At 36.0% G+C, this 57,079-nt stretch overlaps 3 protein-coding genes across 3 annotated transcripts; 1 reads left to right on the top strand and 2 right to left on the bottom strand.

The window, feature by feature from the left end:
- Positions 1–20,327: 20,327 nt before the first annotated feature.
- On the bottom strand, positions 20,328–22,544 carry LOC127795387 (protein JINGUBANG-like). Its single transcript, XM_052327034.1, has 2 exons — positions 21,897–22,544; positions 20,328–21,450 (listed from the first exon to the last, which is right to left on the bottom strand). The coding sequence occupies exons 1-2, from the start codon at positions 22,476–22,478 to the stop codon at positions 20,725–20,727; spliced, it is 1,308 nt and encodes a 435-aa protein (XP_052182994.1). The 5' UTR covers positions 22,479–22,544; the 3' UTR covers positions 20,328–20,724.
- Positions 22,545–25,243: 2,699 nt separating this feature from the next.
- On the top strand, positions 25,244–48,290 carry LOC127794411 (uncharacterized). The gene is made up of 4 exons (XM_052325469.1): positions 25,244–25,624; positions 27,252–27,696; positions 27,892–28,007; positions 47,750–48,290. Exons 1-4 carry the CDS (start codon positions 25,303–25,305, stop codon positions 48,181–48,183), a joined length of 1,317 nt encoding a protein of 438 aa, XP_052181429.1. The 5' UTR covers positions 25,244–25,302; the 3' UTR covers positions 48,184–48,290.
- A 3,711-nt stretch (positions 48,291–52,001) lies between these two features.
- On the bottom strand, positions 52,002–56,738 carry LOC127794412 (auxin-responsive protein IAA27-like). Its single transcript, XM_052325470.1, has 5 exons — positions 55,793–56,738; positions 54,401–54,627; positions 53,265–53,406; positions 52,994–53,055; positions 52,002–52,360 (listed from the first exon to the last, which is right to left on the bottom strand). The coding sequence occupies exons 1-5, from the start codon at positions 56,317–56,319 to the stop codon at positions 52,323–52,325; spliced, it is 996 nt and encodes a 331-aa protein (XP_052181430.1). The 5' UTR covers positions 56,320–56,738; the 3' UTR covers positions 52,002–52,322.
- Positions 56,739–57,079: the final 341 nt, after the last annotated feature.

The following is a 57,079-nucleotide window of genomic DNA, read 5'->3' as shown; positions in this document are numbered from 1 at the left end:
TTTGCCACTCGGCTATTCTCTGGAGTGTCAGCGACTATATCTTATGAGGTAAACCCACATTGAAAGTCTCCGGACAAACTTTCAATATATCCCTTTGCCACTTAGCTATTCCCTGAAGCGTCAGCGACTATATCTTATGAGGTAAACTAAGTAGTTTAATCGCAATAGATTTATAAATCTAAAATAAAAAATTATCCTTGATAGTTTAAGTGACTGAGTATCGATGATCATAATTTTTGTTTCTTTTAATAGTCAGTCTTTCATTAATATTTAAGTTTAATTCATTATTTATTATTTAATATATTAATAAAAAATAATATTAGTTTAATATATTTTTATTCAATATGTTAAAGAAAAATCAATATATTAAATAAATTGTTACATTTTGTTAGCAATTAAACATCATGTTGAATATGAAAGTAATTCGAATAAATATTTTAATCTTAATTTAATTTCTTAAATATTTTTTTGAAAATAATTTCTTAAATATTTAATAAAGTATGATAATTTAAATTAAACTAAATATGATAATATTTATATAAGTTTAATGTATAATCAAACAATTATTATATTTATGATTATATGGTAAAACTAATTTGTTAAAATGTTATACAATTATGAATATATAAATATTATAATTATAAGAAATTCACGTTATGTAATTTGAATCTCATAAGTTCACTTTTGCTAATATGTTATCTAATTTATAATATATAGATATTATAAAAAAAATAAAAGCTATTACATAATTTATATTGAAACAACAAATCTTTAACCAAATTTTATCAAACCAAAAATACATTGGAACATAAAAGATAATCTTGGTTTTGATAAAATTAAAATAACAGATAACATAGATAAAGTCATCCTGTATAAATTGTCAAAAGATACCATGATAAAAAATTTAAAAAAAAATTCTCGCTTCATAATTTTTCTTGCTTGTCCTTCCGCATGATGCTTGGCACTTAATATTGTCTTTGCCAACGATCTCTCCAATTATATATTTAATAAAATTTAAAAAAATATATCAATTATAAAGGCATTAATAATTATATAATCAATTTTATACTTATTAAACAATTATTTTTAGTCTAAGTTCAATTGTACTCAAAATATCAACAAATGATCTGAAGATAAAATTTTATATTGAAAAATTTTAATCCATAGCATCTATAATAATAGTATTTGTCATAAAATTTAACTTGTACTCGTGACTTATAATATTGTATTTCATATTGTTGTATTTAAATATAAAATTATGCATAAAATATAATTGTTCTTCACAAATTAATGTTTTGAAAGACCAAACTAATGAACCATTAATCCTTTCATCCTAAAAATTTGATGCCAAAATCTATATAAATAATTAATAATAAATTTATAAGAAAAAAAATCTAATCATCATTGAAAATCATCTCAATGCTATCAATTTATGACTTATCTTTAAAGCATGGAATCTCCCAAAGCCTCACAACTCAAACTTTCAAGGTCTATTGCATCTTGCTAGCATTTATTTGATTGACAAAATCAACTATTTCATCTATATTTTGAAAAGTTACTTTAAAAAGACTTTTATTAAATTATAAAACATTATATAACATGAAAAATCTCGACATGAATTTTATATTTATCCACAAAAATTATTACATTTGAATAACAAATCATTAAATATTTACATTAAATGAACGGTAGCAATTAATTAATTATAAAAGTAAAATAAATTATTATATTATATATATTTATAATTTATAAATATAAATTAAAACTCTTAAATGCAAGAAAGCATGGTTTTTTTCAATGCATGGGTATCTTAATTAGTATTGAAAAACTCGTGCTTAAGTCTTGTATTAAATTAAATATAGTGACTAATTAATTTTTAAAGTAAAATTATTTATTATATTATATATTTATTTATAAATTATAAATATAAATATAATTTAAAAAACATGAGTTTTTCAATGCAAATTAAAAAATTTCTTGAAATTTAATTTATGTAGTGATAATAAAAATTTAAAAATAAGAATTTTGACTTATTTTTCTTTCATTATACACTAATTTTCTTCCATAAGTTTGAAAATGTGATATCTTAAATCTTAATTAGTATCGAAAAACCCATACATTAGTCTTCAAAACGTAATATCTTAAATCTTAATTAGTATTAAAAAAACTAATGCATTAGTCTTGCATTATTAAACTAAAGGTAATGATTAATTAATTATCAAAGTAAAATTATTTATTATATTATATATTTAATTATTAATTATAAATATAATATAAATTAAAACTCCTAAATATAAGAAAGCATGGGTTTTCCAATGCTAATTAAAAATTCTCTTGAAATTTTTAATTTTTGATATTAAAATTTAATTTTTATAATAATAACACAATTTTAAAAATATGAATTTTGACTTATAAATATAAATATAAATTAAAACTCCTAAATATGAGGAAGTGTGGGTTTTTTAATGCTAACAAAAATTCTATTGAAAATTTTAATTTATGATCTTGAAATTTAATTTATGCAATAATAATAAAATTTTGAAAATATGGATTTTAACTTATTTTTCTTTTACTGTGTATTAATTTTATTTCATAGTATTAAAAATGTGATATCTTAAATCTTAATTAGTATTGAAAAACCCATACATTAGTTTTGAAAATGGAGGAAAAATAGTTCACATTTTCAAGACTATAAAAGAAAATTAATACATAGTTATTGATTCATTTAAATATGCAAGTTTTCCTCCAGGATTACTGTGATATCTTTGGCAAACTCACAAGAAGTTGTTCGGCTCTTGTGAAACATCGTGGCATAAGGGTGGCGTGTCATGGTTGGATATGGGGGATGGCAGACTCAAGTGTTGGATGGCACAGGACTGTTGTGCCAAGGTGGCAGCAAGCATGCGAGGGAATGCAACAAACCTGCGACAATGAGCCTCCATGGCTGAGGCGCCCGCACACGAGGAGACGGTTGGCATGGTAGCACGTATGGATGCGGTTGGACCCGACTAAGTAGGGCAAAGGCCACAGGGCAGCCATGCGGACTGTGAAACGTGGGACACTCTCGCGGGCTAAGTTAGCCGAGATGTGCAGGACACGGGCAATCCGCATAGCCTTGGCTGGAGCCAATGCCAACAGGCGGGAATAGTTATAACACCCGCGCACTCTCGCAATATGCGGGGCACATCCTTATGATGTGCGCCCACAAAAGCCATGTGCATGTGCAATTGAGGTAGTTGCAATAGGTGTCAGCCAGGTAAGCCATGCAACACAACATACAATTTTCCCACATGGTGCTTGCGACCCTTGTAGGTATGAAGGAACGGTTATGGGGCATAATCGCTTGTAATTTTGTACCTTATATATGTGGCTAGATTGGTGATTTTGGTAGTTTTTAGAGAACAAAGCCCATGCTATTATTTGTATTCATGAATCTGAATATAACGTTGAGAAGTTTTATTCTGTGTATTTTTTTGTTTATATTGTGCATAAACCCCATAGGGTTATTGGCTGATTTAAGTGGGCAAACTTAGAGTCATCATAAGATTACTGACTGTAATTCAAAGCTAGTCTTGTGGTTACTGACTGTAATTCAAGGCTAGTCTTGTGACAATTACTACCATACAATACATGGTTCCTGGTAAGTTTCATGTAATTAAGATATATTATATTTTTAAGATTAATGTAGGAGTTTTTCAATATTAATATATTTATAAATAAATATAATATAATAAATAATTTTACTTTAAAAATTAATTAATCACTATATATTTAATTTAATGCAATCTTTGAAGGGAAAACAATTTATCATTGATTGCTACTTGGCAAATTAGTTAAGTAGACTATCCTATTTTAATATATTAAATAATAAGATAAGATTACACCATATATCACTTTTGAGGGCAACGTCTAATTTACAGGAATACCCTTGTTTAGAAGTTAAATTTGTTCTTCTAATAAATTATTTGATTTGTGATTAAAATAATAATAAAATCAAATTAAAGATATCATAAAATTATATATAATACTATCTCATTTTTTATTATATAAAATATTACTTAAAATTATAATTATGTGTCTATTGTGTAAATATATATGATGTATTATTTAGTATTAATTATTAAATGATCAATTTGTTCATTGACTATAAAAATATATATGTTTAAAAATTATAATTTTGAACCCAAAAAATATATTTTTTAACTTTAAAATATTTTATAATATTATATATTAACTAAAATGGCATATCTAAAAATATTTTCAATCACACATTATGTATATAAATATTAATTTTTATGACTATATATAAATAAGATTTATATATATAAACGTGAACATATTATACTTGTATCAAAATTAAAATATTAAAAAAAATTGGGTAGCTTAGAAGAAATAATACTTAGTGAGAAAGGTAAAAGAAGGAAAAACAGTTCAAATAAAGAAAGGGCAAAAGGGAAATAAAAGATTAGAGATGTGTTGTCAAATGGAGTAGCGATTATTCAATAAAATTCTGAAATCTTATTTTTGTATCTCAATCAAGCTACAAGCAATTATAAATAGTACATCAATATTACAAAACTAACTAACTATTCGTAACCAAATAACAAAATTATAACGGCAACAACTAATAACAATTAAGTAGTTAACTAAAATTTGTTACTCCCCTTCTAGATAGACCATGAATATCGAGAATTGCCATCTTGGCTAATAAAGGAAACAACTGAGCAGTTGATAAAGCTTTAGCAAGCACATCAACTAATTGATGCTGAGTGTGGATAGGTAGAATCTTGATGAAGCCTTCAGTGATATTGTCTCGAATGAAGTGACAGTCAATTTCAATATGTTTCATTAGCTCATGGAATATAGGATTTGTAGCAATGTAAACTGCTGCTTGATTATCACAAAAGAGCAAAGCGAGAGCTAGAATAGACACTTGAAAATCCAATAGAAGTTGATGAATCCACACAAACTCACTAGCAATGGAAGATAGAGCATGATATTCAGCCTCAGCAGAAAGAACGAGGGATAGTACTCTACTTCATAGCTTTCCAAGACACTAGAGAATCATTAAGGAAAATGCAAAAACCAATGACAGGCTTCCTTGAGTCCAAACAAAAGCCCCAGTCGACATCAACAAGTGCACGAAGCTGAAGAAAAGAAGATGTAGAGAAGAAAAAACCTTGACTTGGTGCAACTTGATATTTTTCTCTTGAAAATTAAAATAGTTTTGATAATGACGCTAAGTTATGAAAATCAATCATATAATCTAAATGAATAAGTTTGAGAATTTAAACTCAATATCATTTTGATAACTTCAACTTGCGTGTTGAGTATTTGAAATTCAAAATTAATATCATTTTGACAATTTCAACTTACTTTCAAAAGAAACAAAGTTAGGAGATATTAAGTGTTCAGTTTTTCTAAAGTGAATAGTCAACTATGTGTTTGTGTTTTGTCGACTATGATTGGCATCTGTCGACTATGTGTTGTGTATCTATCGACTATGCCCAAGCATCTGTCGACTATATTTTGTTATGTCGACTATTGTGCAGGTTCTATCGACTATAAAAACTCTTTTGTCGACTATTTGTGTGTATGATGTTATAAATTTTCTTCATATTTTGAATGTATCGACTGTGTGAAGGTGTTTGTCGATTATCAGTTGATTTGGTTGGTTATCTGTCAACTATGCTTACTTGTCTGTCGACTATGCCTTAGTTTTATTTAAAAATATAGTTGACTAACCTCTTTAGTCTGTCAACAGTTTGTTTCATAGAAACTTGTAACGGCTAGTTTTTGGCACATTTAATACTCGCTCAACCACCACAATGGTCGGATTCTTGTATTTATCTGCCATCAACTATAAATAGGAGTTGAAAGAATCGTTTGAGGGCTGTTGAACACATTGAATATCTTCAACTACCGAGTATTCAATTTTCATTGAGCTTTAAATTTTATTCTCTCTGTAATTTTCTTTTCAAGGCTTTGTATCTACACTGTTGCATCCATCTTAAGCCTCTTATTATTGTTGGAGAGAACTTATAACTAAGAGTTGTACTCTTATATTCTCATTCTCACGTTTACTGTATTTGACCTAGCGTAAGCTAGAGGGCTTATTAGATAGGGAGGTTTTTGTACATTTCCTAGTCACGAACTAGAGGACCTACTCGGATTGAGTAGAGGGTTGTTAGTGGATTTATTTCAAAATCCTTAGTGGGTAGCTAAGGTAGTGGACTAAACTTGGAAAGTCGAACCATTATAAATCAACGACTCTTGTGTGTTGGTGCTTTCTGTTTTTGTTTGCCATTATTAGCATCTTTATATTCTTTACTTAAATTATATATTTAACATTTCATCCATAAGGATTTCATATTCATTATTTACAAGAAGAGATTATCTTTACACGGTTGATACCTCATCGTGCCATTTTAAGGTCTTGAGGTTTAACGAATCCGTGGTCTTCACAGACGACGTCTATGTTTTAAAAAAATTATTTTATTATACCAATTCACCCCCCTCTTGGTGTGAGCCATAACATTTCATTTCTATCACAACTTTAAGATATTGTAGGAGATAATGAACTGCATAAATACGAAGGCATCTAGGCTGAGAAACAAATTGACTAAGCTTGTGAACAACAAAGGTAATATCATACAGTAAAATAGTTAAGTAGAGTAATGACCAACAAGACTTCAATACACAGAGACGTTATAACGACCCGCTCCCACTTACGGGCGCCACCGGTAAATAATCAACCGGATTACTCACCCGACGAACCACAACTGAAGGGGTTGGACTATGTTTTAACAGGAAACGCCCTAGGTGGGAACTAGGCTTCGTCCTTCCCTTCGCTCCACTCAGGAATCTGTCTCAACTCAAACAAGAAAACTTAGCGGACCGAGACCCGAAACCCGAGTAAGCTTCACCTCTCTTCAGCTCACCTCATAGCAAGCCAAAGGTGACTCAGGCACAAAGTTAGCATAACAAACATTTCGCTGAGTATTGGGGATTTATGAGAACATACCTCGCTAATCTTTACTCGATCCGAACTTGGCTTCAACAACTAAAGCCACATATACAACACGCAAACTCACAATCATCTATCACACCATTATAATTACAACAACTAGATATCTCTAGTGCTCAATATTGCTTACATTCAATTACATAAATACATATATGAAAATACACAACAACACATCTCAGGCAATAATGCTAATTGCCACAACAGCCTCCCGACACCATCCCTGCTTGCATCTGGACTCGCATCATCTACACATGAGGTAAAACCTCATGAGTCACAAAGATTCAGTAAGGGTGCAATGCATGTAAATATGAATATAACCATGATTATGTATGCCAAATGCATGCAAATGAGGCTAGGCCCATTCATCCTCATAACCCTCCATGGTTTGAGGTATCAACCTATCAACCTCCACAACACTAGTCCTCTATATGGCCATAGGTCCACTAGGTCTCACATCACGCAAGATAACTACTACATGCAAATGCTTCATAAAAACATTATCAAACATATTTACCAACTTGCAAAGCCACCTCCACATGGGGCCATCCCTTACCTGGCTCGAAGCTTCAACTCTGCCTCGGGCGAGAACATCAGCCCGAACTCTAAGAACTACTAGGATCACCGCTTCCCCGGTCGAACCTAGATACAAACACACATAAACCCAACTCCATTAGCATCCAGCATTAAACCAATGCCCTCAACATCGCCACACACCATCAGAATCATCCATCAACAACTCAGCAAAAATAACACCAACCACGGCATAAACCAGCCATCAACAACTTTCCAAACAACCCCGACATAGGGTTTAATCCAACAAATAATTATTCTACATTAACTCGCTTAATGCAAATAATTTGGGAAGAAATATTAATTTACCTCAACTTATTTGGAGAGAAATTCGAAAAACGCCTACACTGACGTTGTTTCTCGAGCTGCCATTTGCGCACAAAATCTCATTTTCGAGCTTCTGACACGCTCCTCAAGCCCCAATTTAATTTCTAGAACTTTCCCTCATTTTTCGAGAATTTTTCAGAATTTTTCCTTATTTTTTCATTTATTTCCTTTTCTTTTTATTTTTTTATTTTTATTTTTTTCTTTATTTTCTTTCTTCTTCTCCACCTTCTTTTCCTCTGTGTAATATCCTAGTATTTTTATAATAATAATAATTAATTTTTTTACATCAATTAGAGATTATAATTGAAAAAAATTAATGGGTTTAGAGTTAGTGGGCTAAGTTGGAAAAATAAAGACTAAGTAAATGAGCTTAGAGTTAGTGAGCTAAATTGAAAAAATAAAGACTAAGTAAATGGACTTAGAGTTAGTTGGCTAAGTTGAAAAAAAAATAAAAGGCTAAGAAAATGGGCTAATTAGTAGGCTAAGAAAATATGTTTAAAATTAATTAATTAAATAAAAGAATAATCTATTTAGAAGAAGATTTAGTGAAAAATAATTAAGGTGACAAAATAATTAAAGTTAGTGAGTGAAATAATTGAGAAATGTTGGAGACAAAGTAGGGTATGGACAAATAATTAAAGATTATGAGTGAGATTTAGTGGAAAATAATTAAGAAAGATGACAAAATAATTAAAGATGATGAGTTAAATAATTGAGAAATGTGGGAGACAAATTAAGGTGTGGACAAATAATCAAAGATAATGAGTGAAATAATTAAACAATGTTGGAGACAAAATAGGGTGTGGACAAATAATTAAAGATTATGAGTGAGATTTAATGAAAAATAATTAAGAAAAATAACAAAATAATTAAAGATGATGAGTAAAATAATTGAGAAATGTGGGAAACAAAGTAAGGTGTGGATAAATAATTAAGAATTTTTAGTGAGATTTAGTGGAAAATAATTAAGAAATGTGACAAAATAATTAAAGATAGTGGGTCACTACAATTATGTTAAGCTTAATTCAACCTCCTATAAATAGAGAAAACTTGAAAAGTTTGAGAACTTAAATTAGAAGGAGAAAGGTTAAAAGAAAGATTTGAGAGTGTGAAAGAGATTTGAAAAAAAGAAAGAAAAAAAAATATATAGAGAGAGAGAGAAATACCAAAAGAATTCATAGAAAAATCCTATAGGTTGGGTTTAGTAGTTTGTGTGAAAATTTGTGATAGAATGCGTTGTTGGATGCGCAAATCGAGGCTTCGTCGCAATATAAAAGAATACCGAATCGCTCCGCGGGAAGATGAGTTATCTTTAAAAATTTCTTAAAAAAATTTAAAAATATGAGAATGATATTTTAGAATTTTTGATGATGAAATTGGAAGAGAAATGCATGATTGGTATTTATTATGAATTTTTGAGGCAATAGATGCTTGAAAATCAAAGAGAAAATGAGAAATAAATAGAATATGGATTCTGAAAATTATGAGAAAATTTATGGGGCATAGGAATATTGTTTTATGAATTATTGTGAAGAGAAATTGAGAAAATTTTATGAGAAACTATTTATTTCATAATCTGAAGGAAATAATAGAAGAAAATGGGAGAAGTTAAGAAAATTAGAAAAAATTATAAATCTGATTTTCTTAAATAATTATGATGCCCAGGATACATCAAGATTCATAATTGAGTATGATTGGAAATCCGACGCGAATTTTGAGGCAAAATTATGTTAGGGGCAAAATTGTCTTTTTACAAGGTAAGTGGTACTTCCCAACTGAATTTAGTTTTATGAAAATACTTGATTTGTAAGTGGTTCAATCCAAAACCTGATTTTACGTAAATGATTTTATCATGTTGTCATGCCTTGATGTGAGTATGTCATGTAGATTGCATTTACATGTTTGATTTATGAAATATGCATATGAGCATGATGAGATTCACGGTCATACGTTGCATGGGTTTGGGATTAGGTACTGGCTCTGTTACTTTGCCAAGGGTGCACCCATACACCTCGGTCTGGCAGGGAGACTGGAAAAATGGCGGAGAATCTTACGGTGCAGTCGACCCAAACATGAGAGTTATTATGTTATGTGCATTGCATATATACATGAGTATTAAATATTTTGTATCCTTACTTAGATGATTCATCATCTAACCTGGGCTTTGCCCCTAGAATATTCAAACATTCCAGATGAAGATAGTAGCAGAAACGATGATGAATGAGGCATGTAATGGCACTTAGCAAAGTGCATGATGAGTTGTATGATCAATTGAACGTATGTTATGTTGCTCATGTATTTAAGTTCTGCTATTTCGAATTCTAAATGTTTAAGAAATGATGATGTAAAACCCTATTTAGGGTTAATGTTAGTTGAGAACTTATGATTAAGTTATGTTGAGAAATTTATAATCTCGTGATGTAAGAGCTGATTTTTTATTAATGTTATGATATTAGGTTCGATTCTAGGTTCCGCATTTAATGTTTATGATAATTCTCCTTGGAGATAAATGAATGAAAATTTTGGGACGTATAAGAGTAATGATATGGTTTAGTATTAGTTTTAGTAGTATATATATAAAAAAAAATTATCCCAGAATTGTCCTGAGTTATAACGCGCTCGAAAAATGGGGCGTTACACTCTGCCTTCTTCTCCCGCGCGGCCACTGCTCATCTTCTTCTTCCTCACCAAGCGTGCGCACCAGCCTTGCCGTTTGCGGCCATTTCCGCCCCCGACGGCCACCACTGGTCGCACCTCACTGCCCTTGACCAGCCTCTTCGCACGCCTCAGCCGCTGCAACTGTCATGGCTAACCTCCCATGCCCGCAGCCGTTGCTGCTCCAGCCGAAACTAGCATCGTCGGTCGGCAAAGACGGCCTCCGATGCCGCTCGCTACCACCTCTAGCAACTTCCAGCTGCCGCTAGCCATTGATCGATCACCCTTGCACAACGCAGAACCACCTTGGTTGCTGCTCTTCTTCGTCGGCCATGGCAGCGGCTGCCATAGCCGGTTGGGCTTCAAGCTTTCCCTCACACTTTATCTCCCACTCTCGACTCAACTCCCTTTCTCTCGGCAATGCTCTCTCTCTCTCTCTATCTCTCGCGAGCTCTCTCTTCCTCACTCTCTGGTTTCCTTCCCCTCAACCATTTCAAATTCCAGAGGCAACACGCGAGGAAGCTTCCTCCTCACACACGTATATATATATATATATGTGTGTGTACTAATTACATATAAACCCCACTAATTCTCATTAATTGCACTTGAGAACCCCTTAATTCCACTTAAGAATTTTAATAATATCACTTGGGCCCTCCAAGCCTAATTTAATTATCCTTAAACCACACCGAGACTTGATTTCTTCAAAAATTAATAATCGACTTTACTCGATAAAGCCAATTTCGTCCTTGCGCCCGCACGGGACCTTTATTCGACCCGAAAATGCTTTAGGGTTGCCTTATTCACAAAATCGGACCACCCCTAGGGTCCCTTTAGCTTCCCGAATGTCCCCTGCGACCATTTGGTATTGGCACCCATTCAGACTTATATATAATTTATTCCGAAAATTATTCCTAATCGGACTGTTTCCAGCGTCATAAACCTTGCCTCGAGACGCTCATCAATCTCTTGTCCTCTTCTCTGGACATCCAAGTCCCGGGGCACTCCCTGCCGTCAATTCGATAATTTTATTAATTAATTACTCGAAACCGATTCTTGGACTTCCCGAACCACTCGAGATCCTGCCAAAATAATCAAAATTTATTTATTTTTTTATACCTTGTAGTATGGGGTATTACAGGCGTCCTCAAGCATATCTTCCTCAAAAGAACTCAATTTAGTGTTAGGAGCCATAGGCAAAGAAGTTGCCTTACATATCTTCAAGCAGCTACAAAGTATAATGATGTTAGAGAAGAAAATGCCTTTGGCAAATTGAACAATTTCCAGATCAAGAAAATACCTCAAACGACTAAGATTCTTAAGTTTAAACTGACTATGAAGGAAAACTTTGAGAGATTCTATTATTGCAACATCAGAACCCGTGATGATAATAATATAAACATAAACAATAAGAGCAACAAAAGCAGTTCCAGTTCCCCTTGGTGAAAAGAGAGTAGTTAGACTTAGATTGATGAAAGCCATGTTGAATAAAAACAGTAGAGAATTTAGAAAACCATTTTCATTTAGGCTTGTTTTAAACTGTAGATTGATTTGTGTAATTTACAAACCAATCACTCCCCATGTGAATGAACATGGGCCTGGGGTTGATAACCAAGGGAAAGATTCATGTATACTTCTTTAAGAATATCACCATTAAGGAATGGATTATGAACATCAAATTGGACTAGGGACTACTCGTTGATAACAACAATGGCAAGTAAGACTTTGACAGTAACCAATTTAGCAATGAGAGAAAAAGTATCAATGAAGTCTAAGCCTTTTTGCTAAGTGTACCCTTTAACCACTAAATGAACTTTATATAGTTTTATACTGCTATCAGACTTATATTTAATTTTATATATTCACTTACAACCAATAAAATGCTTGTCTTTGGGAATAGTAATAATTGATCAGGTCTGATTAAGCTGCATAGCATCTAACTCAGTGGCCATAACATCTCTCCAATGAGCATATTGCATGACTTGATAATATTAAGGCTCAAAGGTGGAAGAAACGATAACAAGAAAAGAACTATGAGAAGGAAAAAGATTGGTGTAGGAAATATAATTGTGTAAAAGGTATGGGGTTATGATAGAAGGTGGAGGTTTGCTAGTTAACATGTTACAATGGAAATATTGAAGATAAGATGGTGGCACCTTGGAATATCTACGAATACGGAGAGAAAAAGTAGGGGTAAGAAGGTGAGGATTGTATAAAACGGAAGGATCCTTAGCAAATTCTAGAAAAGTAGTATTATCAGGTGATTGTATAGAAGAACAAGGCAAACAATAGCTGGTGTTGGAAAAACTAAATTAGGAAATAGATCAACCATTTCATTAGTAGGCGTGATAGAATGAAAAGGAAACAAGTGTTCATGGAAGACAACATCATTAGAAACAAAAATGGATTTAGATGTAATGTTATATAATTTGTACTCTTTGATACCTGGTGGATAGCCAATAAAGACACAAGTTTTGGCTCTAGGATGAAATTTAGTTCGATGAGAAGGCAAAGTGGATGGAAAACAGAGACTGCCAAACACTCTAAAATAGTCATAGTCAACAAAGGACTTATAGTAATTGATAAGGAGTATGATGATGCAAAATAGGGGCCGGGGTCCTATTGACGAAAAAAAATTGTTATAAGAATACACTCACCCCAAAATTTAACAGGAACCCGGGATTGGAAAAATAATGCTCGAACCACATTGAAAAGATGCTAATGCTTACACTCTACAACTAAATTTTGCTTAGTCTCTTTATACAAGAAAATTGATGAATAACTCATTTAAAGGTAAAGAAATCAGTGAACTGTAATTCATGAGCTAAAATTTGTAATCACTGTGTTAAATTGAGTTTTAACAAGAAAGAAGAACTTGAGAATGATGGAACTAACATCAGATTTGTGCTTCATGAGAAAAACCCCAAGTATCACAAGGTTTACTTGTATGAATGAGTCATGTAGCAACTGACCTCTAACTTGTGTGAATAAGTCATGTAATCCCATCAAGAAAGACATGACATATTTCATTTAATAATGCTCTGTAATAGCTTTAGTACATCCACAATAACATTTTCCACATGAACAAACATATATATATATATATATATATAATTGTTAAGTTCCTGCCAAGTAGTTTTTGAGTTCAGTGAAATAGACACTTATGGAAAGTTGTCCCTATGTAAGATTCATCAACTCACATCGTAGTTGAAAAATACAAGGTCCATTACTCTTGTAACACCCCAGACTTTTGTAACATCTTATGTATGTGAAGGAATGAAAATATTTCAAAGATAATGGAAAACACAGGCTTAGAAACCCATTTTTTCCAAACTAGGGTAAAAGTGCCGAGTTCTAGGAAGTATGGGGCAAAAGCGTAATTCACCAGAATCTTTTGGTATTCATGTAATAAATCATATTCTCAGGGGCATGAGGGAAATTTAAGGGTAACCCAGGGACTTAAGGGGCAATGATCAAAATGCAAATAAGAAAAACTTAGAGCCAAATGCGTAATTTTTGAAACCTTGTAACTCGATTGTTAAAATAACATAACCGGATGAACAAATAGCTAGGGTTAATGATGAGGCATAAATCCCAAGGCGCTGAGGTGTCACCCAAGTAGCAAAAATTATCATGATGCACAAATCTCAAAGTGATGTGAGTCGCAATATGATTCGTCGGGATTTTCTATAAATAAAAGCCTCTGGGACATTTGTTTTCAAGGCAACTTTGTGGCCTCTTTGAGGAGTGAAAAGTGAGAGAGAGATTCAAGAAAAAAAAAAGGAAATTCTATTAAAAAGTCTAGAGAAAAACAACCACGTTAGGAAAATCGGATCACCACCGAAGTCCCTGTCAAACTACTAAAAAACTATAAGGTAAGTTTAATCTAATTTGATAATCTCGTAGAGAGGTGAAATAAGAAGCTATAGGAAAAAGTGAGGGTCAAATCAAAGTTAAAATGAGGAAGATATGACCGAAAAACCAAAAAGATGCGAGGCTACGTGATTTTTAAAGGCGACACGTGCAACTCACGTGTCAGCAAGGGTTGCGCGTGTGGGCACGTCAGCCATCTTTTGACAGCGCGTAAGGGCGCGTGCATGCTTCGTTTTTTGTGAAAATTTTCAATTATGCCCCTCATTTAATACCCTACAACCCTATGTAAAAATATTTGATGTTTAGGTCACGAAAATTATGTTTTCTGCAGAAACAACCCTCTATGAACAGTAACCGTGCTGTGAACAGTACTACCGAAGGGTAAGTTGCCAAGGTGAGTGGTTCTTGCATCTTTTGTGTCATCTTGGCCATTCTTTGATTCATTTATGTGATTTTTGTGGCTTGCATATCATGTGGTTTTCGTTATATAGCATATTCTTTCTGTTTTGTCATGCATCACGGCGATAGTGTGGCTAGTTGACATCAGGGCCATCATGTATGATTTGGGGATCAAGTCATGTGCCCGGGGAAGGGCTAAGGATGTTTGGACATGATGGATCAACGAAGATGATTGCAACATCCCAACCTTACTACCACACAAAGGGGGGAGTTCTCATGTCATTTTGCATACTACATATACACGTACATTAATTTCTTTTCTTGAACCACTCACTAATATGTTCAAATCTTACATTAGCATATTCAAACGTGTCAGGTATCTCGGGTCCCAATTCTAGCAAATGCAAGGAAGTGTTGGATGTTTAGTTTAATAATTTTCATGAAAACATTGTACACTTTTATTGTTGTATTGTAAATGGCCACTAAGATGCCTATATTATGCGATGTATATTGTGTAAGCGTGTTCTTACCATAGTTCCAAACTCCATGTACTAATAGTACTATATGAGCTCGGTTGAGGGTTTTGTTAGTCCCTTAGGATATGGCCCCTCAAGAAGGAGGTGAATTGAGTGATTAAAATTTGTCTCAATTTTAATAAATATTCTTGATTAATAATTTTATTGAAATATATATATTTGATAAATATAATAAATTATATTTGAGATTAATAATAAATATAAGCCACAAGATATAACAAAAATAAATACAATGAGGCGCAACACAATTTATAATGGTTTGGTGTCTTCACACACATCTAGTCCACTCTCCCAATGTCTAACCACCCTTGGGGTTCCACTATAATAATTTCACCAAGGTTTCCATACTAGCTCACATTGGAAACTAAATACACACCTAGATTATAACGAGTTTTAGGCAACCACTACACCAAGATTTTCTTCCTACCTTACCTTAAAAACTAGATTCACCTAAATTTTAATGATTCTATGAAACCTATACAATGTACAATAGTAATTTAAATTTTACAAATAATTTGTCCACACTTGAACACAAATAAGCAATTAAGTACAAATTATACAAGATAATAATATTTAAATAAATAAATAAATTTGTAACCTCAAATGGAGAAGTTCGGATTTGTCGTAAAAGACTTGAAGAACTTTTCTCCTTTTGCCTTGTGGCTCTTCGGTGAATGTGCAATAATATTTCAAGAGTCTTGGATTGTTTGGATGTTTTGCTTGAGAGTGTTTGAAATATTTCAGGTGCTTTGGATATGCAATGGAAGTACTTGGATACTAAAAAAAATGAGTTTGGGGGATATTTATAAGCATTTTAGCCACTAAAGAAATGGTTAATATGAAGTTTGAAATTCATAAAATGTTTAGACTTTCTCAAACAATATGAAAACATATTTCACCTTTAATTCAAAATAAATTTACTTTTTGTATGAAAAATCAAGATTTAAAAATTTAAATATAAATTTTTGAGACATAAATAATTAAAACAAGAAAACATGTCTAAAAGTAATCTCCTTTAATTCAAAATAAATTTAATTTTTATATGAGTAAAAGAAAACATGTATAAAAATAATTATCCTTTAATTCAAAATTTAAAAATTCAAATATAAACTTTTGAGACATAAATAATTAAAACAATAAAACATGTCTAAAAGCAATTCTCTTTTAATTCAAAATAAATTTATTTTTTGTATGAATAAGAGAAAATATTTATATCATAAAAATATTTTTGTTAATCATCAAAATTTAATTAATATGAGCAAGTTGGCTCAACAGGTTTGATATCTAAATTCCTATTGGGATGATGCATTTCTAAATTAACCAGAAAACCTATAGTTTTGCTTATATTTAAGGGATGTGTATTACTAGTTTATTTTGTCTTGAAATGGAAATCCTAACTTGTCTAACTTTCAGGTTCGATCATTTGCTTTTGCCAAAAAGGATTTCTATAACGCCTATTTGTTGTAAGAAATTTGTGATCATAACGTAGTATATTTTATGATACGGGGTGTTACAACTCTATTGATAACGCTCCTTAAGATCTATTGAGATATCATACACCAATTCGAAATAGATCACTTGCAGATTTCTCCTTAGACATAGAGTTAAGAATCCAATAAATAACAATGTTATTATTGCGGATTCAAACATTAAGAAGCTAATCATCACTTAGTGGTTGGCAAATGGATCCATTAATGGATCCTAATTTATTACTTATCGACAACGCAGTCATCATAGCACGACTCCACAAAGCGTAATTGTCTCATGTTAGTAGTTGAGAAACTAAGAGAAATCCAAGATTATCATAATGATGAAGGAAATATGTATTAGAACCATCATTAATGGCGGAATTGCTCATTGATGAAGAAGACAAATTTGCATACGTTTGAGCTACTATCGCCATGGAAATGTGAAAACGGATAAACAGTATGGTTGAAAGACAATCACAAAAGAATGCATGTTAACGTACAACAGAAATGGAGAACGTAGAGATCGATGGAGAACACAAACGGAGGTCGACAAGGATGGCGAAGAAGAAGCAGACTATTGCTCTGATACCATATTGAATAAAACTCTAAAATCTTATTATTGTATCACAAACAAGATGCAATCAATTATATATAATACATCAAGATAGTAAAACTAATTAACCGTTCGTAACCAAAATAATAAAATTATAACTATAACAATTAATAACAGTTAAGTAGTTAATTAAAATTTGTTGGCGGCAGTGATCGGCAATGGCTATGGCAGAGGAAGAATTGTGCCTGTGGCACTTCTTACGATGAGAGTGAATGGCAATGGTTTCACTACCATGAAGTGAAGAAGGTGACAGATACGGAATGGTGGTGCGAATGTGGGTGAAGCCAAAGGAGGAGCAGATCAACACAAGAGAAGGGCAAGGCAATTAATTGCTCAAGAATAGTCTCGATTCAGGCGTCGAGGTTAAGTTGACATTTGGACGTTGGCACAAGTTTGTCCAACCCACAAGGCATTAAATAATCACAACACTAATTAATCCTGACTTATTGTTTGAAACCAAGAAGGGTTGTGAATGTAATGCAAGTAGAGAGATTCCATGCTGGATCATCCACTGAGCCTACTCGTGGACCACTACGGTTTAAAAATTAGAAACAGTTAGTCCTCCTTCATTATTAAGAAATCGTTAAATTTTAAAAAATATTTAAAATGCCTAAACACTCTATCTCTCTCCCCATAGAGATGGCTGAGTTTAAAACCTAACCATTAATAAGTTTTTTAGGAATCATGTCCAGCTATAGATTATGTGGCGCCATAGATGACAATTATTTTAGTGGTCATTTACTAATATAAATAAATAATAAAAATTATTAAAAAATTATTTTCTTATTTTTAAGATGTAAAATTACTAATTAAATTTTTGTATTCGAGTTTAGAAAGCAAATATATTGTATTTTTTAAGATGCAATTATTTTGTATTTGATTTTTGTATTTTAATTTAGAAAAAAAATATTTTTTTATAAAATTTAATATTGCATGTGTGTTTTTATTTATATGATTATAATTTTTTTAAATTTTTAATTTTAAAAATTAATCTAAATCATCAATATTAAAGAGAATGTTCTTAATTTTTTTTAGAATTTAAATATATATTTTTTAAATTATCATCGTCAAATAATTTTAATTTTTTTACATTATAAAAAAAATAAAAATTATAGAGGGTTTTAGTAGTCTGTCCTCACAAATGATCAAAGTTAATCAAGCCTGGGAATGTTAAAGAATAATAAATAAATAAAAATGAACAAGAGCCCATAATATTTTTTAAATATACTTAAAGAGCCCATAAAATCAACTTAAATACACTTTAATTTTTTTTTTTTAAATTATGCTCCATTCTTAGTCATCCTACTCCTAGAACTACACTAAAAAGGTAAATCGCGGAATCTGCTTGAGTGACCAGGGTGGTAGGTCTTGACACCAGTGATGTCACTCTTAAGATTCTCTCCCAAAAAAAAGTATTCTGCCTTCCCCAGAAATTAAACCCATGCTAGAAGTTTTAAGGCAAACTTTTAGTCTATCCCTTTACCACTCGACTATGCTTGGGGCGCTTTAATATCCTTTCAATGTAACTATAATACAACAAACACCTGATCACAATGTATGCGACTCCACTGAAATTGACTTATCAACTCTTTTTCCTGTTTCTGTCATGCGCGGCCAGCCAACTGCATCTCCTCCTAGTCTCCATTTCCCATCTTCCACCTCTGGCGTCGAGTGTCCCTTAATCTCTAGTGTTAACATTTCTTGTCTTTCTCCGAGCATTTCCTCTTTCTCTCTCTTTTCAACGTCTCCTATCATCCTTTGATAAGTGGTGGAGCCATGTTTTGGCCAGTTAGGCCTTGGCCCTAGCTGATTTTTTTATTTTTTTAAATTTTATATATATATTATTATAAGTAATTATAATTTTTATAATTTAAACAGAATTAAAATTATAATTTGATTCAAACTAAAATTCTTTATTGACTCGGCCAGTGCCTTTGACGCCTCATTCTCTCTTTCATCGACATCTCTAGTCTCTCCCCGCCATCTCCTTTGACCATTCGACATCTATTATATATGCTAGTCTCCTCTGGCTCTCCTTTCTCTTTCTTTGGCATCTCCTGTCCTGGATCTCTGCTATTCTCAATTTTGGGGGGCCCTAAGGCCTATGTGGCTCGGCACTCGTAGGACCAAAGCAATTGTAGTAATGTGGTAAAAATATATATATATTTTTTCCTGCTAAAACAAAATTTAAAAAACTAATAAAATTCTAATAAAACAACACGGTCTCTATTCTGCAACGTATTCCATACTTGAGAAAAAAGCTGCAAACAGTATCCCAGCGGAAGAAGGCAAGAATAGAGCCATACCCAGAAACACATTTTGTCATCTCAACAAGGAAAGAACCAACCCACCTAGCTATAAGCGTTTCAAAAGTCCGTGGATGGACGAACATTTCATGATGATGAGCCAATGGTGTGCCCAGGACTGGTGTTCGGCTGCAGGCACTCCTCCGCGGAGTCTTATGTCATATCGGCTTTGGTGATCGTAGGCATCGTTCTCGGATTGCGCGTGCTTTGTTACACCGTTTACCGTCTGCTGAATAGGCAGCCGCGTCATGTCATTGCCGGCGAGGTACCCAGTTCTGATGATGGGACGGAGATGCAGCCACAGAACCGAGACAGGCCGCAACTCAGAGCAAGTTTGTGATCTTACTGGCTCTCACGCCGCTCATCTAGTTATTGTCTAGTCCTACCGACTTAGAATAGATAGTATTCCATTTCCAGCAACTTGCTAGCTAGTTGCTCTAGTTATCATGCATGAAACTCCGATCGTGCTGTTCATGTATTTCCCATCCAGTGTCCGATAGAATCCTTTGTGAAAAATATAAAAATTATCGTAAAAGAAGCTGTTCGTGTATTTGATATATTACAATATATTTTTGTAATTTTTTTTTTTTGTATTTGGTAAGTGGCATTTTAGTATATGCATTTTTGTTTTTTAATAATTACATTTGTACACAATTTTATAATAAAATAACTCGTAATAATAATAATAATATATAGTCATTATTACATTAAATTTACAATATTTTAACAAATAACAATTACAAAATGTCATCACCTATTCATTGTGACGCAAAAGAATCAATCCATTTAATTTACAGCCCTAATTGGGAACTGAATATTGCTCTATATAGTATTGAGGCAAAGCACATTTGACCATTAAAAACAATTTTCCCTTCTAGCTCACTGTACATTTGCACCTTCCAATCAAATCAAAGCATCAATCTCCAACCTCCCACCGCCCATCGGACCCTCAATTCAGCTCAAAGTACTCAAAACTATCCTTCTGTGCCGAACTCCGATCGGAGTTTCTCCCGCACGTGACCCGCCACACCTTCAGCACCCCGTCGAGGCTCCCGGTGCAGACAGTACAGCCCTCCTCCGCCTCCTCCGGCAACCGCCCCGGAAACGCCGCCACGCTCCTGATCGGCCCCCGGTGCCCCTGAAGCACCGCCACGCAAGAATGCTGCCCGTCCTGCTCCCGGACCCAAACCCGACCCGTCGAGTCCGCCGAGCCGCTCACCACGTAGTCCGCCATGCTAGCCAGGCACATCACGGCGTGGGTGTGGCCCTGCAGCGAGCCGCCGTACTGCAGCTGGCCAGAGAACCAGCCCTTGAGCCAGTAATGGATGTAGCCGTCGGTGCAGCCGCCGTACAAGATGCCGCCGTCGACCGTGAGAGTCAGGGCCTTGACCGGAGAGGATTTGGCAGGCAGGGTGACGGTTAGCGAGTGAGGCCTGTCTCCGCTGCAGAAGTTGCGGCGCCACACTCTGACGGTGGCGTCGTCGGAGGCGGTGTAGAGGACTCCGTCGTCGGCCACGGCCACGGCGTTGATGGGCTCCGAGTGGGCTTGGATGCTCTCGATGCATTTGTGGTCGGAGATTTGCCATACTCTGACGGTTTTGTCGAGAGAAGCTGAGTATAGGATGCCGTCCGATACGTTGATTGCCAGCGACGATATCGGCCCCATATGCTTTGTCTGTCAATCAAATTCACGGCAAAAAATGAAATTCTTTATATTTGATAAATATTTTTTTTGATAACATTTATATAATATATGTGGCTAATTATGCACGCAAAGAATCTGTTGAGATGTCCTCAACAATAATAATAATAATAATTATCTATACTATATATATATTACTCAAACATATATGTTTTATATATTTTGAAACAATTTTCAAATTAAAAATTCGGAATATTGACTTATGCGCCGGGGCGGGGGCTTAATGATTCAATAAAATAAAATAATTAAAAAGAATGAGGAATTTATGGAAACAATCCTTTGGTTAGTTAAGCGCGGCCCCACGGCCCATTACCGCCGTGGACAGGCGCCTCGCGGTGTTGGCTCTGTACCGTATATCTATGCGTAATTAACACACTCAACAACCCAGAAGATAAACCTCATAAATGCAGTTTAATTACCAGTTTATCCTTGCCGGTGATGTAGCTCCGGACGTAGCTTCCGGTGCGGGGGATGGTGGCTAGGCGGACATGCTTGGCGACCCCTTCCCAAGTCCGGCGCCAAACCCTAATCTTGCAGTCGGCGTAGGCGGCGTAAACCTTGTCGTTGGAGAGCTCAATGGCGAGCGCCATGCAGGCCTTGGTCTTGAGCTGGCCGCACTCGGTGAACTCCGGGAGCTTCCAGACGCGGAGGATATTGGATTCGGAGCCCGTGTAGACCAGGCCGTTGGCGGCGGCGATGGAGAGGATCTGGCCATCCTTTTTGAGGACGGAGGAGATGCAGCGGTGGGAGGCTTGGAGGTCGTTGTCGGCGGAGAGCTTGGGGGACAGGAGGCGGCCTGGAGAGGAAGGCTGGGAGGTGTGGAGGCCGGATGCCGGAGAGAAGGATGGGGAACTCAGGCGAGACGGCGACGTACATGGGAAGTCTGAGAAATTGGAGGCGGCTTCTTTTGTGGAAATGCTTCTGAAGAAGCCGTCGGTTTGGGGGCCTCTGATTGCGAACGATGGACCTGGCGGCGAGTTGGGACAATCCAAAGATGCCATCTTTCTCTCTCTCTCTCTCTCTCTCTCTCTCGTGTTGTGCAGAGCTTAAAGTCCAGAATGAGCACGATTTCGTATCCAGAAGTACTAACACACGCACACACACTCGTAATTTATTTTGGGGATCGAGTAATATTTACGACCAAATCAAACAAGATGGTATTGTTTTTTATCACCTTTAACTAAAAATGATATAATATGAGATATAAAATTGTCTCTTTCATCACATTTTTTATAAAATAATTAATCACCATTTTTTAAAATTAAATTTGCAATGTTTTAATTGGTTTTCATTATAAAAATGTAATTGATTTTGTTTTTTTTTTTCACATTTTTTATGTTTATCTATGCAATTGTTTCAATTACATTAAATAAAATTAGTTCTCTATTTTTCGTTGTGCACGTGTATTAAATTTAGTTTTATATATACATATATATAGCCAAATATAAATATTTTTTAATTATACTAAATTTTTTTTTTGACTAATTAGGATAGTCACCTCTAATTGTGCGTTTAATTACAATGGTGAAATTTGAGTGAAAATAAAATAAATTTAAGAGAATTGAATTATTTATAATTAAATTATAAACAAAATATTAATTAAATGTGTTTGATTGGCTTAATTGAATTTCAAATAATTGTCTAAAAATAAATCAAATATACTATACCAAATATTTAAAAAATCAAATATATATACACAAATATACATACATAGCTTGAGGATGTTATCACCATCGTTGCCCCTATCATCGTTGCCATTGCCTCCATTACTGACCATCGTCGTTGCCACTCTCGTTCGCCCTTTCTCTCACTCAGTTCTTTTCTCTCGTTTGCCATTTCTCTTGTTTAATTCCTCGTCGTCGCTAACATCGCCACCATCATTGCCTATTGCTGCTGAGCTTCCCCCATCGCCATCGTCGTTCACCCCTTGGTCGCTGTCTCTCTTAGACAGCCGACCGAGCTTCCTCTTATCCTCGTGACTGCCGACCACACTTCTCTTCTTCTTTGCGATCGTCGGCCACTTTTCTTCTTCTTTGCCTGATTGCTACATCTCTCCTTATGTTGATTTTCCATTTCTCTAGAAAATCTATTCCAACCCCTTCGTGAGAAAATGAATTCCAGTAAAAATGAAAAAAATGGATCACGTGAGTCAAAGTGAGAAAATATTTTTCATAAAAAAATTAACTAATCAAATATTGCAAAAGCTATAATTTAGGTAGAAATTGATTATTTTTCATAAAAAAAGTGTGCAATCAAACATACCCTAAAAATAATATCTAATGAACCACCCCTATACTTCTTAAAATTACAATAAGTATTGTGAAAAAATAAAATTACCATTTTATCCATACATTTTCAAACTCCCTTTACTCTATCTCCCCATCTCTATAAAAAGGACATTGCCTGCCCCACGAGCGTAGCACAGTTGGTTCTCAGGTAGCAGATTGCATCCAATGATGCAGGTTCGAGTTATGTTAGCCGCAGTGTGAGAGTTTTACCCTCCTATGGGGGTGGCTCCTTGTGGGCACCATGCACTGTGCCTCCTATCTGGTGCGCCACTGTGTACCGTAATTAACCTCTCCCACGTGCATGGAGCAGTGTGTAAGGGGCCTTTAAGGTGAGGAATTTCACCATTTACACCCAAAAATGACATTGCTTTCTAGTCCAACAGGATTAGTCAAACTTGTTGGATGAGTGGGCCAAAATCTTAGATTCACCCTTGCTGATATGTTAGGGCGAAAAAATTTATGGGCAAATGCGAAGCTCGAGTGAAGTCATAACTGACACGTTGTCTCTCGTTAAAGCTATTGTCATTGACTAGATGTACATCATTTTTGTATATTTTAAGTTACACAAAGGAGTATTATAATTAAAATATCCCTTGTCTTCATGCGCCTCATGAGGGACTTTTTTGTCATTAATACACTTTTTATGTAGTCTAAGATGTACCAACAACATTTTTCTTATCATTGTGTTTCAAAAATTCCATGGCCATTCATCTTTCTATTTCTAGTGGAATTTAGTTCCCGACACTAATGGTAACGGGTAATGGCCAACTATCGTTACCATTTTATTTGGTTCAATTAGATCAACCATTATTATCCAATAAACAAGTTAAAATCTCACATTCACCGTCATTTTGACATTAATGGGTGAAATCATCGAAATAGTATTGTTTTAACATTTTTACAATGTTTTTTATCTTAAAATATTAAGAAACATAAAAATATATATATTTTTTAAGTCGTTTTCATAATTTTGAAAATATTTTAAGATCATTTCACCATATTGAAAAAGTATTAAAAACATGTTTCTGTTGCCTGATCACATTTTGCTCTTGTATCTATCCTCTTGACGATCACATTAATGATATAAACATTTTATATTTATATTTATTTGAATGAATGATATAATTTATGTTTTAAGTTTAACTGAATATTTATTTTTTTATAAATTTTTATATTAAAAATTATATTTATAACAAAATTATTATTTTTTTATTTATGCATTTCTCTGGTATTTTTATTTTTTATTTTTGTTTATAAAATATTTATTTTCTTATTTTTATTTTATATCATATTTGTTTTTCGTGCGTTACTGATGCTGGCGTGGCTGCATTTTGCTAATGACTAATGAGTCGATAGCGCGGGCCGTTGTTTATGGGCTTCGTGGAAAACTTGGGCTGGGACTTGATCACCAAACATGCATCATTGGGAAGCCCAAGACTGTGTGGTTTACCATTTGTATCCTCGCCACAACAATGTCATGTGCAATCCTAATGCTCATGGCACAAGCAAACTCCTGGGAAGAATCGCAGTAAGTGAGATGAGCCCAAAGATGCTGGAGAGAGTGCTGTCTGCCCGTAGGTCGCCGCAGGCTACCGGCGACGGAGACGACGACGACGGCGATGAATCCAAGACCAGAAAGCACATGTCGCCGCTCACACGAGCCACCAACTACTTGGCTAGGACAGGTTACTTCTGGCCATGCCTCGTCCTCGTCCTAGTCCTCCTCCTGGTCTCCTCTCTCGCTTTTCACTCCCGTAATCTCGTCTGTGTCTCCTCGTCTTGCGATCCTGTATCTCGTATGCGCTTCTTCGGCTACGAAGATCCTGAATCAGACTACGGATCTCTCGGCGTGCCTTGGTGTAAGCTTTCTCTCCCTCCGATCTGTTAACATTTCCGCGCTTCGTCGATTTTGTTTTTCTAGTGTTTGTCCAGATCTAAATTGCTAACCGTCGAATTTAGGTTCCAATATGCATATTTCTAAGGAGTGTTCGTGTCATTTAGCTTCTCGATATGGCAAAATGAAGATTGAAGCTCAAGTTTAATGCATTTGATATTGTTTAATTCCACAGCACTTTTGCCCCTAAGCGTAAATGTTGATCACGCTTGCTATTTCGGAATAGTTGTGTGTGCATGTTTTTGTGAAGTGTGTTGATACTGATAATGCTTTGAGTAGCGTTGGGGGCATGATTGGGTGCTTTTATGAACTTTAAGTGCCCACCATTGTATCTTGAGCTAATTCCTCATAGAACAACCTCATGGACGGCTGTAATTGACAAATCCTATGCATCCTCATTAATTGTTAAATAATATTGAAAGCTCTTAATCCATGTCACTGTAAAATTGATCCATTCCCCTCAGTAGGCATATTGACTAAAACTTTCTTACAGGGCTTCAATTCTTTTTCCTAACCCCTTAAATATCATTGTGATATTGAAATATATTCTCGAATCTATATATCTTTAATTTTTAGGTTTATCTTCATTGCTGTCTGAAGGATCAACATTTACTTTTTTGCCAGGTTGCATGTTCATGTGAAACAAACATCAACTATAAGAAACTAACAAACTTCAGATGCCGAGCATCGCACATCACATAATAACTAGCATTCTTTAAAGATAATATTAAAATGTGAAAAACTTTTTTCATTATGTTGATATCATACAAATGTAATTTATTTTATTTTATTTTATTTTTTACTTATCAAAAAGAAAAGAAAGGTATATGTAATTAAAAAATGAAGGTATTTTATTATTTTTAAATTGACCTGTAACATATGAATTGTTGATAAGTAAAAATCTTGTCAGTGTTGTGGATGTCCATATCCCCTATTTGTAGCTTCTTAATTTTAAGTCTTTTTGTTGTGTGCATTCCCTTGATATTTGTTAATGCAGTCCTCCATTACTTTCTTTAAATAGAATTATAGAAGAATAAGTTGTTGGTCTTTTGAACTTATTTTTTCTTGCTGGGTCATTGTCTATAAATTGTGATACTTTTTTGCTCATTGGAGACATGCACTCGGTCTTTGAGCCCCTTGATGGAAATATAAGTAAATAATTGAAGAATAATGAAAGGAAAAAGCCATTATTTTGGAATACAATACTCAAAGAAGAAACATTTTATAAATGCTGAAAGATTATGTTGCAGATTATGACCACTCAGTTTGTGGAAATCCCTTGGAATCTCTTATATGATCCTTGTTCTACCCTCCCATTCTGTATGTTTTTGGTTGATAATTTTTCTTTTATTGTTGCACATTTATTTTTTGTTTGCTTGCCATGAGTTCTCATTTACTTTCTATCTGTTATCTTCCTTTTCTGCTTTTGGTAATTGCTTGATTGGTTCTTCCACTGAATTTTAAAAGGTAATGAATTAATGAATATTGCAATTCAATTTTGTTAAGTGATTTAGGTTCTATAATTTGATTTAATTATTCAGTCACGAGGATCTTACACTTTGTGCTCATTTAATTGTTATCCTTGGCAAAAGGCAGATCGAAACATGGAAAAACTGTTGAATGGACAACCAAGGATTTACTCAAGGGTTTGGAAGAGTTTGTACCAATATATGAAACACGACCCATAAAAAATAACATGTATGGGATGGGTTTTGACCACAGCTTTGGTCTTTGGTTCATTGCTCGATGGCTGCAGCCTGATCTGATGATTGAGAGTGGTGCTTTCAAGGGTCATTCGACTTGGGTTTTGAGGCAAGCAATGCCTGACAAACCTATTGTCTCCCTTTCACCTCGCCATCCTGAGAAATACCTTAAAAAGGGACCTGCTTATGTAGATGGGAACTGCACATACTTTGCTGGAAAAGATTTTGTGGATTTTGGCAGTGTTGACTGGGGCATTGTGTTCAAGAAACATGGAATTACAGATCTCAGTCGGGTTCTTGTCTTCTTTGATGATCATCAGAATGAGCTAAAAAGGTGATCATGTCTTATTGATAATCCAAACCATTATCTATCATTAATCTGCTTATATTATAATTCACATTTGTTAATAAACATACATATGTGATGTTAGTAATCCAGTTTTTCTTTCTCACCTTATGCATGCCAGTGCACCATCCCTGCTAATGAGTCAAATCATGTTTCCTGTTCATATGTTATGCTGATCTGCAGGCTCAAGCAGGCACTAAAAGCTGGCTTCAGGCATCTTGTTTTTGAGGACAACTATGATACTGGAACCGGAGACCATTACTCATTCAGACAGATATGTGACCAATTTTATATAAGAGGTGCTTCTTCTGTCATTTTTACTAATTATCAGTCCATATATGAACAATTAATGGTTTTACAGTGTATGTTCCTTGAAATGCATGGAACTCCTATCAAGGTGAAAGAGGTTATATATATGGTCAATTTTACTGGGTAATCTTGGCCCAACCACTCTTTGACTTTTCAAAGTCCATAATTTCCCTGTTGGGGGTGTGTGGGTGTTGGGGGCTTAATTTTTCTTCCTTTTCCTCCCATAGTTTGCTAGTGCCCCTAAGATTTTTTTGCCTATTTGTTTTTTCTTTCCTGGTTTGGAAAAAGCTGATCTCAACCTATGAAAGAAGCTTTGGAGTCTCTAATTAATTTGATTTTGTCTAAATAAAGGAATATTGTGACTTCATTGAGGCTACTGAGGGGTTTATGAACAAGTATGCAAAATTTTGCAATTATATCATGTACCCAACGTGATGCGGTCACCAATCAAGACCCGGTCCAAGGCTAACCCTACCCAAACCGGACAACCCAGAACCGGCCCAAACAGTAGCGCCGGAACAATAGCAAAACTTTATAAGTTTTAAGATTCTACTTCATGTTTGATTAGGATTTTATTTCTATTAGAATTCTAGTTGGATTTTGTTTACAAGTATTAGAAGTTAGGGGTTGTAATAAGTTTTTTTATTTAATAAATTCTAGCAAACTAGTTTGGTTTTTTCCAACAAGGAGCTTCGGTTCTTGCGCTTAGTTGAAAGTCCAGTTTTGGTCATTAAAGTTTGTTCTCTCAAGGGTACTTGAAGCTTATTGTTTCAAGGGTTTCTTTGTGTGTTTTCTTTACACAAGCATTACACGTTGCGTCACAACGGAATTATGTTAACCCTCAGTTATCTATTTCTACTTCTCTATTTTGACTGCATCTTTACCAGGTAGTAAAGTATTTTCGTGAGTGCATAAAAAAAAACAAGAAGTTGTTGTTGGAATCCTCGTCGGATTGCAAACATGCAGTGCCTTGAACTTCATGCCAACAGTTGAAGGAGGTTCATGCGCACAATCAATTAGAAAGCTACATAAACTTTTCAATGCCTAAGTTAGAGTTGTGCTTGAGCTAAAAGAGGCGACAATTAGAAAAATAGGAGAAATATGGTTACATTGGTTTATACTTGGCTTTGTTACCTTTTATCATCTTATACCTTGAGGTGTAATAACCATATGGGTAAGTGAGGTCAGTCGGTGGCCAAAGCTAGTGGGGGTCAATCAATCACCCCATGATTCCATATCATGGGTTTTCATGTGTCTTCCCATTTGCTATGACAATAACCATCTCCCATGATTGGTAAGGTAACTATTCTTGTTTGCCATGTTGGTGGGTGTCTTCATCATGGTTAGCACCATCAATTCATGGCTAGTGGAGTCCATGAGTAACCATCACGGACAATTGTGTCCAAGTGAGGGTGGTATAAGGCAAGTAGTGTGTGCATCTTATGGTGTTTATCCATTAAGAACTTCACTTAGAATGTTTTCCTATTAGGCATATACGGGACTTGATTTGATGTGTCCCTTACTCATGTGGCAATTAGTTCACAATTTCTCCCCCACATTAGATGGCCCCCACTTTTGTATCCCAGGTTGACTCTAAGAAGTAGCAAAATAAAAACTTTGTTTGCATCTTTTGTCATTAGTTGGCCATGACATATTTTCTTGTATACATGTCAATCATTGCCTTATTTGAAACTGATGGCAATTAGGAAACATATATGGTAGTATTCAAAATTTGGGAGTAGTTAGCATTATCTGATTGTTAGGGAATCTGAAAGAGAATAAAGGAGTATACCCTCATTCCTTTCTCACTATAAGAGCGAACCTTCCTCAAAGTTATATTAATGGCTAACATTTATAGCTCCCCTAGCGTTAGAGAGAAATTGAGCTCCTTACTTTGCTTAGTAATGGTGTTCCCCTAATTTTTAAGAATCTGAAAGGGAAACCCTCAAATAAGACAATTTGAAAAGGTGTTTCTCTAATTGAGCAAGAGAAATTTAAGAAAGTTTATGGGGTTTCCTCATTCTGGAACATTCAATTGTATGCGATCATCATGCTTGTTTTCCTCTGTCAAGCATGCTATGCATATATGAGATCACTTTCATGTTCAACTTCTGTATACCTCTTAGATTTAGAGTCATGAAATTGTTGGAGTTCATTAAGGTGGTGCTTTGCCAGCTCACACCAAATGCATGCAAATACTTAATGGGTTTTGATTGTTGTGTCATAGGGCTTATGTGGAGCCCTTGCCCCCCAAGTTTTTCAACTTCTACTTTGTTGCTTGTAATGACAAGTTTGGTTGGGTCTCTTTGAAGTGTAGAAATTGCTTAATTTCTTAATTTGCTTGTAAAGCAAGGTTGTGGAAGGGCAAGTACTTTTTTTACCCTCTTTGCTGCAACAATTAGTATTGAGCTATTGAAATTGATGGATCATCACTCAAAAAGTGCACACTTATTCGGAAAGGGTGAAGGACTAGGTAGCTTTATTAAATAGGCTTGTTTAAAACTTTGTTGACTGTTGGTTCTTTGAGTGTAATCTTGTAGTTGTTGGCTTGAGTGGGCCCATTAGTTTGTGTCTCCTCCTTGTGTTGTATGTTGACCCCATTTACCCTATCATAATCTCCTATTTGGATGACAATGTTTCCTTTACCAATATTGTCCCTCACACACCTAGTTGCTTCAGCTCATAGAATGTTAATGGTGCTCAAGGCACTAGAGAGATCTCAAGCATTTGCTAGGAAGTTGATATCCCCTTTGAAGATAAAGAAGACGAAGAAGATGATGACATGAAGAATCCTTGACCACTAATAACATTCTGTGAGCTGAACCGACCAAGTGTGAGAGGAACAATACTGGTAGGGAAAATGTTGTCATCCTTTGCATCTCAAGTGTAAAAGAGATGAAGATAGAGCAAAGGTAGTCAACAAAAAATATGAGGAGGCATATACTAATGGGCTTGCTCAGGTTGGTAAGCACAATGTTAATGTAGAGAACCATCATCAAGTGTTCAATAGGCCTCCTTAATAAAGTTACTTGTCTTGGACCCTTGCTAAGGGGGTGCACACATTCTTCCAAGGGATGATCCATTGATTTTTAGTAGCAAATACTAACTATCATAACAAGGTGGGCTAAAAAAATACGTACTCTTCCCTCCCTTGCCTTATTAATAGACTAAGGGATGAAGCATTTCTACACTTTAAAAAGACTCAACCAGACTTTTAACTTCCTCTCTTTTTGTGGAGTTAAAGGGAAACCCTCCCAACAAGACAATTGAAAAGGTGTTTCTCTAATTGAGTAAGAGAAATTTAAGAAAGTTTATGGGATTCCCTCCTTTTGAAACATACAATGGTGTGCAAATGTTGTTGCTTGATTTCCTATGTCAAGTATGCTATGGGTGGGTGTACTAGATTGAGTTAGCTTTCACCTATGACTCTCATATACCGGTTATATGGAGAGTCATGAATTTGTTAGACTTTATCAGGGTGGTGCCTGCCCAGCTCACATCACATGTTGTCACACCCTTAGGGTTGAGCTAGGGTATGAAAAGGGAATTGGGAAGATTAAGAGAAGAATTTGGAGGGAGAGATAAGATGGGAGGGATAGAAACAACAAGAAGATGAAGAAGATTAGTGTCATGTACTAACAAGTAAGGGGGGATAACTGTAATTAGAATGTAATAGAAGGGAAAAGTAGTATATGAGAAAATATGCTGTAAGGGGGTTGCACCAAGTTTGTTGCTGCATTGGCAGCTGGTACATTCCTAGCACATGTAGGCGGTTACCCGCACATGGGGGAGGTTAGGATCAAACTATAAAAATCGTTGATCCCCTCCTCGGATGTTATCAAAAATACATAAACAAATTTTGAATCTCTCTCTCTCTCTCTCGTTCTATCTTTTCTCCTCCCTAAATTCTCTCTTGTTCTCCCTCTTTCTCTCTCGATCCTTCCACTGATCGAGAATTACTTGTTAGATCCTTAGGGAGTTGACATTTTGGTATTAGAGCAATGCTCTTGGGCGTTGATCGAATTCTTGAGAATTCATTGCCATGGCTGTTGGAACGAGGATGAAACAAATGGAGTCTTAGATATAGCAGGTTACTGCAGTGATGGCGGAGATGCAAACGAGAACGGGAACTCTGGAATCCTCTGTCGAAACAAGGGTGGATAACCGGATTAACTGAGTGATGGAGAGGTGGCGTGAAGAGAACCAGGAGCAGAGAACCTTGCTACGGGAATAGGTGATGGAGCAAATGCACTAGTTCATGAGGATGTTTGCGTCCCAACAACCGGTAAGACTCTCAGCTAGATTTCCTCCTAGGGAGAGGTTGGAGCCAATCCTTCCCGGAGTGGGAATGGAGCACGGACCAGTAGGATCATCGGAGTTTGAGTTGGAATCGGAGATTATAGGGGAGTATTGCTAGAGAAGAGGTCGGGAGCTCAGGCTAATCGTAATCATCCGAGCTTCCTTGTGCCAAAACTGGAGATTCCACTGTTTGATGGGGGAGAATCCAAGATGGTGGATAAGGAGGTGTGAAAGGACAACCCTGTATCAAGTGTAGGAACAACAAAAGATCACTCGGGATTCTGCTCACCTGAACGATATGGGAGATGCATGGTTTCAAGGGTGGATTATAGTGAAGGAAGGAAGCCCCATGGAATGTTTTTGCTGATGATCTTTGTGAGAGATTTGGGGATAGGAGCATGAGTGATGTAATTGAGGAGTTTAATAAGCTCAAACAAGAGGGAACAGTGCAGGCCTATCAGCTCAAGTTTGCAGAGCTAAGGTTCTTAATGATAGTGCACAATCCCCATTGAGTATTTTGTGTCAAGTTTTATTAGTGGCCTAGGGGATGAAGTGAGGCCAATGGTGAAAATGATGTAGCCTCGAACAATTAAGCAAGCTGCTGAGAGTGCAAGGCTACAAGAATTGACCATCGAGGCTTTGATGAAGAAGCAGGGGGGTCAAACAAAAGGGGTGATCCCCAGGGGATGGTAGGCTGAAAACAGAATGTTGGTAAGGGATATGGGGCACAATGGTAAGGGTGTACTAGCATTGCCCTTGACCACACCTATTCTTACAAATGGAGGAAAATTGATGGAACAAAGACGTTAGGCTGGGCTATGTTGTAGATGTGGAGATAAGTTTTTCTTGAGGCATAGGTGCAAAAGGCAGTTACTACTGCTAGAAGAAGAAGATGACGAAGAAGAGGAAGGAGGGGAGCCTTCTGAGACTAAAGGGGAAGATAGAGGAGAAAACTTATTGCATGCCTTGAAATGGGTGGCCAACAGTAAGATCATTAAGATGGAGGGAAGAGTAAACATTTACCCCATAATGGTACCCATTGATAGCGGGAGTACCCATAGCTTTTTGGATGAAGCTGTGGCAAAAAGGCTAGGGTGTGAGATCATTCACTCTCAACCCCTCTCGGTATCAGTGTGCAAGGGGTTTTGTTGGGAGATGAATGGGGAGGATTTCATAGCTGACTTGAGGTTGCTCAAGTTGGGGGGTTGTGACGTGGTGCTTGGTGTTGATTGGATGAAGGGGGGAATTCCAATTAGCTTCGATTTTAATAAAATGGAGGTAACTTTCGAGAAAGATGGAAGAAGAAGGACCCTAACAGGTAACCATGAAGTGGGGGTATGCAAGATGATTTCGGGGAAGAAGCTACAAAGAATGTTCAAGAGTAAGTTCTCTCTGGTGGCACAACTATTCTCCATTCATGCCATGGAACCTATAGGGGACAATTCAAAGTAAGGAAGAGAAATAACAGTGACTGTGAGTAGCCACTCCCATGATCAAGGGAAGGTACATGAGACTTGACTCTCTTAATATACTTTTAATTGAGTTCAAGGACCTCTTTATGGAACCCAACTCCCTTCCACCTGAGAGACCCTTTGACGACACTATAAATCTTAAGCCAAACACAAAACCGGTCAATGTAAGGTCTTACCGTTACCCACCAAGACAGAAAATCGAAATTGAAAGACTCATCAAAGGCATGTTGCACAAGTCTATTATTCAACCAAGCTACAACCCTTTTGCATCACCCATATTACTTGTAAGAAAGAAAGATGGTTCATGGATGTGGAGGTTTTGTGTTGATTATTGCCTACTAAACGCCATAACCATCAAAGACAGGTTTCCTATACCTATTGTGGAAGACTTGCTTGATGAGCTTAAATATGCTACTGTTTTTACCAAACTAGACCTTAGATCGGGCTACCATCAAATTTGAATGAGGCCTAAAGACATTCCCAAAATAGTCTTCAAAACCCACCAAGGGCACTATGAATTCTTAGTTATGCCCTTTGGTCTCACCAACGCCCCAGTTACCTTTTAGGCGTTAATGAATCGGATTTTAAGCCCTACCTTTGCAAATTCACCCTAGTGTGTTGATGTTTTGCATTGAGAAAACAATTTAGAAGGTTAAGAAGAATAGGAGATGTCTAGAGTGTTTAAAGTGGTTGGTTTTATTCTAAGTTGGAAGAGTCCAGCTTAGGTGTTTTATTCTGAGGGGTATTTTGGTCTTTGTGTAAGTTAAATAAAAACCTTGTAATTACCGCCCATAATGTCTATAAATAGGAGACATAGGGTAGGGTAGTCACAGATGATCATTCATTCTCTATGATCGAGTGCAGTGTGTGTGAGAGGAAAGTTTTGTGTCCAAGAAAATCTTTGTAATCTCCAACTATGTTGCACGGAAACACCTCATACGAGCCGTTTCCCGTTTTCAAAACGTTTTCGATTCCCGTTTCGGACCCTATTTATGCCTATTTTTTTAGAAGAATGTCTGTTTCCACGTTTCCATTTCCTATCAGAAACGTTTCACGTTTCTGTTTCCGTGTAACATAGATCTCTAAGAAGATTGTACTTCGGTGGAATAGAGATGGAAGAGTGAGATATTAATCATTTCAAAAGTCTTTGAATACGAGTAAGACTGCTGTAAAGAAGAGAGGGAATACTTTGTGTAAAGAAGAGTGTTTGTAATCTCTTGAGTGCAGTGAATTCGTGAGTTAGAGAGGAAGAAGAGAGGGACTTCTTGTAACTGTTCTACACTTGGTTTCTAGTGGAATTGCTCTCGTTCTTGGTGGCTAAATGTAGGGCCATTTTCGTGGCTTGAACCAAGATAATTGTTGCACCTCTTGTGATTGTGGTTTGATTGCTTCATTTCTGTTTTCATTCCTTTAATTATGTCTTTTCATTACAGTTGCATATTTTGTGTTGTTTGAGATTGATTTCAGGTGAGGCGTATGAGTGAATTGGCAACTAGAATCATTGATTGAGTTATCTAAGAGATCCTAAACTTAATAGTGTTTTTTGATGATATTCTAATCTACAACCCTTCTTTTGCTAAACATCTCGACCACCTAAAAGCCACTTTTGAGGACCTTAGGCTCAATCAATTATTTATCAAGGAGTCAAAATATGCCTTTGCACAAGGACAAGTGGTGTATTTAGGCCACATTATATCTAATGCAGGGGTAAGCATTGACTCTAGCAAGGTGGCAGCCATGGTTAATTGGCCAAGGCCTCACAATGTCAAAGGCCTTAGGGCTTTCTTAGCACTAACTGGTTACTATCACCGGTTTGTTAAGGATTATGGCTTCATCAGTCGGCCCCTAATGGAATTGTTGAAGAAAGATGGGTTCTATTGGGATTCTAAGGCAGAGGAGGCTTTTTACAAGCTTAAGAAGGTTATGAGTGAGGTGCCTAGTTTGGGGCTGGCCGACTTCAATAAACCGTTCATTCTTGAAACGAATGCTAATGCTAGTGGGATTGGGGCTATGTTGGTTCAAAAGGGTAGGCCATTGGCTTTTCTTAGCCAGGCACTAGTTCCAAGGCATCTTGGATTGAGCATCGACGAATAGGCCATTTGGAGGGAGGTAAGTTTGTGATTAAAACAGACTATGAAAGTCTGAAATTCTTGCTATAGCAAAGGTTGCATACTCAATTGCAACAGAAGGGGATGACTAAGTTGATGGGATTGGATTACACAATCCAATATAAGAAGGGAAAAGAAAACCTAGTAGCAGATGCACTATCCAAGTGTTATGAGGAGGGCAACTCTACTGCAATCACAATAGTAATCTTAGATTGGTGCCAAGAAGTAGTTTCAAGTTATGAAGCAAATGGGAAAACCAAGGAGGTTATTCAACAATTAGTGGTTGATCCAACGTCAAGGCTCCGGTATACACTGACCAATGGCTTGATCAAATATCAAGGGAGGCTGGCTATAGAAGCGCTACATAACTCCCCCATAATGGGACATTTAGGCATTGTGAAAACCTATCACAAGGTTAAACAACTCTTCCATTGGCCAGGGCTAAAAAGGTACGTAATGGAATTTGTGTTGGGATGTGATACTTGTAGGAGGTGCAAGTCAGAGAATGTAGCTTCTCTAGGGTGTTATGGTAGCTAGCCGAGTGATATAAATAAATGTGTAATTCGGCTACTAGAAATTGAATTTTCGTTTAAGCATAGCTGGTAGAATGTTCCAACATGCTGTAGCCAATTTGTAAGCACACATGGCTTGGGACCAACCATTTTTGGCGCCCAAGTTGTCGAATCTATATAAATAATTGAACAAGGTGCTAAAGCCACATATGTTGAATGAAATTGGAAATGAGTTTCCCTCCAATTCTCTCTCTAAACTTCTCTTTCTGTTATGATCTCTCTTTCCCTCCCAAACATCTCCTAATTCTCAACCAACTCTCGTTCTCGATTCCTTGAGAACTCTATTGTCAGACTTGTAATCTAACATAGGGCTATTATAGCCTTTGGAAATTCCAAGGGGGCCTTTGGAGAGCATCTCAATAGATTTCATTGAAGGACTTCCCAAGTCAGGGGGAAGGACTGCATCATGGTTATAGTGGACATATTCACTAAATATGGCCATTTTATTGGATTAACTCATCCCTAGACTGCCCAAGAAATAGCTAAGGTATTTTTGGATCAAGTAGTGAAATTGCATGGGACACCTAGAGCTATAGTATCTGATAGAGACAAAATTTTCACTAGCCTACTATGGAAAGAGCTAATGAGGCTATTGGAGGTCAAGTTCAACATGTCTATTGCATTCCACCTGGAATCGAACGGCCATACAAAAAGAGTTAATCAGTGTGTGGAGATGTACTTAAGGTGTTTTTGTTTTCTACAACCCAAGTCTTAGCACAAATGGCTTGCCATGGCCCAATGGTGGTACAACTCCAGCCATCACAAGTCCATAAAGAGATCTCCTTTTGAAGCTCTTTATGGCTACATGCCTCCTTTACTACCAGCCTTGGGAGACTCTTTGACAATTGCAGCCCTAGACACTTACCTATAGCAAAGGCAACAGGCCTTACAAGTACTTAAGATAGAATTGGCTAACTCCAAGAATTGTATGAAGCAGTTTGCAGACACAAGGAGGAGTGAAAGAGAGTTTCAAGTGGGGGAGGTAGTGTATTTGAAGCTTAAATCGGGCCATTTGAGGGCCTTACTCCAAAAACCCAGTTCAAAGTTAAACCCAAAGTTCTATGGACCATTCCCTATTACCGCAAAGGTGGGAAATGTGGCCTATTGACTGCAGCTACCAGAGAGTTCTAATATCCATCCGGTGTTTCATGTCTCACTTCTCAAGAAGTCAATGGGAGTACAAACAGTGAGCTCAACCCTGCCTACTTCTCCAAATGCTAGTGACAGTGTGAAGGAACCTACAACTATAGTGGACTGAAGAGTAATCTACAGGCAGGGTCACTCAATTCCTTATCCAATGGTCTAACCTTCATCCGGATAATAATACCTGGGAGTATCTTCTAGATATCCTCAAGCAATTTCCTAGAGTGGCAAGCCGCCTCAACATTTCTTGAGGACAAGAAAATTTTGATGGGAGGGGTAATTGTCATGTACTAACGAGTAAGGGGGGATAACTGTAATTAGAATGTAATAGAAGGGAAAAGTAGTATATGAGAAAATATGTTGTAGGGGGGTTGTACCAAGTTTGTTGTTGCATTGGCAGCTGGTACATTCCCAGCACATGTAAGCAGTTACCCGCACATGGGGGAGGTTAGGATCAAGCTATAAAAACTGTTGATCCCCTCCACGGATGTTATGAAAAATTCATAAACAAATTCTGAATTTCTCTATCTCTATCATTCTATCTTCTCTCCTCCCTAAATTCTCTCTCGTTCTCAATCCTTCCACTGATCGAGAATTACTTGTCAGATCCTTAGGGAGTTGACAATCAGATGGGAGGGATAGAAACATCAGCAAGAAGATGAGAATCAGGGAGAGAAGATAACAAAGAGAGAGACAAAAATATTCAATTCATTACTCATCCTACTTCCTTCCTACAACTAAGGTTTAATATATACCTCACAGCCATGCCACGCCACGCACCTATGTGCAGTACATCCTAGATTCTAACTTCCTCTGGCTATAAGATAAATAACCCTAACAGACTAACTATAGGACAAATAGCCCTAACAAAAAATAAAAAAAACAGAAAATTAAAACCAAAATTACAATGGCTACCCTTGGCATGTGATAAATTTTCCCCTTTGAAATGTTTTTTTGTCTCCAAGAAACTTATTATTGTCAATCCATTGTTCCTTTATCCAATTCCGGCTAGTTCTCTTGCTTTGTTGTCTTCCTCTAAACCTTCCATATGCAACAACTGTCTTCGGCATTGGTGGCTTGGACTGAATTTGTCTTGCATTTAAAGCATAATCCAAGTCTTCTCTTGGACTCCATAATAGGAGATTTGGTAGCATTAGGATGCTCTTTTCCCTGAGTTCGATTTGAGGCTGTTGTCCAAGCATTTTCTCCCACCTCCTGACCGCTTTGAGGATACCCTTCTGTTACAGTTTTGTGCTTTTTAAAAATAGCCTCCAATGCAGGCTCTTGCATTCTTGTCGTCTTCGTTGCCTGTTGCACTGTTTCTGGTTGCATCATCTTCACAATTGGTCTTAATTCGTCATTCTACCCACTTGCGAAACTAGACACAAAATATGTTTCATTCAAGGTCAGATAAGAGATGACCACTAATGATTTAAGCTCCTCAAACCTGGTTTGATACTCTTATACCGACCTGACCTACCTTAGCTTGTTAAATTCCTCCATTATGTCGGTCATGGTTCTCTCCCCGAAACGGACACAGAAATCCGACGAACTCTTCCTAAATTAGAACAATCCTTCTGTCACTCCAGCCTTGGAACCACGAGTCTGCTATGTCATTCAAGTAAGTGGCAGCCAAATTTGCCTTTTGGCCATCTTCCACCCGGTAATGGTGGAAGAATCGCTCGCAACGTCAAACCCACCAACGTGGCTTGCTTCCCTCAAATGTCGGAATCTCCATCTTTAACATTGACATATGGTCCTCATTGGAAATTTTTCGGTCGTTCCTCCATGCCCACCAAGTGGTTAATCGATGGTTTGCCCCTTGCTCCCGTCAATGTTGGGGTTGTGTTCAACCTTAGAGGGAAGTCCATCGAAAGGCTAACGTTTGGCAACCGTGAGAACAAGTTCAACACGGTGCTTAGTTGCTACCCGATTCCAGTCCTATGGCCCTGGACATTTGCTCGGAGGTTGGTGACTTCCTCCCACGTGGCCACACCTTTTGCTCTTGTTTGACCCAACTCCTCCTGGGTTTGTTGTAGGCCGACATCCATCAGGTCCATCTTGTCATCAAGCTACTCTTGGTGTTGTCAGATTCTCTGCTCCAGAGTGTCCAATCGTGTTTCAAAGAGCTTCATCCTCATCCCTTTTGCCATCGTCGCCTCCTGGTTGCCTTGCTTAGTGTCGCCTCTCTAGAACAAGTTGGAATCTTCTTCCGATCAAGATGGGCAGCTCTCGAAGGCCATCGGTTTGCTTCACCAGTATGGGTTGGAATCTTGACTAGTATGGGTTGGAACTTCTGATCGGGGTGGGTAGCTCTCAAAGGCCACCGGTTTGCTTAACTAATTCGTTGCTAAGTTGTGCTTGAATTACAACAATTTTGATTTGAATCCGTTTCTGGCAACTACCATGAACCACTAGTCTAAATCGCATTTGGAGTTGGCCTTCAGAAATCTGAACCTAATTGCTGTGGATTTGCCTGAATCCAATCGATGATTGAATGGCTCTGATACCAATTGTCACACCCTTAGGGTTGAGCTAGGGTATGGAAAGGGAATTGGGAAGATTAAGAGAAGAATTTGGAGGGAGAGATCAGGTGGGAGGGATAGAAACAACAGCAAGAAGATGAGAATAAGGGAGAGAAGATAACAGAGAGAGATACAGAAATATTCAATTCATTACTCATCCTACTTCCTTTCTACAGAGCTTAATATATACCTCATAGCCACGCCATGCACCCATGTGCCGTACATCCCATGTTCTAACTTCCTTTATCTATAGAACAAATAGCCCTAACAGACCAGCTATAGGACAAATAGCCCTAACAAAAAATGAAAAACAGAAAATTAAAACCAAAATTACAATGGCTACCCTTGGCATGTGACACATGCATGGAGATACTTGAGGAGCCTTCTATTGTTGTGTCATGTGGTGTTTGTGGAGCCCTTGTGCGAGTTATTCCACTTTTACTTTGTTTCTTGCAATGACAAGTCTAGTTAGGTCTCTTTAACGTGCGGAAATCACTTCATCTCTCAATCTACTATTGCTAATGTGAGGTCATGGAAGGGTAGGTACTTTTTAGCTTGCCTTGCTTTGTATTGGGCTATTGAAAATTGATGAACTATTGCTCGAAAGAAAGTGTGCACCCCTTTGGAAAGACTAAAAGATTAGGTAGCATTGTTAAGCAGGTTTGTTGAAAACCTTGATAATAGTTGGTTCCTTAAGGGCAACCTTCTAGTTGTTGGCTTGAGTAGGCCCATTGGTTTGTGTCCTCATTGGATTTTTCGTTGAGTCCATTTGTGTCCATCTCTTATTTGGATGACGACATTTTGCCTATAAATATTGTTCCTCACACCTAGTTGCTTCAGCTCATAGAACGTTATTGGTGCTCAAGGCACTAGAGAGGGAGTAGAGGAGGCCTCAAACACCTATCAGGAAGCTGATATCCCCTTAGAAGATGATGGCGATGAGGAATTCTTGAACACTAGCATCGTTCTGTGAGCTGAACCAACTAAAAGAGGAACAATATTGATAGGGAAAATGTCGTCATCTTCTTCATCTCAAGTGTAGAAGTATATAGATAGGAGATGAAGATAGGTAAATGTGGTTAACATAACAAAAAATATGAGACATGCTAATGGTCCACTTAGGCTGATAGCTACAAGGTTACCTCAGAAAACTAATTGTTATTAATGTTTTCAACAAGCCTACTTAATAAAGCTACCTCGTCCTTAACCCTTTCTGGAGAGGTGCTCTCTTTCTTTCGAGTGATGGTCCATCTATTTTCACTAGTAATTGTCATGACAAGGTGGGCCAAAAAAGTATCTGCCCTTCCATGACCTTGCCTTACTAGCAAATTGATGGGTGGAGAAGCAACAAAGTAGAAATTGAATAACTTGTCTGAGGGCTTTATAGACGCCCCATAACACAAAAATAGAAAACCTATCAAATATCTCCATGCATGTGATGTGAGCTGGGTGAGCATTGCCCTAATGAACAACAACAAATTGTGTACTCTCCACATAAGGGATATATGGAGGCCATATTTTAAGCTATCTCATACATGCATATGATGCCTAACGAAGGAAAACAAGCGGCAAGATTCATATACCATCAAGTGCTTCAGGCGAAGGAAACTGTAAACTTCCTTAAATTTCCCTTGTTCTATTAAGGAAACACCTTTTTGTATTGTCTTATTGGTAAGGTTCCCCTTTAATTCCACATGGGAGCCTTATTTTCTTTAAAGGCAAAATGAGAGGAAGTTAGAAAGGGCAGGAAAAAATCCAGCAGACAACTCCCAAAAAGAAAAAGATTGGGGTTAAATCCTTGCCTAATAGGGGGGGAGTTGTTCCCATCCTGCAGATTTTTCTTAAGAATATAAATAACAAAAATATATATACAAAAACTACATAAAGTGGTGTGAAGAGTTTATGGAAAGGAGCTTACTAGAGTGAGAAGACGTCATTGCTAAGCTAAATAGGAAGCTCAAATTCTCTTCACTTTTCCAATCTTTAATGCTAAAGGAGTTTGAATGTTAGTCACGAATGTAACTTTGAGGAAAGGGAATATTCCCTTGCTTCTTCTCAGATTCCATTGATCAGATAAGACCAACTATTTTTAGATCTTGAATGTGTCTTGATGCGATTCGCATGCATACAAGAAAATAATAATACATGGTAGGCTTATGATTAAAGACACAAACTTTTTTGTTTTCCTCCTAAACTCCAATACTTGGACAAGGGGGGGATTTGATGTCGGAAAAAATTGTGAATTAGTACTGAATTGCCAATTGACCAAGGGAAATGTCATATCAAGTCCCACATGTGCTTAACAAGGAAACATCTTAGGCAAAGTTCTCGATGGATAAACACCCTCAGGGTGCACACACTACCTACCTCATGCCACCCTTGCTTGAAACAAATTTTGATTGGACATGAAGGATACTCATGGACAAGGACACAATACTCATTGACAAGGACTCAACTTTTTGTGATGGCAAATGAGATGGTCACAAAAATAGTTCACTTATTGATCATAGTGCATCATTGTAGATGGGTGACGATTATTAGTCATGGCAGGCAATTATCTTGCATGGAAAACATGAATGGTTATCCTAATGGTCATGGGGAGATGATTACCATCAAGATGGGTGACAACATGAGAGAACCCATGATCTAGAATCATGGGGTGACTGGTTGACCTCCACTGGCTTCGGCCACTAGGTGAGCTTGCCCACCTAGATGATTGTTACATGTTAGGGTATAAGATGACAGAGAGGGTAATGAAGCCAAGTACATGCTATTGTAACTTTGAACGAACTTTCTGCTATTTTCCTAACTGTCGCCTCTTTCAACTCGGGCAAAACTTTGACTAAGGTATTGGAGAGTTTATCCCTTGGCATCACCAAGGGTAACTTTCTGTTGATTGCGCACAGGAAGTTCAACTGTTGGTACGCGACTCAAGGCATATCCTTGGCTGATTACTTATGTATACAAGGTATGTCTAGAAAATTAAGTTGCTTTTTTGATAATTGAGCAAGAATTACTCTTTTGCCTAGGTTTGGTTAATTTGGTAAAATTCACCTATAGAAACCAAATGAAAAGAAACTCATTTACTTGAAGTAGTCTTAAAAATTTGAAAGTAGTCTAAAAATGTAAAATCTTGACTTTTTATATGATTGTTTCTATAAATAAATTTTAAATAAGAAAACAGGAGATGGGGGTTAACCCTGTACCAAAAAGTGGAAACCTATCACTTAAGAGAACAGAATTGCTAAGAAGGATGATTATGGATGCATGACATTAACTTGACAGGATACAAATATAACGACACCAGGATCAACATGTCATTTTGGCTTACTGTTTTGTTTAGCTTAAAGACGGAAGTGATTCAAAATGTTTTGGGAACACAAGGGAACCAAAAAAAAATGGAAGCATATGACAAGATTTGGAATTTAAAACTAAAAATTAAACAAATCTTCATTTAAACTTAGATTTTAAATAATTATCATGGAAAATATAATTACTATTTTAATAGTAAAAAAAAATAGTTTTTTTTTTCTTCTAGTTTTAGATATCCTACCAGCTTGTTATATAAGTTTTTTCCCTAAAGAAAAGAAAAAGAATAGGATCTACTGGAAATCAGTACATATTAGATTTTTGTATATAAAAGTTTTAACTAGGTAATTAGCTTACAAAGAATTCTAGATTCAAGTAATAGTAAGAATCAAGAAAAAGAATACACAAATTAATAGTTGTGAAAGTCCTTTAAAGCAAGAGGATAAGTGTCTCTCTGAAATAAACTGTAGATCATTCTTTGGCACTATATATCTTATTTGAATAAACTTTTAAATTTGATTTGTTTTCATAATATTTATTTTAACATAAATGGTAAATAGAAATAAATGTTATTGGATATTTATAGTAACCATCACAACTCATTATTTCAGAAATGTTCATACAGTTTTAGTGAGTTCCAATAAGTTTCGTTATGTTTTTCTGAATATGTAATTTTGCTTATTTCACTACTATTTCATGTTGACCTCCTGGGCAATGGAAAATATGTGGTCATTCCAACAGAAAGGAAATGATATTTTGTTATTAGGCTGACACGGTTTTCAAAATCATATTTGACAATGACAGAGCAAGTCAAATAATTGATTAGACAATCTTATATGTATATATGTTAATATAGCTAGAAAAATTATTTTTCATATAATTTTTTTAAGTTTTCAGAGGAAAAAGGATAGGTAAATGTGAATTCACATCGTTTTTATTTTATACTTGATTTCAACTTATTTTATTAAAATAATATTGTGTAATTTGGTTAAATGATGAACACAATGTCTTCTGGCAGGCACGTGTCTCCCCAAGTGTCCTAAAGGTATCTAGTAGTGAAAAGTTCAAGAAGTAATAGAAACTTATATGACAAGTATCATATCATCCAATTTGGTTAAGTGAAAAGTTTATACTTGCACTTTCCAATGAGTATCAACATCCAACATGGTGCATCAACTTCATTGGAGTGTTTGTAATTCTTTGAGAAAGAAGTATTCTACCTGAAACTGAAAAATGGAGAAATGTGAGAGGTTCACTTTAAAGAAAAAAAATTCTTACTCTAATTTCTTTTTAAACTGATGTGCCATGAAACACAGATGGAATGATCACCGAAATATGTCTCTGACTGCCCCTAGGAGCACAAGAAATTATCAGAAAAGTTGGTATCACCCACCCTACATTAGAAGTAGAAAAAAAAAAAGTCCAAATATTGCAATCATTGTTTAATGAAGCGACACATTATTAATCTTGCCATCCTTCTTCTGTAGACAGCCTTAATCCATTACAAACTGACCTTGTCACCTAAAATTGCCAATAGTGGGAATGGAAGAAGCAAAGCAGTCAAAGACCCCTAAAAAATGGCAAAAGAAATTGAAAGAGAGACAGAAAGAAAGAATACCTGGAAGGGGCTGTCAGCCTCCATAATATCTTCCAAGATAACGTTCTTTCTACCTTTGTCACAAAGAGTCTTGTAGAATGAAAATGAATACAAGAAAAGGCTCTTGCTCTTGTTGGTGGATGCTAAACCTGTTTGTCCTCGCCTTTGTCCTGGGTTTGAGCATGAACAATATCAAAACAGCAAAAAATATATATATTGATAGTTAAACAAATAAAAAATATAAAGTATTCAATTTTCCAAATTGTGGGAACCATACCATGTCAATAGAAAGGAGAGAAATATTCATTCACAATGACATTCTTATCTCTAGCTAACGAGGTTGAAGAACTTATGAAGCAGCCCATGCAACCCCTAATTATCAAGTTAGAATCTCAGTGGTCCCTATAAACCTTACCTCAATAGGAGACATAATGCTTCTAGCAGTCCACTCCTTGGGACACTTATCCTCAATGACCCTCTTTCAGAGACTTATATCCCGAACAGATCTCCACATCCATTTACCCACTGATGGATTCTTTAGAAACCTCAACTGGCCTATATTCAATCATTGCGAGCCAAGGGCAAGCAATCCTTGTCCTGATTATTCAAGTTGTACTTGAATTTGTCAGCAAGACCTTTCAAAAGTAAATCTTGTTGCAATCTTTTCTCTACAGTCTCATTATCCGACCCTCATTATCCCCAAGGTGGGATAATGAATGAATATATCTTAAAAGTGGGAAATGTAGATAAGGTGCTCCTAATAAGAGTGAGCCTCCTGCCTTTCGACAAATATTCTCTCTTCCAAGGGTTAGCCTCATTCACACCTCAATGGCCTCCCTGGTAGGGAGGCCAGCTTCATTATAATATATGGTGCCAAGAGGGAGGCTTGAATATGTCAGTATGGATCTCACTGTGCACCTGAACAAATTCACTGAAACAAGTGATATGATGACAAGAAAGATTACACATTATGATGGATTAACTTTGAACCTAGAAACTGCCTCAAAGCACAGGAGAGTTCTCTTGGGAAACTGTAAATCCTTCTTGCAAGGCTCACAAAAAATCACGGGGTTACTTGCCAAGAGTAGTTGTGACACTCTAATGCTGTTACCCTCCCTGTTCCCAACCCTGAGTCCACTAATCCAGCCCAGTCTATCTACTCTCAGAAGCAAGAAACTGATCGTGCCCATAGCCATGATAAACAAATGAGAAAGAGAATCTCAGAGGCTGTTTAGTTGTAGAAAATGATTCCCAGTTTTCTATTTCCAATTTTCTATAAAATCACTTTGGAAAATGGGTTCAAATGTTAAAAATGCAAGAGCGAATTTCCAATCTAGAAAATTAGAACATATGCTCAAAAAATGAGAGATGTTTTAATTTCTTTTGTGTACCTTGTGTTAGAGAAGGAGATGATGATTTGTGGAATTTTTTTTTCCAAATCTCCAAATTAATTAGGAAAACTTAGAAAACTCATTTTAGGAGTTTTCCAAGTTTAGCTCAAGTTTGGAAAACTGTGTTTTCCAGATCTTCATTTTCCATTTGGAAAATTTCTGTATTTGAACAAGTTTTCTAGTTTCCCGTTTTCTGTGGGGTAATTTTCTGGAAAAGTAGGACTGTTTTCCACAACTAAACAGTCCCTCAATGTCTCAGAGCTCTGGAGTTATGGATTAAATCCCTTATGGCACCATTGGCTAACACAGAGTATCTTATATTGGTACAGTTCTTAATCCATGATCTCTACTTCAACCCAAATCAAATCTCATTTTATCCGGAATGTAAAGAATGAAATCCCAACAGACACGGTCACAAGCCTTCTCAAAATTGAACCACAACTTAGACCCTGGAGGTTATCCCTCTGATGAGAGTCAGCATGATACTAGTGGTGGCCTGCAGAACTGTATTATTGCTGTTTGAATTGTCCTTTGCACACGTTGGTGAATTTTTGGCATGCAGCCACTGATTTGATTCTAATTGGAACTTCACCTCTTCTGTGATCATTGTAGTTATTGATTACAATTTAAACCTGTAAGGTTATCATCTTATCAGATTCAGCATGATGTTCTTGGCAGCCTGAAGAATTGTATCATTGGCTTGTGAATGGAGTCTGGTCCTTCTGTATGTGTTGATGAACTTTGGGCATGTGACCACTGATTAGATACTAACTGAAGCTTCCAGGATTATTATAGTTGGACCGTGTTATTTATTTATTTTTTTTGCTAGGTGGACCATGTTTTTCTGTACTTTATCATCTTGGTCATGAAAAAGAGCAGTTACCAATTGCAGAATTATGGCATCCTCTCTCTCTCTCTCTTGAAACCATGCTTTATGCCATTTCCAACTTTATCCAAAGTGTCAAATCATAATTGGATTGTTATGTTAGGAGACAATCGCTATGAATGGTGAGCCTTCTCTAAGAATCATTCCAATATTTTCATGTCTGTCTTTGAATTTGGCAGATTCCTTGAGTCAGTTGTTTGGGAACTTAAAATTGGTGAGAAATGTGTTCAATATCACAGTTCATAATGAGCTTAACAAATTGGAATGTCGTGAAAGACCAAATAAGACATCTTCAATTTCATAAGATTTGATTTCAAATATTTACAGGAAAAAAAAGATTTGATTTCAAACCCGAACCATTCTGAATCTTGATTGACAAGATGCTTGTATGTATTTGCATTCATACTTATATAGGCTTTTGTGGCTTCAGGGGGTGGGCATAGTTGCTTTAGAGATAGCGATGAAGCCAGGATACGATCAAGAAGGAAGAAGTTCTGGGACAAGGCTGTGGATATAGAAGAACTATGCGGGCCTGGTGAAGCATGGTGGGGCGTTCGGGGGCGAATGCGTGATGACTTCAACCACAGTAACAAGGCAATCACCTACAAAGAACACTTAAAGAACAGCAGGTTCGTGGAATCAGTGTTGGATGTTTACTGGGAGCTCCCGCCGGTGGCTGGCTCGTCACTGACTCATCAAACAAGGTACGATCCTGCTCGTGCGCCCAGCCCCATTGTTGAGGATGGTAGGTTTGGTCGGTTTCAGAGGCTTGGCTTGTCTAGACTTGACACTTCTGTATTCAACGGATATACTCAGATGGCGTATCTTCAAATATCTGGACAAAACCTTAATAGCGATTCCTAGTAGATGTCAAGTTAGTTGTTTGGCTTGCCAATAGATGAAAACTTGAGATCCACTAATACTCTGATATCTCTGCCAGTTTTTGTTAGCATATTTCCTTTCTAGTTCAATGCTATGTTAATTTTTTTTTTTTTTTTTTTTACTACTTTGAGAATTTTCTTTCTGAAATCACTAACACTTAGCTTAACTGATTTTGCGTTTGTGATGAGACACATTCATTTGCGCATTGCTTGCGGCTAATACTATGTTGAAATTATAAGCTAATCGGAATCATGTCGTTGCTTTTCCAAGTGATTATGGGGAACCCAAACATTCCTTTTGTAGCCAAGACGCAAATAAGGTTCCCCCAGTGGAAAATATTTTCATATAAAAATAATAATAATTCATATTTTCTAGTGTTGGGCTTCTATTGTGATATATCGAATTGAAACAAAAGAACTGAAGAAACTTACCCTCCTGGATGCGACTGCTAGCTTTATACTTGTATATAAGATATGTACATTAAAACTATATTATGCATATTCTTTGAAAAACATGTTTTGCTTACAAAATATTTCTTATCTTTTTTTTAAAAAAAAAATTGTAAATTTAAACTATCTAACAACAGTCTTTGTCTATCTCAGCTGGAAAAAAATCTATGTATCTGCATAGTTTTGTCAAGCTATAATTTTGATCTCAAAATAAAAAATAACTTACCGTAATTTTAGAGACTAAGCCATTTTTCAAATTTTATTGTAACAAAAATATTTTTTTTCTCATTTTTCTACTCTTCAAAACTAAAAATTAAGTAAAATCAAGTTTTTACTTAAAAAAAAAAAAAACCTAGTAACTCCTACCTAGTTACTCAACTCTAACTTTCATGTGATGTTCACACCAATAGAGATAGGATGAATTTTATATTTGTTGTTGTCAAAATACAACAATTAAAATTTTTAAAAGTAGGATGTCTATGGATGCTGACGATCTTGGGATACAATCGATGTTCGGTCACTAAGATAAGATACATTTTCGAAGGGCTTGTTTGACTGATGTTGGGCTAGTGAACTATTCGAAGAGTTTTGAAAAGGTTTGGAGAGTCCTTCCGAAGGGTATTCCGGAAGCTCTATCCCTAAGGTATGGTGTCATGGCAAGCGATGATCTTTTGGATGGCCAAAGGTCTTTTGATATAGGGCATTTTAGAAAGAGACTTTTGAAATGGCCTTCTGAATAATGCTTTCCAGGGAACTTAAGGATGCGTAGGAGATGGCTTTCGAAGGAACGAGCAGGGTCTTCTGCAAGAACTTGGTCACAATGAGGTCTTCCAAAGGAACGAATGAAATGCTTTTGAAGAGACTGTGAACAACGAACAAAGGTTAAAAAGCTTGCGAGATTCTCCTTCTGCGAAGACCCTCCAATACTTAAGTCAATAATAGAAGAAAAATAATATTACAGAAAGAAAAATAAGCTAAATTTTGGAAGGAAAATGAAAATGGTATACCGATGTCTGGATCTCTTTTTGAGAATTGTAGCTGAGCTTTTATAAGGCTCACGCTTCGAGGCTGGTGGCCGAGGAGCACGTGTCACTGATCTAGGAAGACATGTGTCATTTTCAAAGATTTCTTCCGAAGAGCGCTTCCGAAAGCCTATTCCAAAAAACCCTCCAGAAGGCCTATTCCGAAAGGGTCCATCGGACGTGTGTGGGAGGTAGTTGCATTGTCTCACAAATCAAGCATATGAAGGCTACTTTGAGCTTCAATATCTTCCTTTCTCTCTTCTCTCCACGTCTCCTATCTCTTCTCTCCACTTTCTTAGGTCACCAATGGCTATTGGTGATGAGTTAACTCACCATGATAGAAAGAAACCCCATTGTATTTTGGAACCCGATCATCACTTGTCAATGATGATTAATATCACATGTAAGATAGAGTTATTAGTCTTCTTTTAACGCTGATTAAGAATGATAATTTTTGAACGTATTAGCAATGAATAATACTAATCTATCTCTCGCCCTCCCTCTCTTTTAACTTTCTTGAATTTCTCTTTTAGAAGTGTCCTCCATAATCTTGGTTTGAAATTTTTGAACCCAAACTTTGGATTTGAAGAACTTGTTCAAAACAGTTTGAAGAAGTTGAGATGGCACCAAATCAATTCTTCAAAGGTTCAAAGTTAATTCAAAGGTTCTTCATGCCCAATCACTCCCATTTCTCTCTTCCTTTCTCTTTGTCTTGGAACCCACTAGTGTGAGGTTCTAGAAAAAAATTGCCCTTTTTATTTAAATTTTAGGAGAGTAAAAAGGGAAGAAAATATTTTAAAATTTTGAATATGATTATTTGTCGTTACTTAACGTAAGAGAACATGTGTTATATGAGAATTAATATAAAAAAAATCATTGTTGTTTTAAAAATACAAGGATAATTATTACAATGTAAACAAATCTCAATGATGGTTAATAAAACTTACTCTTAAAAATATAGCTTATTAACAAAAATATAGATAAAAAAATGATAAGATATAAAAAATATTTAAATTTTTGTCATTTTTAATGTATTTGTTAAATTTATATGATGACATTTGAAAAAAAATTATATGACTTCTTATCTGACATTTTTCAGATATATTTCTCTCTCTCCCTCTTAAAATAAGTATATCTTAAACAAACGTTACAGATAAGAAAAAATTATACTTATGTCTTTTAATGCATTTTAAAAAATTTAACAACTAATTTAATAAATTTTTTAAAATAATTCACAACTATATCCTAAATATTCCATATGTTGATCCAAAAAACATTTTAAACCTTATCTTAGTATGACCTCATCTTACTCATTTTAACAAACGCTACATGAAAATATTATTTACATACTAAATATAAGCAAGAAAGCACAAGTGACCTTACAATACAAATTTCTAAAGTTACATTTAAATAACGAGATCTCAAATAATGTTATTTCAAGCTGTGTCCAAATTTAAGGTAAATTTTCAACCTAAAAATCCAAATGCTTCAACTAATTATGATTTAAAATTTCAAAATGAGAAATGATATAATAATGATGTAATCAAATAACCCCATCCAAATACAATCTCTAGTATTTGTTTAAGCTTACATTTCACTTTTTGTTAAGAGTGAAAATCACCACCCCGTTCTCTCAAATTATATATGCCATACGCAATCAACACTATAATGTAAGCTCCTCCCACTGATGTGAGCAAATAGCAATTAGGAGTATAAAAAAATATCCGAAAATCGGTAAAATCGAATCAAACTGAATCGAATCGAATTGTGTCTTTTGAATTAGTTTTATGGTTCAACGGTTAGGTTCTGATTCTAAAAAATTGAGAACCGATATATTTGATTTTGTTATTAGTTTCTTTTTAAACTGTGGTTCGAACCGAACCAAAACTGATATTATACTTATATATATTATAATTTTTTAAATATATATATACATACGCATAAATATATTATTACTTATAATTTTAATCTGCTAATTTTTGTTTATTTCTTTTTTTTTGTTGGTTATTATTATTTATGAACTCTTTTATTTCTAGACTTTTATGCACTATTACTATACTAAATAATCGATGTAATCTAATTTGATGAGATATTCTATAAATTATTTTGTTCTACTTTTACTTTGAGATTTGAAGAATTAATAAAGTTATGAGTTTATTTTTATTAATAAATTTATTTGTAATTTCATATTTTACGAAAATATTTAAAAACTAAATGTTAATTTGATAAAACCAAAATCGAATCGAAACCGGTCCGATGCAATGGATTGGTCATTATTTGATTTTATATATGTAATGATTCAATTATGATTCTTATTTTTTCAAAACCATTAAAAATAATTCGATTACTAAATTTTTATAGAACCGAACCAATCCGAACCGTTACACCCCTAATAGCAATCTTTTAAAAGCATTATCTTTAGGAGAATAGCAAGCACTCAATTTACATAGACCAATTTCTCTTCTAATACAGGAATGCAGATTGAGTTGAGCCAACCAATAGAATAACCTAAACATCTGGACATCCTCCATTTATATGTCTCCCTAAAATATGCCTACAGCTTAAAAACATCACCATATCCTGGAACAGACACTGCCATCTAGTTAAAAACCCTTTGGTCTTCCCTTTCTCTTTTTAGCCTTACCGGTGCTTAGTTCCGGTTCTTACACTTCTCCATGGTCCTTGGAGCTGCAAGCAACATAATCAGCCAAATTACACATGGATTAGAGACATGCAAGAAATAGAGACGAGGATGTTAAATTAGAGACATGCAAGAAATAGAGACGAGGATATTAAATTAGATGTCTAGCCATACAAGAAAAGATAAATTAAAAATGATGTTATTCGTAACAAAGTTGGTGACTCTTATTGAAAATTAGTTGCATGAGAGATATCATTAAGATAGTTTGCTCATATAAGAAGAAGAGCAATAATAGGGACTCTTACAAGGAGAGTGGATGGAATGAAACTAGCAAAAAGGTAAAGAGGAAGACCCAGAAGAACTTAGAGTGATACTCATATATAATATCAATTATAAGGGCCTTAAAGAAGATAAGGCCACCGACCCCACATATTGGATTAAGGTTTGATATGTTGTTGTTTAATGCATAGATTAAATGTTAAACAGAAAATTCAACAATTCCAGGTACTGAACTGGAACATAGTTATCAGATACATTTAGGTCTTGTTCGAATGATGCAACTTCGTAGGGTAGAAGACAAGCCACGAATATCTAGAATTCAACTGTGTTTAAATGATGGGACTTCTAAAATAAAATAGAAGCAATGCATATCATATGCTATAGGATGAGAATTGTAATACCTAGTCCAATTGCCTCCGAACCTTTCATGATCCTCAATCTCTTGCATGTATCAATGAACATACTGTGATAACAAGTAAGAACAAGCTTAGCTGATGCATATTCACAGCAAAAGCTAAAGAACAATATCAATTAACAACTGATAGTAAGGCACCAAATTGAAATTTTGAACTGTTCAGTCCATTTCTCTTCACAGCATAGAAACAAAGATTAACAATTTTCTGAGATGCTGAACAGGAATTTCAAGGACAGACAATTGGAAAGAGAACTTACTCCCATGGAACATCGCCAACAAGCATCCAATCACTGTCCTTGTCTTCATATGTAAGCACATACTCAGAGCCATGGAGAAGATCCATCAAATTACTTTCACTAAGCCCATCTTTCCCTGGAAGTCCTTGTGAACTGCACTGCCCTGTATAGCGCAAAACACTTACCAAATCAAAACCCAAAACTATAGAACATTTCATTATATAATCACATGATCACTGCATTAATTCTGTCCCTAAGCAACCATGACTCGGTGTATAGATTAGACTAGAATACATGAATGGTTAAGAGTTTTATCTATACAATTGCTATTACATTGTTAAAAATCATGTCCTGCATACAGGAGAAGAAAAACAATATTCTGGACTCTTGCTAAGAGAAGCGCAAAGACCTACATTTTTGTGTGTGTATATTTATAAGAAACACAATCTAGAGTGCTTTTGAATTTAAACTGAAATATTCACTCAACAACAGAAGTGACAAATCGCCTTCATTCCATTTACAACAAATAATGACAAGAAAAAAGAAGGATGAAAGCAAACAAATAGATCAATATGTCAATATCAATGTGTGTTTTTTGTAAAGCTAATTTTAAGAAATGTCTTCAGCCAGTATATACCCAAATTCAAAAAGGTTGCAAAAATAAATATGTAAAAGTATCATTTTAGTATTTACCCCGTATACCATACAAATGTTACATTCTGCTAGAAGTCCTTTTGACAAATAAATTCTCAACCACCAAAAATCATGGCTTTTTTGAGTAGTTCATTCAATTTCACAACTCAAGGCCTACTAATAAATTTAAAAACAGCAAATAAGATGCACTGCATGCTAAAAACGTGCAGGATGGAACTTTTCCTCAATAATGAAGCAGGGAACCTACAATATTTAGAAGGTTTGTCTCTATCTGTACCATAAAATATCCATCTTGTCATTTATCCAAAAAGTAATCTTTCAATTTGTTTCAGTAATTCTCTTAAAAGATTATCATCTATGCTTTTTGCAAGATAAAATATAAAATTTTGAATTTCATCAGATAAAATGAACTATATCAGCTATTGCACATAGAAACAATGACATCTTTACCACAGAGAGAGAGAGAGAGAGAGAGAGAGAGAGGAGGGAACAGAAAGAGTTACCAATTGTAAAGCAACTGAACATCTTCTCAAGAGCTGATGAGAGTTCTATATAGTTGGAGTATGTTGTCAGATCAACTTTCCTTAGGTATGGAGCACCATCCATGCTAACTTTAACATAAAGGCACCCGGATCCTGCCTTTTCATCCTCGTTAAAGTTCTTTGCAGAATTTGTTGCCATGGTATTCTTCCGAAAAGATCGAATTGGGGGCCATCCTACCACTTGTGCCCTGTGACAGAAATATAACACGTGGTCATCATCTACCATATGACAAAAACACAAATATACATGAACAAAAAAAAAAGAAAAAGAAAAAAAAAAAGGAACAGAACAACAATTTAATTACGTTGGGATGAAATCGACCTGCCGTAATGGAATTGAAGAAAAGGGATATGACTAACCACTCCCAAGAAATTTTCTGGTGAACTAAATCGTGATCGTGAGACATAAATTGCAAGAGGATATGTGTGCGCGCGACGTGCACGCAGGCATGTATGCCTGTATCACAAGACTGCTCATCTCTACATAAATACCTATGTATAAATTGCAAGAGGATATGTGTGTGCACGCGCATGTGCAGGCATGTATATCTTATCCCAAGACTGCACATTTCTATATAAATACCCATGCATGTTATGGATATTTTTATATGCAACTACAACTCAAGAAAGGGACTATAATAAAATCAGAGCTAACACTTGAACAGGAAGGAAGTGCCCCAGGTAAGATAGCATCATGAATATCAGGGTAAGACTACCCCAATCTGCAAGTCTTGGCTCAGCGATTGAGGAGCAAGGGTGGCTACAGTAGGTCCAATGTTCCAATTTTGCCTAGTCGAAATAAAGAAAAAAAATACAACTCATTTAACGGAGACAGAAGCGGATGCAAATTTTACTTCAGTTTACAAGAAAAAGGTACAAAAATAAGGATACGAAGTTTCAACTTTGAAGTCGAGTTTTATATTTTGTCTTGAAGAAAATCCCAGAAAAAATTTCCAGATCGTTGAATCAATACTTAAGTCCCCCCCCCCCCCCCCCCCCCCAAAAAAAAAAAAAAAAAAGAAACAAGAAAAAAGTCTAACAAGCCCAGATAGTCTAAATATCTTACGCTTGGCTTTCAAAATACAAGGATTTCAAAGCTCGAAATTCTACTTCCTCTTCCAATACATTTCAGCAACCAACACAGCAGAATACCACCAAATCAGGTGGACGGGCAGGTGGGAAATGGAAAGAGATAAGCAGAGGGAAAGAAAATCAAAACCCAATATGAGCGGCTGTAGAAGTTGATAAGCATAGAAACAGCCACACATAACAAATTATTAACTCTCTTAAGGGCACAATTTCATGGAAAGTAGAAGAGTTTTCGAACGGAAAGGATGAAAGACAGAAACTCACTTGGCAGCAGGAGCAGTACCGTGCTGATTCGCAGGAGAAAGCTGGGTATTCTTCTCTTGAACAGGTTTCGGGGAAGGAGGAACAACTCCTTTCAAGCTAGTCCCAGACTGCTGCGCACTGCTACTCTCCAAACCATTTTTCCCACCCCTAGGAGAGAACAAAGGGGCACATTTGCCCAAATCAACCTCAGATCCGCCATTCCCAGAGAAAACCCACTTGTCAGGACCATCAATGGCATCAGAAAACCCTCTTTTAGCACCAGAGACGAAGTTTTTCAGAGGGCTGGGAGCATACCCACTGCTCTTTTCCTCCAAATCCTTCCCAAAAAGGGACACCCCAAGTCCAGCCTTCCTCTCAGGAGACTCTGAACCGGGCAAACCAAGCCTCAGCTCCGTCTCCTTCAAGTTCAGAACATTGTTCTTCTCATCCTCAGAAGACACGGTTGAGGATGAGACCTTATCGCAACTTCTTTCCATTGAAGAAGGCTCTGACAGGCCTATATAATCATGCTCTAATGGTGTAGACATCAAACTTTCAACCCAGAAGAGACACACCCAGGGAAAACCTTGAGAAGCTACTCAATAAAGAAGATGAAAAGAAAAGAAAAGAAAAGAGAAAGAGAGAATAAGCTTGACTGAAAGCACGAGGGACGAGATAAAGGAGGAGAGGGCTCTTTCTGATGAGTACCCCCAAAGTTGCTGGTTTTTGTTGATGCAGAAAAGAAGCTTCTTTGGACTTTTCTTTAATTTGTCATCCCCACTCCATATTATATTGCAAGTTTGCAACAAGTGTAAAAGTAATTCGACATTAGTAAATGGAGGAATATTACGCTACTTTCTTTTCAGAATTACAAAACAAAAGCAATGTCGGCTCAAAATAAGAAAAAGGCAATAATGGAGGAGCACAGCAGTACTATAACCCCCAGTTGATGAATGCACTGAAAGCATTCCACAGGTCAAATTCTAATAACAATTTAAAGAAAAACTGATTAACCCTCGTGCTAGTTCAGAGAAACAAGATTTACTCAGTAAAACAAACATCAACCAGTTCTTTGAACAAAAAGCCCGGAACTTTTTGTAATTTCGAGTACTAATTAATGTGGTTGAGGCCAAACCATTTAGGTCCACTGACAGTAGTTGGTTGGTGAACCAAACCACTAGCTAAGACACACTTAAAAAAAGGGATATAGATGAGTGTCTAATGAATCTTAATTAATTTATTTAAAATTAAAATAAATGTAAAACTTTATAATTAAGAGATATAAACATAAAATTTATTTATCAAAAT

Source organism: Diospyros lotus, chromosome 2 (assembly GCF_014633365.1).
Source record: "Diospyros lotus cultivar Yz01 chromosome 2, ASM1463336v1, whole genome shotgun sequence".
NCBI classification, from domain to species: Eukaryota; Viridiplantae; Streptophyta; class Magnoliopsida; order Ericales; family Ebenaceae; genus Diospyros; species Diospyros lotus.
Note: the sequence above shows the minus strand (reverse complement) of the source record. Positions and strands in the feature narration are given on the sequence as shown.

What these genes read in the sequence shown, in the direction of transcription:
- LOC127795387 (XM_052327034.1), bottom strand. Translation starts at nt 22,478, where the DNA reads ATGGCATCTTTGGATTGTCCCAACTCGCCGCCAGGTCCATCGTTCGCA. An exon ending in TCACCGGCAAGGATAAACTG is followed by an intron (nt 21,451 to 21,896) that starts GTAATTAAACTG and finishes TTTGATTGACAG; the next exon opens with ACAAAGCATATGGGGCCGAT.
- LOC127794411 (XM_052325469.1), top strand. Translation starts at nt 25,303, where the DNA reads ATGAGCCCAAAGATGCTGGAGAGAGTGCTGTCTGCCCGTAGGTCGCCG. An exon ending in ATCTCTCGGCGTGCCTTGGT is followed by an intron (nt 25,625 to 27,251) that starts GTAAGCTTTCTC and finishes CCTTGGCAAAAG; the next exon opens with GCAGATCGAAACATGGAAAA. An exon ending in CATCAGAATGAGCTAAAAAG is followed by an intron (nt 27,697 to 27,891) that starts GTGATCATGTCT and finishes GCTGATCTGCAG; the next exon opens with GCTCAAGCAGGCACTAAAAG.
- LOC127794412 (XM_052325470.1), bottom strand. Translation starts at nt 56,319, where the DNA reads ATGTCTACACCATTAGAGCATGATTATATAGGCCTGTCAGAGCCTTCT. An exon ending in GTTCAGTTGCTTTACAATTG is followed by an intron (nt 53,407 to 54,400) that starts GTAACTCTTTCT and finishes TGCGCTATACAG; the next exon opens with GGCAGTGCAGTTCACAAGGA. An exon ending in GTTGGCGATGTTCCATGGGA is followed by an intron (nt 53,056 to 53,264) that starts GTAAGTTCTCTT and finishes TTGTTATCACAG; the next exon opens with TATGTTCATTGATACATGCA.